This window comes from Miscanthus floridulus, chromosome 3 (assembly GCF_019320115.1).
Source record: "Miscanthus floridulus cultivar M001 chromosome 3, ASM1932011v1, whole genome shotgun sequence".
In the NCBI taxonomy this organism is placed as follows: Eukaryota; Viridiplantae; Streptophyta; class Magnoliopsida; order Poales; family Poaceae; genus Miscanthus; species Miscanthus floridulus.
Genome location: NC_089582.1, coordinates 28,849,566 through 28,913,813, shown reverse-complemented (window position 1 = coordinate 28,913,813; position 64,248 = coordinate 28,849,566). Strand labels below are relative to the sequence as shown.

At 49.6% G+C, this 64,248-nt stretch overlaps 3 protein-coding genes and 1 pseudogene across 4 annotated transcripts; 3 read left to right on the top strand and 1 right to left on the bottom strand.

Annotated features, from left to right (window-relative positions):
- The first annotated feature begins 11,911 nt into the window (after positions 1-11,911).
- LOC136541518 (transcription factor UNE12-like) lies at positions 11,912-15,150 on the top strand. 2 transcript variants are annotated; one of them, XM_066533449.1, is made up of 7 exons: positions 11,912-12,229; positions 12,377-12,475; positions 12,587-12,706; positions 13,383-13,448; positions 13,824-13,889; positions 13,992-14,066; positions 14,600-15,150. In XM_066533449.1, exons 1-7 carry the CDS (start codon positions 12,056-12,058, stop codon positions 14,828-14,830), a joined length of 831 nt encoding a protein of 276 aa, XP_066389546.1. In that variant the 5' UTR covers positions 11,912-12,055; the 3' UTR covers positions 14,831-15,150. The 2 variants fall into 2 exon arrangements, with proteins under 2 accessions (XP_066389546.1, XP_066389547.1); XM_066533450.1 differs by lacking the exon at positions 12,377-12,475.
- A 127-nt stretch (positions 15,151-15,277) lies between these two features.
- LOC136543402 (uncharacterized) lies at positions 15,278-18,946 on the top strand. The gene is made up of 2 exons (XM_066535862.1): positions 15,278-17,312; positions 17,964-18,946. Exons 1-2 carry the CDS (start codon positions 15,278-15,280, stop codon positions 18,944-18,946), a joined length of 3,018 nt encoding a protein of 1,005 aa, XP_066391959.1.
- A 403-nt stretch (positions 18,947-19,349) lies between these two features.
- On the top strand, positions 19,350-21,710 carry LOC136541517 (uncharacterized mitochondrial protein AtMg00810-like). Its single transcript, XM_066533447.1, has one exon. It carries the CDS (start codon positions 19,350-19,352, stop codon positions 20,391-20,393), a length of 1,044 nt encoding a protein of 347 aa, XP_066389544.1. The 3' UTR covers positions 20,394-21,710.
- A 3,707-nt stretch (positions 21,711-25,417) lies between these two features.
- Positions 25,418-28,964, bottom strand: LOC136543401 (uncharacterized; annotated as a pseudogene).
- Between the last annotated feature and the right edge of the window lie 35,284 nt (positions 28,965-64,248).

Here is a 64,248-nt window from a genome sequence, read left to right as displayed (position 1 = left end):
TTCCTCGGCCGCGGCCACGGCAGCCACCGCGCTGCCCTCGTGCCGGACCCCGCGCCCGCGCCTACCTTGCCCACGCCGCGCCACCTCGGCACCGTGCCCATCGTGCTATGACCTTGCTGTGGCCACGCCACACCCGTGCCGTGCCACCCGCACCCGCCGTGCCATGCCGCCCGCGCCTGCCGTGGAGGCTTCGCCGCACGTAGCGTTAGCCATCCCACGCCCGTAGCACGCCACCGCTGGCCCCGGCCCCTGTAGCGCCCGCCCGTGCCACCGTCGACCTGCCTCGTCGGCCTCACCCACGCCCAACGTCCGCTGCGACTCCGTTGACGTCCGTGACTCAGTCGTTGGAAAGGTAAAAATTGTGAATATGCAATGTACGTACTTAGTTAGCTTTGATTGTAGTGTAGTAGTTTTGGCATTTGTTATTTACTAGTTAATGTGATGACTCAGGTAGTTGATTTAGTTAGTGATCTAGTGAGATAGATATGTAGATAGATAGAAACATAGATGCATAGGTACATACATATAGTTAGATAGCTACTTAGATAGGTAGTTATATGTTTAGTTAACTAAATAGAATCTAGCTATTTAGTGAGTACACTGTATCTATGTAGGTACTTATTATCTTATTTACTTAGTTTGTAGTTAGAAAGTACTTGTTAGGTACTATCTATCGTCTAATTTGGACTAAAGGACATGTGTGTCGTTATGTGTTTGAACTAGATGGACAACCTAGTGACCATATATCATGGAGGTATCGTTGAATACGATCGCTATGGACATGTGTTTCGTAATGATGACATACGTACAGGTTGGATCATTAGAAGAACAGAAATATTTTTGACTAGGAGAAGCACCACCAGTTCTACATTGAGCAATGGGAGGAGATGCACGACAATGTGGACGAGAACAACGAGCCGCACACGAACAGTGAGTTCAGGCGGTACCAAGCTTGGTACCAACGTGCGACACGTTGTAGGCTGAGGCTATAGTGGACAGAAGATGACTACGCCGACATTGAGTCCTCCGACGATGAAGACACGGCGTACGACCAATCTACTCATGCAGAAAGGCAGGTGGAGGTAGGACCGATCTTGGACAAAGTGGTAAGTCAATTGCCTTATTTTTCTATGTTAAGTTGCATACCAATACATTATGCGTTAGAGGTATCTATTTTAGTTAGTGCCACCTTCGTGCATACCAATACATTATGCGTGAGTTGGTACCAATACGTTAGATTCTTGTACAAAAGTAAACAAAACATGTTGCTATCTGTTCAGAAGTATTATTACTGAGAACTTTGTTGCAGGGCAATACCCTCAAATGCTCCGTTGAAGACATTGAGTGCTTTTGTCCGAGAGTCAGGGACGACGACATGCGTAGCTTCCTAGACGTAAGATTCAAAATATTCTTTTAAACATATTATTAATACGTTAGATTTTTTCAGTTGACATAATTTTATACAACAGAGGTTGTCATGTCGGCTACGCCGTGCGGCTGCTCGTTGTGGTTGAAGGACAGACACGACGCAAGATGTGTACGTTCCTTCCATAGGTAGAGGAGGCTTAGGTTTCTCTAGCCAAGTAGCTACAGGGGACGAGGACGACGACGACGACGACAACATGGACTAGAGGCACGAGGAGCTTGGCCCTTCTCAGCTCTAGGACACTCCCTCAACTCAGCCTACACAGTCTCCAGGCACTAGGCGACGCCGTTCACCTGACCCTTACACTCCAGGTACCAACGCTCTTGGTCATAAGGGTAAGGGTAAGACTAGGAGGCAGTGAGGGTTTGTGGTAGATGTTAGTATGTACTATTATGGATTTTGTAGTCACTTTCCTGTAACTATTTGGGACTATATGGACATTGTGTACTATTTGGACTATGCATGACATGTTATGTTGATTGTGATGTTCGTTGTGGTTGCATTGTGCTCTTTGGACGATTAAATGTTTGGATTATATAATGATGTATCTGTTTGTAACTGTGGATGCTCCTAAGACAAGGGAAACTCTTGCGAATTTTCTATGAATCATTAATCATACTACACTGCTAAAAAGACACAAATGTAGTACACAGATTAAATGTAAATTCATTAGAATGTGTATAGTCCAATCGTATCGTACAGACACTTTGCAGATGAATCTAGGCTTTTCAAGTAACAGTGAACGAATCTAGACTTTTTAGACAATGAAAATAGACTTTTCAATTACAAGGACGAGGAGTACGATGACAACATCGGTTTATCACTTCACTTACATAGTACTGGCATTCAAGGATGCACAACTCCACTCCATCTCCACCATCCATCTTATGACTATTTGATCTAAGGGCTGAGGTGAAGAGGCACACGGATCACTGACATGGCACATTGAGAGACTTCCATTTCTCCTCTCAACCTATAAATAACCACTCACTCCCTCTCATTCACACACAACAAGGAAGAAGAGCAGTCCTCAGTATTTTTTTTCGTTGCAGTACCAATGCCTGGAGGGTCATCTAGAGGGAGAGGAAAGGGGAAGGGAACTACCATTGTGTGGGAGGGTTGTCTTAGTCCCGATTTCTTTGAGGAAACTCTTTATGAGAGGTTCCCAGTTGAGAGCAGAAGTGATTTCACTAAAGAGGCACCACTGAGAGGATACATAAATGGAAAGAAGAGTGGCCAAAATGCATGCATGGTGAGGACTACCTAGTGCAGATGTTCACCGAGGGAATAGATGGAGGTCGTGTTTCTTCAAATGCCCACGAGCATGGGTAATTGCTATTACTATTTGTTTCTTCAATATGTTCCTCTTCTATACAACTTACATGACATACTTATTGCAGTCTTCCTTGCCCGAAGAAAACTGTGGGTTCACTAGGTGGGTCGATCCTTGACCTATTTATCCGCATACGGAGTACATCTACTACCTGCAGGACCGTATCTTCGATCTAGAAAGAGAAGTTAGCAGCGGTTACAAGGACGACGGACAGGATGACAACAACAATGGTGCTGATTCACAGGAGGTACTCTGCAATGATCCATATTGCATCTGCCCTAACCACAAGAACAAGGGGCCTCCGCCATCACCCCCGCCATCACCACCACCAACAATGGGAGGCTACTATGGAGAAGGTGCAACATAATTTGCTATGTGGCCACACTACTAGGATGACTTTATCTTATTCACATGGCACATCTATGTGTTTGTTGTTTGGTTTAATTACCTAATGCATGTTAGGTTTAGTCGAATGAACTCTGTACCCTAGTTCGGTACATGATCTCACATGCCATTTTGTGTTTTGTGTGTTGAATTATATAATGCCCTACTTCGTTAGGTTTTGTTTGCAGCACGTGATCATATTTTACTACGTCCGCAATATTAAGCTGAATATTATGACCACAAATAATGAAAACAACCACATAATGAAAAAGTCTAATACTATGCCACATTAAACAACATAATAATACTAGAAGTACATGCCGACAGTAGACATAGGGGGCAAATGCACTTCCAAATCCTCAGTCTAAAACATACTGAGTAAGCAACTCATCATCTGAGTTCTAGTCCTCTACCACAACCTTGTTGCTGTGGCTAGGCTCATCTGCATTGCTCTGACCTACGTATCGCCTATAGTAAGCGGCCTCCGCTTCATTTGCGGCCTGTGCGGCCTGAGTGAAGAACGCGTCGTCATCCTCCTTCGCCTACAAGCTCGCCTCTGCTAGAGCGATTAGCTCGCTCAGTCTGCCAGTGTCATCCTCAGCCTCCTCCGCCTGTAAGCCCACCTCTGCTAGACCGATGAGCTTGCTCAGTCTGCCAGTGTCGTCCTCAGTCTCCTCCACCTGCAAGCCCGCCTCTGCTAGAGCGATGAGCTCGCTCAGTCTGGCAGTGTCGTCATCATCCTCATTCCCCTCATCAGACAACATAATCGATGATTGAACAGTGCGACCAGCTCACGTTCTGTGCTCATCTAACTTTTTTCCCTCATATCTTGCACGAGCCACCTCTACGTTATGGTCCTCGCTGCATCCAATCCCTTTATGTATAAAATACAATCAGTTAGCAATGCGATTATATTATATTTAAAATCAGGCAACGAAAAAAGGCTTTCAAGCACTTACTAGCACATAATGCAACAACATGCTCGTTTAAGACCTGCATCTGTACTCTTGTCTCCTCCCTTGCCTCCTTCCTTGCCCTCTCCTCCTCTAACATCCTTCGTTTCTCTAATCCCCATTTGTCAAGCCCAACATCGATCGGGTTACGAATACCGCGTTGTCTAGCAAACTCACGCATCTTGTTTTTATGATGTTTAACGAATAGGTTGACGTAGTCAGGTCCATATCCCCTTTTCCGTGCAATTACTTGCCTCCCTTCAGTTCATCCAAGAACTTAGCTTGACCCTCATAATATTCCCACATGTATTTCCTAGTGCTCTGTTCAAATGAAAAATTATATCATATATGTCTTAGCAAAAGAAACAAAATACAATTTCATATTTACCACAAAAATAACCAACCTCATCATAGTCAACCATATGGCCATAATAATAGCCTATTCCAAGCTTCGAAGAGACTAGACCATAGTTGGATTTAACACCACATTCACACTTGACTGAAGGTGCTTTATAAATTAACCTTTCTTTCTTCTTTTCCTTTGCCTTTGGTGGCTCCAGCCATTGATTCTTAGGACCGTAGAGCCACTCCTTGAAACGACACTTCACAAATCCATACACCTAAAAGAGGAGACATTAGTACATGCACACCTATAGAGATAAACAATTAAACAGATACACTTTCCACTTACTTTGTGTTTGTTCGGACACACAAACTCCAACGTATTCTCAGGGTTTATCACAGCTCGATCTCCGCATTCGCATAGAGGAGGTTCCTCGAGTCGTCTAACTATAACAAGGTGCTTCTCCTTAGCACTAATTGGTGGGGGTTAGGGGAGGTGGAACCCACTGCTTGAAGTGCTCACGTGGATGTCTTCCTCTACACCAATCGTCGAAAAAGAGATACCTAGGGTCAAACTTGTCTGCACCATCGATCCACTGAAAGAAAAAGCACCTCTCATGGTCCTACACAACAAGATTCCAACAAAATATTAGTAGCATACTTACACAAATAAAAAAAATAGTGGAAACAATTACTTACATTAAAACAACTGCATGTGTAGAAGCAACGCGCCGCTGTGTCTGGATGTCTCGATTGAAACACATGGGCCATGAAACCATAGTCACAGTTAGGGATAGGGATATCAGGAGGGACAGGGGCATCTTTGCTAGACGCGTCGGGGTATAATTCTCGAGGATGATCCTGTTTTCACCAAAACTCCTCCCGATACATTTCTTGCATCTAACAAAATGGATGTAATTTAACAAATAAAAATCGAAACATCACAAATTAATGTCAATGAGAACCATAACTACAATACAACTAATTTCGTTCTAAGAACCGAAAGCAATTAACATTAAACCCTAAACCTAGGGTGTAACAACCCAAAAATCCATACACTAAAAATACCAACTACAAAATTTTTCTTAAAACTCCCATGTGTTGATGAGTGTCATGTATAGAAACCCAACCTAAGAGATGCATTAGGTATAACCCCAACCCAAGTCAACACATAAGCATGGCATGTCATTTGTTAATTATGTTTATTTAATTTCTAACAAATAAAGTGTTGCATACATTGTTAACTCAAATTGTGATTTGGATTTCTATTTGCTTTATGTAATGCTTAACAACTCCTTTGAAGACATAAACCATAAAATAATTATTACTCAAACCAAAGAATAAAGGTTTAAAGAGAAAACTAATTCTATTTTTGTATAACAAAACTACACCTATTTTTGTTATACAAAATAGCTAAATAAATTCCTAATATTTATATAAGAATGTTGTGGGCCTCATATCTAAAACTTCAATGAATAAGGTGCACCAATTTGGAATTCAAATTTCAAACCAAATTTGAATTCAAACAAAGGAGAAGAGAAATAAAATAGAAAAAGAAAAAGAAGAGGGAGGCCTCACAAGCCGCCTCGGCCTGCTCGACTTCGCAGCCCAGCCAGCCCAACCGCGCCCGCCATCCACCCAGCGTGCGCGCGCGGCCTAGCTTGCGGCCCAGCGTGTCGCCCACAACCGCGCGCCTCCCCGCTCCCCTTGCTGCCGCTGCCACTGGACCCCACCCGTTAGCCTTCCTGTTCATCTTCTCCGCCCACGCCTCAACTGCCCGCGCGACCGGAGGCCGACAGCGCTGGCAGGAGCGGGCCAAGGGGTCACGCCCGGGGCATGGCCTTGTTTCCCTTGCGCCGCGCCTACGCAACCACGCGCGGGCCGTTGGATGCAGTGCACGCGCCTCCACTGCTCGATCGCTGTCCGTCATGGGTGCCGTGGAGCTCGGCTATAAAAGCCCCGGCCCCAGGAGCCCCTGAGCTCTCTCATCGCCCTGCCACCACTTTGTGGCTGTCCACAGCACACCCAAGCCAAGAGAGAAGAGGGAGAAGAGGAAAAAGAAGGGGGAGCGCCGAAGCCGCGCGACATCGCCGGTGTCGCCGGAGCGGAGGACGTCGTCCCGATCAAGCACGTCAACGCTGCGCTACACTGCACTGCACTACGCTGCTTCTGGAGCTACACGGCCACAACCCGCCACTGCGTCACCATCCTATCTTCGACGACACCAAAGGTGAGCCCCGGTCTTCCCCTGCTCGCCGCCGGACCTCGCTGTGTTGGCCATGGTGCTCCACACCGGGAGCGCGTAGGCCAAGGCCGTCTCCGGCCTCTAGGTACACATGCACTCATGCGCACATCCACAACCACGCCGAGACCGCCCCACCGGCGCCCCGTAGTGCTCCTGCATGCCTCGCCGTCGCCACCATGCCGCCGTGGACGCCGTGGAGCCCCTACCGTCCACATGAGGACCCGAAGCCCCACCTTTAGCCCTGGACGCCCTCGTCGTGCTCCCACGGACCCACAGAAAGCCCTTATCCGCCCAGCCAAGCCACCAGGGAGCCTACACGCATGACCTCACCACCGATGAGCACCGCCGAGCCACCGATCGCTGTGGCCAGCGCCTTGGAAAGCCCCGGCCGCCACCTAGACACCACCATCGTGTTCGCCATGGTCTGGGAAAGTTTTCCCCCACCTTAATTGGATGCCAGCGCCGCCGTAGGACCACACCGGCGAGCACATCACCGGCAGGAGCGCACCGGGGACGGAAGCAGAGTCCTCCCCTCGCCGGCCGCACACGCCTGCACCCGGTACATGTAGACCACAGAGAGAAGAAAGGAAGGGTGGACGCGGTTCACCGGAAGGAGACGCGGTCCACCGTAGACCAGCGCTTGCGCCTACCATGGACCATGCCTGTGAACCAAGCCCAGTGGAGGCCCACGGCTACGACGTGGCAGCGCCATAGCTTGCCACGTGTCCGGGCTGGCCCGGCCCAAAACTAGCCCAGTCCAGGCCCACCAAAGCCCAGGCGAGGCCCAATCTGGTTGACCGTTGACCGGTCAATGTTGACGGTTGACCTGACCCCACATGTCAGTGTCACAAAGACTCCGGACCCACTCGTCAGTGAATGACGTCAAGCTGATGTCATGACGACGTCACGCGGGTCCCACCTGTCAGTATCAACACAGCCGAGGTGACGACATGCTGACGTCATGACGACGTCAGCTGCTGACATCAGCAGCACTGGCCCCACACGTCAGTGACCCTGTCCGTTGACCGTTGACTCACCTGTTGACTTGACGTTGACTCTGATCGGACCCACACGTCAGTGACCCAAGAGCCCCTGGTCCCACCTGTCGGAACTAATGACGTTGATGACGTCATGCTGACGTCATGATGACGTCAGCAGGACCCCCCACTTATCAGCTCAGAGCCGAGCCAATGACGTCATGCTGATGCCATGCTGACGTTAGCATGCCACGTGGACCAGTCACAACGTGACACGTGTCAGCCCAGGATTAATTCGGCCTTTTCCATTTTCAGAAATGATTTAAACTTCGGAAATTCATAACTAATTCATACGAACTCAGAAAAATGCAAGACGAGGACCAAAATTCATCTAAAATCAATCTCTACGCAATGAACTCATGATTGAGTGCATTTGGCTCCTTTGAATTTTCATTGATTCTTTGTGCTATCCTATAGACGTCGCTAACACGACTATAATGCGATCGATGCAGACTCGGAGGAGAACCAGACGGACGAGGATCATGAGTACCGTGAGGAGTACGGAGACGACTATACTGAAGGTGCCACATCCCACCCAATCTCGTAGCACCTATTACGCATGGCTAATATAGAACTGATATTGCTTTACTTTACTGTTATAATCATACTATGATAGGACTTGCATGGTAGTATGTTTACTTGATGGCCTCTACCTTGACGCAACCTTACCCCTGCATACCCTGCTATTAGGCTAGACACACGCTCACTGCTATATTTCATTACTTGTACTTCTACTACGCTTATACTACATTAATGCGTGGTGTTATCTGGACTATGGGGAGAGTGCTGCGTGTGTGACTTGGGTGTGTGGAGGGTAAGGGTTGTGTCGACCAAGTTAGAGTATACGACGAGCCTGGGGCAAGTCTTGCCATGGGGTGCTACCTGGGCACCCCTGGAATGGATACCTGTGGTGGGTAAATGGTATATAAGGTGGTCCTAGGTGTGAACCTATGATGGGAGGAGCCCGGGGTGGAGGTGCTGTGGTGGCACGATAAATGGAAACCCTGATGAAGACATTCTGGCTTGGTCAATCCTAAGGACTTACTAGTACTCAGATTTACCGGAAAGCCTTACGTACCACTCGCCCTATATGGTGCGGGACGGTCGGACTACTTGATAGGATATTGCCACTACTGCTAGGTTGATAGCGGATAGTGTAAGGAGGTACGGGGTGCGAAGGATTTCCCCCACACCCTTCTGAGACTTCATGGAGACCTTATGGACCCGACTCATGACTCATAGTTTCAGCCACCCCAGACTAGACTTGGGGTGTACCAGGGCTGAATGGTAGAGTATCATTATCCTAGGCTAGCAAACGGCCGGAATCAGCCCAGTTGACGACGGCCAGTGAGGAAGGCGGATCTTGTGGTTATGTAAAACCTCTGCAGAGTGTATGGTTGATCGATCGATACATGTGCTGACTTGTCGGCTATGGACCTTTCCTGGGTTTCGCTTAAACTAGATAACGAGATGAGTCCTTCTCTTCTTCCCCCGTGAGAGAGTGTCGGTCATAGCCAGGGGCTACGGGCCTTGAGATAGTGTCGAGAGGGAGTTGGCCTGTCGACTGAGAGATGGTATGGTGATGGTGTGGATGGTGGTATATCTATCATAGGATCGAGACCTAGCTCTGGAAAGGGAATGGGGTGGGATGTGTGTGGGAATGGTGTTAAAACTTGACCAACTATTATTATATACTCGATATGCTATTGCATAGGAAACCCCAGCCTTATAGGTTCCTTTTGATTATATCCAACTTGCATCCAATTTCTACAAAGCAATGCTTATAGGGTGGGAGTGGCCAGTACAAATCGTACTGATAAATTTTGGCACACAGGTTCTGCTGAGGAGTATAGCTCCGAGGAGTTTGACGGTTGAGGGGTTCGTGCCTACGCTCGAGTTTGGCGATCTTATCTTCAAGCTGTTCTGAATGAATGCTACTTTTGATTCCGCCAATGCGGCGATGTAATAATTTATGTACTTCCGCACTATTTGTACTCTGATATTATCGTTGTATGGATGTGATATTCGACTGGAATTTGGGTAATATGATCTACAACGGTCTTATTACACTTCGACTCTGTGGATTTCCCTTCGCGGAAATCAGGGGCGTTTCATAGGGTTTCCCATTTGATGCACAACAATGAACCCATAACATAACAACATACGCTGCGGTTACCTAGGTATAATACAAATATTAAAAATTGTATGAAACCCTAAGTAATGATGATTCTTACGTTGAAAAATCCGACTAATATATACCGAATCGATGCAAAAAAAACTAGGAGGGGAGCGAGGATACCTTGCTCTCGAAGATCTACGGATCAAATCAATGTTTCCAAGGTCCAATATGCCGATTCGTGAGGTAGTACGAAGTGGGGAGAGAAAAAAGCCAAGAGGGAGGAGAAAGAAGAGGAAGAAGGCTCGGGCAGTAAGGTTGGGGCTGGGGTTAAAATACCACCTCGGCGCCATAGATCATGGCGCCAAGCTCGACGCCAAGATCTACGGCACCGAGCTCGGCACCAGGACCTATGGCGCTGAGCTCGGCACCAGGGTCTCTGGCGCCGAGCTGCCTGCCATGTCACTGCCACGTCTACGTCGAGCTCAAGAGCTCGGCGCTAGCAACCATGGCGCCGAGATGAGCTTAGGGTCCAGATTTTGAAATCTTACCTCCAGGAGCATATTTGTAAAAATTTTCAAAAAGGGCTAAAAAATAAAAAATCCGGTCTCCCACACTCCTCATCTTTTCCTCGACCGTTCACCCCCGTAGCACTCGCGCCTCTCCCATTCTACTACAGCCCTGCCCGCCCGCCGACGCTCCCTCCCCCCTCCGCAACCTCCATTGCTACCCTGTGCCCCTAGCAACCCGGCTCCTGCTCCCCCCACTGGAGACAAGAACGATAGCGATGGCGCCAACGATGTAGGTCGGTCCTCCTCCTCCTCCTCCTTCTCTGGATCTAAACCCTCCTCCTCTGGATCTAAGGGACGCGGCGGTGGCTAGGGTTCTAGAGAACTCTAGGGTCCTATTACCTCCTCCCTCTAGCGAGCTCGAAGGTGATGGGCCAGGGGCTGGAGCAGCCTGCACCTCGAACCCATCCCCTTGCTGTTTCTTCGTATTGCAAGGGGATTTTTGAGATGTTGCAACATATGATTTTCGAATATTGCAATACAGTGATTCATGTGTTGCAGAAAGGAAGTTCTAATGTTGGGATTTGTAATTTTCCCCTAATGTTGCAACAAATGATTTTAATTGTTGAAATTACCTTTTTTCAAATGTTGCAGCACTGAAATGTGTTTTGAGATGTTTATCGATTTTCATGTTTCATGGTTGATTTTGCAACGTTGCAGTACTATTGTTTGAGATGTTGCAGTACATAAATTTTTTATGTTGCAGTACATAATTTTTAATGTTGCAGTACATAGTTTTGCGATGTTGCAGTATTTATATTCCGATGTTGCGCTACATAGTTTACATAGTTTGCGATGTTGCACTTAAAAAGTGCTTTCGTGCTCTTGGGACAGGGGCATAGTGCGGATAAGGGGCGCGGTAGGGAATGGGGACAGGGGCGTGGCGCGGATGGCGGCGCGTCGGGGAGACAGGCCGTATGCGAGTGGTGTGGGACGGGCTGCCAGATTTTTGGTTTGCTCGTATTGTTTCTGAATTGAATCTTTACGCTGATTTGGTCGGGATCAGATGGTTCCTGTTATGACAATCGAACGTCCCTGAGGTGCGTCTGGACACGCGCTTGTGCCGAACGTCTGGGCGCTAGGATAACCGAAAAAAATCTGATAAACACCCGATAAGATTTTTACACCACTAAAAAGGGAAGCCAACAAAGGCCGTCTACTGTTTGGTGTTTGCTTTACTAGTTTGACTGGTTGGTGGTTGTGCAAAACTTCTTGTTCGTGTGAGCTGGGCTTGTCCTGATAATTTTCTTTAGCAAATCTTTGTCCCATCAATGGATCGCCAGTCACGTTGTGCTGCACGGGCCGCTCCACTGCCCTAGCCCAGACAGACGTTACGGCAGCCGAACGTGGTCCTTTTCAGCGAGGCCCAACTCCGTATTCTGTTCCTACCTCAGGAGCATATGGCCCACATAGAAAGCCCACGGCCCATATCCCCTCGCCTCTTCCCCTCCCCGCAGGCCAGCCTCTACTAAAGAAACGCCCAACCCCAGCCTCCGCTTCGTCTCCTCTCCTACAGCTCCACGCTCGCCCAGCAACCAACCGCTCCCAGCCTCCCTTCCCCTGGTGTCTCTTGTCGCGAGCCGCCCGAAGCTTCGGGCCCTGACGCGTGGGCCCCGTCCGCGCCCGCCCCCCGCCCCCACGTCGCCGGCCATGGCGGGGCAGCCGCCGCCCGGGGGCTCCGAGGACGACTTCCTCGAGCACTTCTTCGCCTTCCCCTCCGCGGCCTCGGCCGGCGCCGCCGGGGGCCACGCGGGCGCCGGTGCCGGCTGGGACCACCCCTTCCCCCTCGCCCTCAGCCTCGACGCCGCCGGCGAGGCCAAGCAGGTGAGCTCCCTAGTTCCAAGCTCCGCGGGGGTGGTTCCTTCACTTGCCTTGCTCCTGGCCGCCCAGGTGGAAGTGGGCGTTCTTGTGGGCGAAGGAGGGTTCACGGCTGAGTGCCTGACTGAGTGTGTGTGTGGGCGCCTTTCGCAGGACCGTGACCCCGTGCAGCTCGCCGGCCTCTTCCCGCCGGTGTTCGCTGGCGCCGGCGGCATGCAGCCGCCGCACCTCCGCGGGCCACCGCCTCAGCAGGTACCAGCCGCAGGACCAATTTTGTGCCCCAGCGGAATGCTATGCTGCCCTCTTTTCTCTCTCTCTTGGGAATTTTCGAGGCTACTGCTGATTCTTGCCAGTTCCACGCAGATGTTCCAGGCGCAGCCGAAGCCGGGCGAGGGAGGCATGGCGCCGCAGCCGCCAGCCCCGCGGCCCAAGGTGCGCGCGCGGCGGGGGCAGGCCACCGATCCCCACAGTATCGCGGAGAGGGTAAATACCTGACGAACTCCACCCTTGCATGTAGAATAATTGCAATTTAGGCCACACTTTCGTCGTCTCAGTGCAGACGCCTGCGCAATCAGCGGTTGCTGTAGTAGCCAGTAGTGGCCCACGAGATTTCAGGTGCCGTTTTCTGTTATCAGGAACTTGCTTGCTCCCGTGCTTCTCTATCTCTCGGGCGTAAGCTAGATTAGCGGATGTTGCGGTGCAAGTAACTGGATGTGCTTAAGGGAAAACGTTGCTTTCGTATCTTGCTGTATCTTGCTGTGGGGTCACGGGTGGACGATGTAGTGGAGGCATATGGTGTGCTGTTTAAGCATCATGAACTACTTGCAGCATAACCATGATGTTGCATTGTATTGGAAGTCACCCCAGTTTTGGACAGTTCATACATCAAACCGGAAACTTGTTTTCTACTGAGTGTGCTATGATTACTGGAGAAGTGTCTAATCATTGTGTTTCAAGGTGTAAGCCACTTGTTAATTAGGTAATGCATTACAATAGCCTTTAGAAATGGAAAGACTGGCATGTTGCTTGTCTTTTACTTGTGTTAACTTCCACATCCTTTTTTCTAGCTGAACTTTCTATTTTACAGTGAAGCTTTTGTGAATTCTGATAGGGATTCTTATCAGTTTTTTCTTTAAAACCTCCATGTGTTCCGATGCAGCTAAGGAGAGAGAGAATTGCAGAAAGGATGAGGGCATTGCAGGAATTGGTCCCCAACACAAACAAGGTAATAATTCATGCCGTATTTCCGGATGTCATACTTGCGTGTTTGACATGCCTACCATGGAATTTTCAGCAAGTGGTCCAGGCTTATGATGACCTGACAGTAGGGTTTATCATAGTGTGTGTAGTTCTTTTTGTCTTATGAACATGATTATCTGCAGAGATGATAATGTTGTTCCCTCATAAGTGCATAACCGTGTTCACCAACAGTATGTTGCATACTGGTTGAAATAATAGGAATACCACTTTTGGTTCAGTCGAATAATTATGCGATTATTGCGAACGATAAATGATACCATATCAACTGGATATTGAGCTTCCATCTGTTAATCCAAAAAAGTTGAATAGCAAGATTGATGTATTGCTTCTAACTGTGCAGACAGATTGGGCGGCCATGCTAGATGAGATCCTTGATTATGTGAAGTTTCTTAGGCTTCAAGTAAAGGTATGTTTTTTAAATGCAGTGTTGTCTTTAACATCATAAGCAACAGTGAACACCCAATGTCTTTTTATCTATTTAATATGGATCGCTATACTTAAATTTCAGGTTTTGAGTATGAGCAGACTGGGTGGTGCTGGTGCAGTTGCACAGCTGGTTGCTGATATTCCACTCTCAGTTAAGGTAACACTAACAAGAATATATGGTTTTAGACTAGAAGCTCTTTATGAAATTATTTTGATTGAAATTGTGGTTCATTTCCTCAAATTATTCAGCCCCTTTCACTTACATAGAACAGAACAGCGTCATAATCATTCATATCATGAGTTCCTCTTGGCTTTTCTTGTTCAGCAATAACCGAATCTATTACTGTTTGTCACAAAGGAATGTTCTTTGTTTACTAGTGAGTTGACTAGTCACGATCATATTTTCCACGTCTACCAAGGAATTGCCAACTTTGTTTTATTGGTATAACATATGTGGCCAGGCCTGCTTTCACTGTGGTCTGACCTACCTTCTTGGGTCTGCAATCAATCTTGAAAACAGACATGATGTCAATTTTGTGCCATCATAGCATGGATGCACTGATAGTGGTGAATGATAATATGTCAGTGCTTTCTTGATTAACGATAACCATGTCCAGATTCATGGTATTTTTCTTTTGTATCTTCATTCATGCTCTTACACGCTAAACTGAATCTTGCTTGAACAACTAGGGTGAGGCAAGTGACGGTGGGAGTACACAGCACATATGGGAAAAGTGGTCAACTGATGGCACAGAAAAGCAGGTAGCAAAGCTGATGGAAGAAGACATCAGGGCAGCGATGCAGTTCCTTCAATCCAAAGCGCTATGCATGATGCCGATCTCGCTTGCAATGGCAATCTACGACACCCAACACTCCCAGGATGGCCACTCACTGAAGCATGAGCCCAATACATCCTCATAGTATAGTAACATCAACTTTAGCATGCATTTGAACCCCCTAATACTATTAGGCACCGATATATCCAAAGAAGTGTATGATATACCCAGCGTCCCAATGTGCTAACCGTGAGATAGGTGTTAGCATAGGCGCCTGATAGGGCTGTTATGGGCCTGGTGTTAAGGCCCATGCGGCTAGTGCCTTAGGGGTTAAGTTAGATTGATAAGGCAAGGATCACCGTTGATTGGGTGTTTCTATAAACCCTCCGGATCCTTGCCTTTATATATATATTGTACCCTGTACTCTTGATAATCAATCTATCAATCCCGAGACATATTTGCTCTCATGGTATCTGACGCCTAGGTCAGGGGACCTCTCTTCCGCTGCCTCCGCACCGCCGACACTTCGTCGCGCGCGTCCACCCTCCCCCGCGCCGGCTTCTCTTTGCCGTTCTGCTCCCTCCCCTGCACCATGTCGCCTACCCCTCCCTCCTCTCCCAGGGTCACCGACGCCTCCTCTGCCACCATCCAGGACGACGCCATCGCCCAGCGCACCGCAGAGGAGCGCGCCAACGCTGCCGCCGCCGATGCCCAGCGCATCGAGCGCGAACGCGTGGCCGCCCGGGACGCAGCCCTTGCCCGCGCTCAGGAGGCCGAGGAGGAAGCCACTGCCGCCGCGAAGGCCCGCAACGAGGCCGCTCAGCGCGCCAGCTCCGATCTGGCTCGCGCGGCCCAGGCGCGCGCGGCCGCTGCTGCCGCCATGGCGCCACCAGAATCTTCTGGCGCGACCCCTGGCGGCCCTCCTCCACCTCCTACCGATCTGCGCGCCGCCCTCCTCCATCATGAGGCCGTGGCTCTGCTGCAGCTCCACTCCCAGGCCGTCGCCGTGAACAACATCCGCAATCACGTCACCACGGTCCTTGACGTCGACTCCGACAACTTCAACCGCTGGCGTGATCAGTTCTTGCTCATCCTTGGCAAGTTCTCCCTTCGGGATCATGTCCACGCGGAGCCTCCAGTCCCTATCTCTCCTACTTGGGATCGGATGGACTGCGTCGTCAAGGCCTGGATCATCGCCACCCTCACCGACGACTTGGCGGAGATCATCTCTGCCCAAGGCTCCACCGCACGCCATGCTTGGCTTGCCGTCGAGTCTCAGTTCCTCGGCAACCGGGAGGCTCGCTCCATCCACCTGGAGACGCGCTTTCGGAACTTCGTCCAGGGCGACCTCTCCGTCACCGATTACTGTCGCCGGTTGAAGAAGATGGCGGACGATCTCACCGCCCTCGGCGAGGCCGTGACTGATCGGACCCTTGTCCTCAACGTCATTCGCGGTCTCAACGAGCGTTTCAGCCACGTCGGCACCCTCCTCCGTCGCACACGTCGCTTCCCCTCCTTGGAGGCACGCGACGACCTCATCCTTGAGGAACTCACCTTGGAGAACAGGAAGGATGCTCCCGCCACCGCTCTCGCTGCTACCTCTACGACGAACAGCACCGCCCCTGTGTCTTCTGGCTCAGGCTCCGGTAGCGCTGGGGGTGGCTCCAAGTCCTCCAACAATCGCCGCAACAAGCGCAGCGGCGGCAAAGGCGGTGGCAGCACTGGCGGCGGTGGCGGTGGCCAGGGGCCGCGCCCCTCTGCTGGTCACAACCAGCAGCAGCCCACCGGCCAGCAGCAGCAGCAGCCTACTCCCGGTGGACGCTGGCCCAGCTACTACAATCCCTGGACGGGCACCATCCAGATGTGGCCCGGAGGCCCCCGCCCTCCGCTGGCGCCGATCCCGGTGCCCCCTCATCTACAGGCGCAACAGCAGCAGGCGCAGCAGCAGGCGCTCCTCGCGCAGCAGCAGCAGCAGTCGCTCGTCACCCACAGCCAGGCCGCTGCCGCTGCACCCGACGGCGCCGCACACTGGGTCGCCCCCGGGTACTACAACCCCGTGGCCGGCCTTCCCTCCTGGGATCCGACGGCGCTTGCCTCCGCTTTCAGTACCACGTCCCTGACTCCACCTCCGTCCAGTGACTGGTACTTCGACTCAGGTGCTACCTCCCACATGACCTCTCAGTCCTCCTCTCTTTCACATATTCTTCCTTTGCGGTATCCTACTCCTTCATCTATTGTCGTAGGTAATGGTTCTATCATGCCTGTCACCGCCACTGGCTCCACAGAGTTGTCCTCCTTTTTACGTCTTAATAATGTTCTTGTGTCACCACAACTTATTAAGAATCTCATCTCTGTTCGCCAATTTACTATCGACAATAATTGTTCTGTGGAGTTTGACCCCGCTGGTTGTTCTGTGAAGGTTCTTCCCTCCCGGACCGAGATCGTCAAGTGCAATAGCTCCGGGCCGCTATACCCCCTGCGCCTACCTCCAGCTCATTCCCTTGTCGCCCAAGACTCCTCCCCGCTGTGGCACCGGCGACTTGGCCACCCCGGCCATGAGGCGTTGTCCAAGCTTGCGTCCAGCACCTCGCGTCATATTAGTGATTGTTCAGATTTTTGTCATGCTTGTCAGTTAGGGCGTCATGTTCGATTGCCCTTTTATTCGTCCACCTCTCGTGCGTCTAGCAAGTTTGATCTTATTCACTGTGATCTGTGGACCTCCTCGGTTGTTAGTGTTTCTGGTTATAAATATTACTTGGTTATACTTGATGACTGCACTCATTACTTGTGGACATTTCCTCTGCGACTCAAATCTGACACTTTCAGCACGCTGGCCCAGTTCCTCGCCCACGTCTCCACTCAGTTTGACACACGTGTCAAATCTGTCTAGTGCGACAATGGGAAAGAGTTCGACAATTCGAGCACTCGCCACTTCTTCCTCGTTCAGGGCATTCATCTTCGCATGTCCTGCCCCTACACCTCGCCTCAGAACGGTAAAGCTGAACGCATTATTCGTACCATTAATAATGTTGTTCGCTCACTGCTCTTTCAGGCGTCCATGCCTCCCTCCTATTGGGTGGAGGCCCTCTCCACTGCCACTGTCCTCCTCAACATATTGCCTACCAAGACTCTCCAGTTCTCTACGCCTCACTTTGCACTATTCGCAAAGCTGCCTACGTATGATCATCTTCGGGTCTTTGGTTGCAAGTGTTACCCCAACCTGTCTGCCACCGCTCCTCATAAACTCGCTCCTAGGTCTGCTCTATGTGTCTTTTTAGGCTACTCCGCCCACCATAAAGGATACCGCTGCCTTGACCTCTCCAGCAATAGAGTTATCATCTCCAGGCACGTCATCTTCGATGAAACGGCCTTTCCCTTTGCTGAGCGTCATGGTCCCAGCAATCCAGCGGAACTCGAGTTTCTTGATTTTACTGATGATGTTGTGCCAGCTCCTATTGGACCCTCGCACACGTTGTTTCCTGCAGGCATGTCTCCCAGCACCTCCGATGTTCCTGCTGCCCCTGCCGGTCCTCGTGTGGCCGAGCTTGGGGCACTCCCCGGTGACACCAGCGCCCCTGCCAGTCCTTCTGTGACTGTGCCTGGGGCGCCCGAGGCTACTGACAACGTCCCGGTGCCGGCGCTCTACATCCCGCCTGCGCTCCGGTCACCGACGACCCCCTCCGCGCCACGCGCGGCCACGGTGCAGGCGCCAGGAAGCCCTCCCGCGCCACGCGTGGTCCCCGGCGGCTCCCCTCCTACGCCACGCGCGGCCCCAGCACCGGCCAGCGCGTCTGGCAGCTCGTCCCCGCGGCTGCTGTACGTCCCGCCCGCGCTGCGCGCCGGCTCGACGTCCCCTACGCAGTCCGCAGGGTTTCCCGCACCTCCTCAGGCGCCTCGCTGGCCTCCACCGGGATTTCCACCGCTTCGCTCGGCCCGCGACTTCACGTACCATTACTCGCGTCGCCCGCGACCTCCACCGGTCGTCCCAGCGGCTCCTGCACCGGTTCCTGCAGCAGCAGCCCCGCTACCGGCAGCCTCTTCATCGGTCCCTGCAGCAGCCGCCCCGCTGCCCAAGGGCGCGGTTGTTGTCCCTCCGGTGGCTAACCAGCACTCTATGGGCACCCGTTCGAAGAGCGGCTTTCGGATGCCTGCTGCCTACCATGCTGTGCCACTCTCTCCGGTGCCGAAGACCTTCCGTAGCGCTCTTGCTGATCCCAATTGGCGAGCGGCTATGGAGGAAGAACACATTGCTCTCCTGTAGAACCACACCTGGGATCTTGTGCCCCGTCCGCCCCGGGCCAATGTTGTCACTAGGAAGTGGATCTTCAAGCACAAGCTTCAGTCTGATGGCTCCCTCGAGCGGTACAAGGCACGTTGGGTCCTCCGTGGTTTCACCCAGCGGCCCGGTGTGGACTTTGATGAAACCTTCAGCCCTGTGGTGAAGCCGGCTACCGTTCGCACGGTGCTGTCCTTGGCGCTCTCCCGTCGCTGGCCCATTCACCAACTGGACGTGAAGAACGCCTTTCTTCATGGCAATTTGACTGAGACGGTGTATTGCCAGCAGCCATCCGGGTTTGAAGATCCAGTTACATCCGGATTTTGTCTGCCTTCTGAAGAAATCACTCTATGGCCTGAAGCAGGCTCCTCGTGCTTGGTACAGTCGAATGGCTACTTTCTTGCTGTCTATTGGGTTTGTTGAAGCCAAGTCAGACACCTCACTCTTCGTCTACCAGCGTGGTTCCGACACAGCCTACTTGTTGCTATATGTTGACGACATTGTCCTCACAGCTTCATCATCAGACCTTCGTCGGCGGATCATCTCAGCACTTCAACGAGAATTCGCCATGAAAGATCTTGGTGAACTACATCACTTCCTCGGCATGCATGTTCAGCGAAGTGGTGATGGACTCCTGCTCTCACAGCGACAGTACATGCTGGATATCCTCGGTCGCGCCGGAATGGCTGAGTGCAAGCCATGCTCTACTCCAGTGGACACCAATCCTAAGGTTGCTGCCGCTGAGGGGGCCCCTGTGTCTGATGCTACCGACTTCCGCAGTCTTGCTGGAGCCCTTCAGTACTTGACATTCACCCGCCCAGACATTGCATATGCCGTTCAGCAGGTCTGTCTTCACATGCACGACCCTCGGGAGCCTCACCTCGCTGCTCTGAAGCGGATTCTTCGCTATGTTCGGGGCACACTCCACCTCGGTCTCCTGCTGCGACCTTCCACTTCGACTGATCTTGTCGTCTACACCGACGCTGATTGGGCTGGTTGTCCGGACACTCGCAAGTCCACCTCGGGCTATGCAGTGTTCCTTGGTGACAATCTTGTTTCTTGGTCCTCCAAGCGCCATAACACAGTATCAAGATCAAGTGCTGAAGCTGAATATCGCGCGGTGGCTAACGGAGTTGCAGAGGCAACTTGGCTACGCCAGCTTCTCCTAGAGTTGCATGCCCCTCTTCGGCGCGCCACACTGGTGTACTGCGACAACATCAGTGCCGTCTACATGACCTCCAACCCGGTGCAACATCAGCGCACCAAGCACATCGAGATTGATCTTCACTTCGTCCGGGAGCGAGTCGCCATTGGTGACCTTCGTGTTCTGCATGTTCCCACCTCTTCGCAATATGCAGACATCTTCATCAAGGGGCTGCCTACCTCAGTGTTCACGGAGTTCAGGTCCAGTCTAAACGTGCAGAGTGGCTGACGATTCGACTGTGGGGGCGTGTTAGCATAGGCGCCTGATAGGGCTGTTATGGGCTTGGTGTTAAGGCCCATGCGGCTAGTGCCTTAGGGGTTAAGTTAGATTGATAAGGCAAGGATCACCGTTGATTGGGTGTTTCTATAAACCCTCTGGATCCTTGCCTATATATATATATTGTACCCTGTACTCTTGATAATCAATCTATCAATCCCGAGACATATTTGCTCTCAATAGGAAAGGACCTTAAATTGGTATATGATGTAGCCTACCCTTTCCCTATTTTGTTTCAAATCAAAGCAGCTTTGGTTGCAAGGATATATGGTAAGTTCCATATTCTGCTCATGCTCATGCATACATCTTTCAATGTGCCTATGAGTGCAAGTGATGGGTAGAGGTACCAGAGAGTCTGGCCTGCTCTCATGCTGTTTATTTCCTTTTGGGTCTGTAGTGCACTAGCCATACACTTTGGTGGTAGGGCCGGTGGTCGCCCTTTTGCTAGTGGATGTTTGGACTAATGAAAAGAGGCCTGCTGAATGCTGATGTATGTGTTGTAAGTCTGAACAAATGGTTGACGAAATTTGAAAGAATGTTCAGATGGAAGGTGATGCCGATGGCGAGTGGTGGGGGGTGATAGTTTGCATTGTCTAAATTTTTTAAGAGTGGGAGGGGAGGTCTCGGTCAATGGAGGCCGAGCGTGCGATGATCGGCTCGCTGCTACTGGGAGCGTGCTCCTCCTGGGCTTTGCTTTTCTGCCTACAAGTCGCCGTCTTGATAAGAACTGCCTGTTAAAGTTTTGGCCCCCTTTTTGTGTACTACTACTGGTTCATTCACGGAGCTATGTATATTCTTCCTCTACTAGGCTGACTTAACATGTGATCAGGATTCATGCATGCTGCCATGCCACCTTTTATCTTGGAGGGGTGTGTGTGGGTAACAGCTGTTTTCATCACTGTTCATCGCCGTCGACGGCAGGGTTTGGTTTTCCTTTCCACCCTGCTGTGCTGTCACTGCTACTAATCTGATTGTTATCATCAGTCATGGATGTTTGACACCTCTGTCAGTGTCAGGTTCACCTCACCTGTTGTTGACTACTTGTTGACAGCAAAGGTCGTAATTCAGACTTTCAGTAGCTTACCTTGCCTGCATGGAAACCACTACCGGAAGGATCATTGGCAAGTGATACAAAAGGGCATTTTTTTGGTCGAAATCAAGATAAAGTCAAGTCAGTTTATTAATATGATGAGTCCTTTTTTTGTGAATGAATACATTGGCACTTGCTTTACAGAAAGTGTCAATTGTTTGGCACAATTATTTGCACTAGTTGGATTGCAATGTTACATGTAGTATAGTACTGCGGCGTGCTGTGAGAGAATGTTTCCCATCCTACGGAATAGAAATATACTGGTGTCTTCTCTGTGCTTTGCAGGAATATTATCTGCATCTGCCGTCGCGAACTTGTTTTGGATTCTGTTGGAGAAAGTAGCAGTGTTCCCGGTTCCAGCTAGTGCGGTTGGTGGTTGATCCAAAATGTTCCATTCATCATTGTTCTTGCTGCTGCTATCGTGTTGCCATCTTTGCCATCTGTTTTACACGCATCAGCCGTATCATAGATAGCCAAATCAGTGAGATCCTGTTTGTAGAGAGGATGAGAGAAGTCATCTCTTTTCAACGAGGCTGCCTCTCAGAATCGTGTGACAAATTTTTTTAGAAAAAGCGACCCATCCTTATTACAGTTTCAACTGTCGGCTATTTTTATAAAGCTCAAAAAAGCGAAACCAAGTGAGCGAACGCCTATCTAAGTACTAATCGTGGGACAAATAGATCAGATAGGTAAAATAATCTTATATGTTTATATATATAGATGTAGTGGTCATTAGTCCATCAACCTGAATGATGATGTTTGACATCCCAGCGCATCCAACTGATAAATTTTGGTGTAGCATCATCCTGTGGTGGGACAAGGCTACCGAATCCCTCAAAAACGTAACGGTCGCCATTTTACATCATGTGAAAGGTGTGGAAAGAAAAGAACCAACAAAATCTTCAGAAATGAGCGAAGAAGAACAATCACTCATGTAGCCGAGCAAAATAGAGGGGATATGATGGACGTAGCATAAATATGGGCTTTGTGGTTGACATCCTATGGGCTATGGCTGCTTGTGTTCTGTCGCTGTGTGGGGTTCCTACGAGGGGAGGACGGTAATCAATGTTTAAGAAATGATCTGTATAACCCACGACACGGGTGTTTTTAATCGGTTGCACACTCGTTTCTTTTCTATTGGGGCCGTCTTTGAAAATAGGATAATTTTCAGAGGTGGCCCCTTAGGAAGCCTGCCTTAAAAAAAGCCCATATAGCTCATTAAACCCTTCAAAACTGGCTAATAATCCTAACCCTACGCAGAAACTAAGACCGTCTCCAAGAGTTTCTAAGCCCACTCCCATTCTTAATTTTTCTGATGAGATTGAAAAAAAAAACTGCTCTCCAACGACTCTCTATCTCAACTCCCAATCTTCCGGCACTTAAAAAAACCGACTCCATCGTGCGGAAATATACGTGCGCGTATCGACCGGCTAATCTAGAGGTGGAAGGATGTGGAGAACAATAAGAAGCAGAACGGGGTTCACAATGCAAATATACAAGAGAGAAAAAGTATAAAAGTGGTTCCGGTGGTTTAAAAATAGTCTAGGATTTTCTGATGCAAAATTGCTTTCTATACTTTAGGAGTTACATTTTAGAAACTGTTGAAGAAACCCAACCAATATGCACTCAACTTTTTTAGCCACTTCTAAAATTCATTGATTTAGGAGATGCTCTAACGGAGGTAATGGGATTTACGGTTTTGGGCTAGCGGAGAAGCTTTTGAGTCTAGCTAATATTCAGTCAAATCTCCGTTTGTCCATTGATTCACACGGGACAAATTATTTTTCAAGTGCACATGCAAGTTTCCTTCCGTGTACAGATCTGCTCCTACATAAAGTTCTGCTCATGCCAAACGCCTCGAGAATCCCACGTCAGTAGGAAAAGTTGCAGATTCTTGTGGGGTGCTAGTTTACATATATATGTGGAGATTGATTTGATGTTCAGCAAATCTTAGTTGCAATTGCGTAATTTAAAGATGAAATATTTGAATGACATTAAGGCCACAAGGATTTAGATCTCGGAAACTGTTCTCAAAAAGAAGAAAGTAGGGAAGAACAAGCGCCCAACTTTTCATGAGATTGTGCGTATAAAGGACGCGCTGCTGATAAGCAAGATGACTGATGAGAAGGCTGCCGTACTGCACGAAGGTGGTATCCCCGAGTCAGTTCTAAATCATTTTTACAAGCCGATTGATGTCTAGTCGGTTGGATCTTGGTACTGTAGCAAATTTAGCTTATGATCTTGGGATGACGGCACTCTTCGGGTCTTGGGTTCAACTTCCCGTGGGAGCGAACTTTAAACTGGGGTTAAAAAAATCCCCTCGTCTGTCCCACGTCAAAGCACAGATCTAAGGACCGGCCCGATCCCACAGGGCGACGGTGCCACTGTGTAAGGGTGGGACAGAGGTTCAGAGGTTTTCTGGACCTGCCTGAGAAGATCTTCTTCTTAATGCAATGTCTGGGGATGGTCATATCCTCGTAGGTCCAATTTTTACTTCGGTTATTAATGGCCGGCAACTTTGGTCGTTATTGTTGGCAACTTTACAGTTTTTACTTTGGCGAAATAGCCATTTGCCCCCCTGAACTTTCGCGTAAGGCTCAAATTGGCCCCTGAACTATCAAAACGTCCACTTTAGTCCTTAATCTTCTGATTTACAACTCAATCTCGTCCATTCTGCATGATTGCTGGACACGTGGACAGCTGCACATGGAAAAATGTCTAACCTGTCCCTCCCTAATTCCTTTACCTGGCGTGGACGGTCACGGCGTTTTCTAGTCCGTCTCTTTTCCTTCCTCTTGGCCTCGCCCTGTCTCTCTTTTCTCCATGGCGGCTGCACAGGTAGGTTAGGGTTTTGGCTTCGGGAGGACAGCAGTCGCCGCCGGAGAGGAAGACCCACTGGCCGCCGGGTCCCCAGTTCCCTCTCCCTCGTCTGCTTCATTCGATTCATCTCCCCCGTCTCCCCCATCTGCTAGCTCCATCGCTCCCCCATCTGCTCGCTCCATTGTGGAGGTGGCGACCGCTGTGCCTGTATCCCCATGGAGCATGGATCTAGGGAGAGGAGAGGGAGAAGGTCGATGCCAATAAGGGGAGTAGCGCCATTTCCCGGAGCGTCGAGTTCTAGCGCTCATGAAGCTGTGCGCGCAGTGGAGGTGAGTACAGAGCTGTTGGCGTTTGGGCTAGGGTTGATTTGAATCGGGGGTTGATTTGATTTTTGATAAAAAATCGTCGATTTGGTGTAGCTTGAAACACTGCTTGAACAACATTCAGAGGGGATGCTGGTGAGGACAGGGCTTACATGCCGGCATGGATTCTCCCCAATTTTATGTTGTTGTTGGTCTGGTCCAGACACAGGAAGAAGGTTCCTGGCGTGCGCACAAGTTGAGCAGCCTTGTGATTTCAAGTATTGGATCGATGGACACTTTGAAGGTAGAGCAAAAAGGGTGATTCAGGACCTAGTTTCCATGAGGCACAGCATGTGGGAGCTGTACGAACATTCAGCTGGACAATGGGATGATATGTATGCTGATCGACAGAGAGCGAAACAAGAAATTCGTGAACTGAAATGTACTATTAGAGAACAACGAGAGTGCATTGTAATCTTAATTTGTTTTAGCATTGTAATTGCTTGTGGCATATGGCTCATTGTGTAACCACTGTTTGAGGCAATGAGAAATGAATGTAAAAACAAATTTAACATGTCTCGTGCTCATGGTTTTGACATAACAAATGCAAGTGTTCACGATATTATGACTAAGTGATACAAAAGCATTGCTGCTTTGAAACTACATGTCTCATGCTCATGGTTTTGACATAACAAATGCAAGTGTTCACGACATTATGACTAAGTGATACAAAAGCATTGCTGCTTTGAAACTACATTGGCAAGCTACATCATCTTATTCTTTGAATTCACCAGCTCTGTTGTTTTTTTTCTGGGACGAGCTGCTTTGGCCTGATGCTGATCCACGGCCAAGTGAAGTCGAATGGACTTTTGCAGAGGCATGTCCACATTTTACATTGATTGTTGCCTTTGCAAATGAGCCAGCAGTCCCAGCATTGGTTTCAATGACAACAGAAGCACTCCCTCCAACAGATGCCTTCGCCGATGCTTGAGCACTTGACTTCGCAGATACTTGAGCAGTCTCTCCAAAAGATATCAGTCTTCTCTTATGGCCAGACTGTAAATAGCAAAGCCAATTTAGGCAAATATACAATTTACTTAGGCTGTAGCATGGACGTGTCAAAATTATTACTAACCTGTATAAATGATGAACCCTCAGGCATGGACAGTCTTCTCTTACTTGATGATGCCGCTATGGATTTTCCTTTAGTTTGCTTCGACTGTGCAGGTTCAATTTGCAATGGGCTTGAGTGACTTGCATTAGTGGCGGGAGGATTATATGACCCAGCTTGTTCTTGCTGTTGTAAGATGAGTAAGGACCAAGTTAGTAAAATGAGTAAGGAATGAATATAGTGCAGCAAGGGAAAATAGTAAATTCAGTAAACACCATTTTCATAGAGCATGTCCTCGAGTTGTGACCATAGATTCCACAGCGACGACATCTAATTTTAGTGCCAACTTTTGATGAATTGGTTCCAGATTTCACTAGCTCTGAAGGGTCTTTTCTCCTTTTTTTTCTTTGGTCGGCCTGGCATCTTTTTTACTCTAGGAGGCAATGGTTTGGGATTTGGAGGCACAGGCCAAGCCGACTCATGTTCCACTGGCTGCAGTACATGTTGGTATGTCTTCTTGTATGTCTTAAGTGAGAAGCACTCATGTATGTAATTGTTAGGCTCTTGTGCCATTTTGAATAGGGCAGCACAAGCATGTTGGCATGGAATCCCAGAGACTTGCCAGTACCTACATGAGCATGTCTTGCTTCTCAGGTCTACTGTGAACCTATTTTTTTGTCTCTCACTTCAAATCTAGCCTCACCATTCCACAAGACATGACAAAACTGTGTCCTATGCCTAATCTTGTTGAATTTCCTGATAATGTTAGGACACACTGCCATTGTCCACCTCTCACTATTACTCCTATTTTGTTGGATTCTTCTAGTCACCTGGATCCTGATGTCCTCCAATATAGTAATAATAGGCTTGAACCTTGATTCTATAATCCAACTATTGAATGATTCACTCATGTTGTTGTCAACTGATTCACAATTGGATCCAAGTCTGAACCAAGCTCGAGACCAATGAATAGGATTTGTTTTCTCCAAATCCTGCCATCCCCGAGGAGTTTTTGCAGCAAGCTTACTCTTGTAATGCTTAAACAACTGCTCATTAGGTGCCTTTGCAATCTTCCAAAAGCTCTTTTGGTACTCTTGCAGCCTATGTTTCTTTCTCCAGTTGGCATAGATGTGGCGTGCACACATCCTATGCTCAGCAAATGGAAACAATGTAGATACTATGCTTAGCTGTCCCTGCATAAAATGGACACAAATGATTTAAACATTTTGTTTTAATGATTAAAACAACCCCTGCATAAAATTGACATAGATAGATAGAAATTTACCTTCTGTTGGTCTATTATAAACACCCAGCCTGCTGCTCCAACAGGTATGTTGATGTCTTTTTGAAGATGCCCAAGAAACCAATTCCATGAGTCTTTATTCTCATATTCCACGACAACCCATGCAATTGGGTAAATCTGATTATTTGCATCCCTGCCAATAGTTGATAACAACTCACCTTTCAATGGTCCCTTAAGGAAACAACCATCAAGCCCAATTATCCTCCTGCATCCTTCTAAGAATCCTCTTCTACATGCATCAAAACATACATAAAACCTCTAAAACACATGGTCTTCTTCCTCTGGGTCTAGGGCAACATGCACACTAGTTCTAGGATTACTACGCTGCAACTCCAGAGCATAGTCAAACAACTTGGAGTACTCACCAGTCTGAGTATCCATTATTTTCTTCATTACACGTGCCTTTGCTCTCTTAATCATTGTGATTGACACATCCACTCCCATGTCCTCTTGTACTGTCTCCTTCATTGCTCTAGCCTTCCAAGATGGATTAGCCTTGATAGTACTCTCATACATCTCACATATCCTACTTGTAGATAACCTTTTATTTTTAAACTGAGGACAACAAGCATGGTTGGGATTATAAGTTACAATCTGAAACCAATCAGATCTTGAGTTATGGGAAGCATATAGAAGCCAAGGACAACCTTTCCACCTACAAACAGCCCTAATCCTTTTCTTCTCATTCTTCAGATATCTAATATTTATCTTCATCTTCAGCGCATACCTCTCTATAGCATCCTTCAATTGATCCTTTCCTCTAAAGCACATGTCAACTGCAAACTGTGGAGTATCAGTAGAACTGTCAAATATTGGGAACCTGCACTTCCTTCTTGTAAAGGCACCATCACTGTCCTCATCATATGATGCATCACCATCTAAATCAAAGTATTCAACACCATCTCCACCTTCACTATCCTCATCATATGATGCATCACCATCCTCATCATATGATGCATCACCATCTAACATAAAGTCTTTATAGTTGGCTCTTATCTCCCTAACTTCATCATCTTCATCAGTTGTGAAACCTATAGCATCACAGCCACTCTCTAATTCTGAATCTTCTTCTTCTTCTTCTACATTCAGACCATCCTGACCATGAGTTGGAACTTCCAACAACAGCATGTTATCACCCTGAACAAATTTGTCCCTATTTTGGACAGTTTGATCCTCAGCAACAGGTTCTACATGATCCAATGGCATGATATTTTCATCTCAAAATAGGACAAATACATCCTCATCTGCATACTGTGTTCCAGATTCTTCATTCCCACCCTATCAATTGAGTCAATGTATATATCTATAGCTCTAGCAGTTCCCAACTCATTAATCATGTCCAAACATGACTTGTCATCTACAAGTAACCTCATTCCACTATTCAATTCAGCACCATATGGCAACCAATGCATTCTAACAGATCTAGGAAAAGTTGTGTGATCCAACAGGTGTCCTTCAAGTTCTGGGATAGATATCTTGTCCTTCTCTATGTGAGACACTCCACAATCCCCATTGCAATACAACATCTTTAACCCATCAAGAACAAAGTCCCCATTAAAATGAAATCAAACTTCCAATACCTCAAATTCAGACACTGTTTTGCAGCCCTACAGATCAACTATATGGTCAAATTCAAACATTCTACAAGGAAATCAAATCCAATCGCAAAATTAGTGAAGTGCCACTTCATCTCACCTGTTGCAGCAATTCCACTCCTCTTCCTGCCTCGTGGCTGTAGATGAGTCGGAGTCCGCCTGCCCAAGGTCGATGGGCATGCGTCCACCAAGAGAAGGGGTGCGCCTCCACCAAGAGAAGGGGTGCGCCTCCACCAAGAAAAGGGTGCACCGACTGCTGTCCTCCCGAAGCCAAAACCCTAACCTACCTGTGCAGCCGCCATGGAGAAAAGAGAGACAGGGCGAGGCCAAGAGGAAGGAAAAGAGACAGACTAGAAAACGCCATGACCGTCCACTCCAGGTAAAGGAATTAGAGAGGGACAGGTTAGACATTTTTCCATGTGCAGCTGTCCATGTGTCCAGCAATCATGCAGAATGGACGAGATTGAGTTGTAAATCAGAAGATTAAGGACTAAAGTGGACGTTTTGATAGTTCAGGGGCCAATTTGAGCCTTACGCGAAAGTTCAGGGGGCCAAATGGCTATTTTGCCTTTTTACTTTGGTTATTAATGGCTGGCAACTTTGGTCGTTATTGTTGGCAACTTTAGCCGTTATGGTGACAAATTTAGCTTATGTTCTGGGGAATATACAGTACTGTAGAGTTGATGGTGCCATTGAAGTTTTGAATGGATTACTTAATTACTAATAAATAAAAGATTTTACTAATGGCTGTTTTAATTGGTTGATTCGGTTGACTCTTCTGTGTACATGTTTTGGGACGGTAAAAAAACTTACGGTTGCGGTAATGTCATTAGAAGGTACAAATTGTGGCATAGTTGTGGTAATGTCATTAGAAGCTAGTAAAATTTTTGGCCCTGCCTTAGAGCCAAAGTCCTTTATCTTTTATAAGCACTATATATATAATCATATCAAAGGTCTAAATGGAGCGGGGTGGAGTGGCTTTTGGGGCAGGCAAGATTAGTTCAAGCCAGTTATCGTTTGGATTATAAGGTCACTAGAAAGGCAGGCAAGCTTCACCATGCCCTTATAAGCTATGTAGTGATGTGTCTCATAAGTTAGAGGCCAGTGGCTTTGCATGTTGCTGTGTCTTTAGTTCAATTATCTCAGCTCTAGATGCGTCTGCAATATTATCATATGAGAATTTGAACAAACCTCTTAAAGAGATAGTAAATCATACAAATAGATTTTTTTAGAATTACATGGTACAACGTTGTCGGCGTGAAATGTGGCCGACAAGTAAATATTTGTAGTTTTGCCGTGCGCTGTGATCGGATGTGGTCTAGCACGCGATGACACATGATTTATACTGGTTCAGGCAATGTGCCCTACATCCAGTTTCAGTCGGTCGATGATTTTATTCCTGAGCCGAGGTGTTCGAAGTTTGCATTGGGGTTACAAACGAGTAAGGAATGAGAAAGGAGGTGTTAGAGGTCTAGTCGGACTCTGATCCGAGTGAAAGAGAGTGACGGATGCTCAAACGTGCGCTAAGTATTGGAGCATATGCTCTGTGTGTCTAAGCTTATCCGTTGTTGAGAGCGTGTAGACTGTGTCCTTTTAGGAGAGAGCGCATCCCCTTCTATAGATAAAGGGAATGTCCTTACAAGTCAAAGACGGAAAGGGAGAGTGTGTACGGGTGCTATCTAGTCTTGTAGCCCACACCGTCGGGTACGGCATGCCATCGCTCGCCATACTATTTATGCCGCCATCGCCCACCTTACTGTTCATGACATGCTGTACCTAACAGGTTGCACATTGTTCACTTGGGATGGCAAACGATGGCGCCCATAATACTATTTGTGCTCTGACGCGTCTGGCAGGCTGACATGGCCTGATGGCACTGTCCTACAGGTCTGCAGGGCATGGTAGGGTATGGTCCTCGGTATTGCGGTTGACTTGAGCGCCTTACCTTATCTGCTCTGCCTGCTCCCCGGGCCCACACCGAGTAGGCGTCCTGGTCGGTCGTTCCTAGTCGGCCCCGACCGTGTCAGTCGGGAAAGAGAGGCGAGCAAAGGTCCAGCGTATTCTCGGTCGAAAGAACGGGGTCGGAGTCGGACTGCGGTCCCACATGGCTAGGCCTTCCGATCGGGGCTCCAACCAGGTCTCCTGGCCGGAGATGCCGATCGAGGACCAGATCATGGTCTTGGCCTATCATTGTGTATCTGGATCGGCCCAGACACGCGTTGTCGCTGTGCCGCTTGCTGGGCCAAGTATTGCAGGGAAGCAGGTCCATTGGGGACCCTGGGTTTATGAACCCGATAGGAGCCCCCGAGCCCCTTTTGGGGCTTCTGTGAAGCCGTGAAGGGGCTATTGAGTTGCTACTTTTGAGGGTGCACGGGAGTACGATGCTAGAAGATCTCTCATAAGGAGAGGGCATCGTATGTTTCAAACGGGCCCCTGTCCTAGATTCTAGATTAGAGGACGGAGAGAGGGAGGAGAGCATTGTAGCGGGAGAACAAGGATCTTGGCTCCCTTGTTCCGCTTCATGCTCCAAGGTGCGGAGCCGTCCTGGGGCTGTTCACACATGCTTTGTGTGTTATTGTAAAAGCCTGGGGCTTGTGTTTTTAGCTTAATGAAAGCTTGTATTTGCTTTGTAATTCCTATGCCCATTGCGCCATGGAGGCGGGCTGTTTATTGGAACTTCGGTGTTTCCCCACTTGGTTTGTTGTACCACGTAGGGTAACCAAGTAGGATTTAAGTGCCCAGCCTCCACGAGGAGGACTGGCGAAGGCCGCAGAGGTGCGCCAGGGGGATATTGGCACCTAACCCCTGATGAGGGGACTGACGAAGGCCGTGGAGGTGCGCCGAGTAGACATAGGCATCCAGCCCCTAAAGGGGGGAACTCGTTGGTAGTCTGTCTTCTGCTGGGTGTGTACAAACGTACCCGGTGGGTGTAGCCGCCGAGCCTACGACCGACTGGTGAGTTGGTCGAAGGCTGAGCACCTTAGTACTCCTATGTTCCTACCGATCATGGTGTTCACCCATGTTCTTCCCGCCCGCAACCTACGCGGTCGGTTGGATTCCCGAGTCAGGGTCGGGCGGCCCAAGCCCCTAAGCCCCATTGGTCTCAGTAGGGGTCGGTCAAGTTTCATGCGTCACCCCGTCCACGATTTCCACAACCGGAGGGGTTGAGCTAACATCTCTTGCCTCGATGGCTCGAATGACGCGCTCGGTGAGCTCACTAACGGGCATGTCCGAGTGGAATCCGGGTCCGTCATTTATAACGGGGTCAGCATAGCCCTCATGTGGCATTCCACTGCTCCTTAACCCACCTCCTGGTAGATGCTCGAGCCATTCCAGAGACCGACTCGAGTGGCCCACTGGCCTCCCCTCGATGGAGATTCTGTGGGCATGTGTAAACCCCGGTGTTACGAGCTTATTTAGCACCGCGATTTAGGCCTAAAAAAATTCGAAACGAGTTTCTCGGGTTTTAATTTAAAACGTACTTGAGGCAATAAGCAAATCTTATGTGACTTAGTTTCGCGGACTCAAATAAACGCTCACGTTAAATTACTCTGTGAGTAAAGATATTTGGGAATGTCGAACGACGATGCTAGCGAACGATTTGTTCTGTTAGATTAAGCATAAAAAGCCACTCTTATAAATAAAATAAAATTCATTAATAAATAGAATGATATATATATGCTCATGGGTTTATTTTGATAAGCACGAACTGATGAAAGTGAGAGAGAGCGCAGCAGCCTCATTTATTTTCCTAACGTACAGCGTGCGTGTTGCAAGACAATTATTCACCATCTTGTCCATGCCACTGTTGTCCTACACCCGACGTATCTGTAGTGCCTGCAACTGTGCCGCTCAGTCATGTTGCAGCAAGATAAGTTTACAGCACAAGCAGCCGAGTGAAACTGCTGCAACAGACCTTTTCCCCCTCGCCGCTGTTCCCTTTTATTTTCCTCGGTCTCTGCCTCTGTCTACGATTGTCTCTGGCTGTTTCTCCTTACTGTTGCCTGCCCCTGCTGCTATCGATCAGTCATATCTCTTGACAAGAAGATGTCAGACTGAATGCGCCATGTGTTACTGATGGATGCACCAAGAGCTTTCCTAGAAGCAGCAAATGCAGTACCAGGGTGATCAAAACTGCAGTCTTTTGCATGTGCAGACTCCTTAGCAGTTAGACTATCTCCAACGAGAAAGACCCATTCCAAAGACCCATTCCGGAATTTGGGTGACGCACAGTGAATGAGTGTGATACCCAAATTCCTCCGTTTCCAACGGCGAAGGCAAATATCTTCGGTCCTCTCTCCCACGCGGACGCAGGCATGACGACGGCGATGACGTGGGGCGATGGCGCGCTCTCCTTCTTCCCCGAGCCCAGCGGAGCTCGCACACGCGTTCGGCCCCCCTCCCTCTCCTTCTCCTTCTTTGCGCTCGCGGTTCGGCGGAGCTCGCGTCTGGCGGAGGTCGCGCCCGGCCGAGCTCACGCCTGCGCCGGCGGATCTCGCGCCCGCGGCTCGGCGGATCTCGCCCCCGTGGCTCGACGGAACTCGCCCCCACGGCCCGGCCGAGCTCGCGCCCGGATCCGGCCCCCCTCCCTGTCCTTCTTCCCCGAGCCCGGCGGAGCTCGCGCCCGCGTCCGGCCCCCCTCCCTCTCCTTCTCCTTCTTCGCGCCCGCGGTTCGGTGGAGCTCGCGTCCGGCGGAGGTCGCGCCCGGCCGAGCTCGCGCCCACGCCGGCGGATCTCGCGCCCGCGACTCGGCGGAGCTCGCCCCCGCGGCCCGGTGGAACTCGCCCTCGCGGCCCGGCCGAGCTCACGCCCGGATCCGGCCCCCTCCCTCTCCTTCTTCTTCCCCGAGCCCGGCGGAGCTCGCGCCCGCGTCTGGCCCCCCTCCCTCTCCTTCTCCTTCTTTGCACCCGCGGCTCGGCGGATCTCGCGCCCGGCGGAGCTCGTGCGTCGTCTTGCCCCGACGGCCGCGCCCTGCCCCGACGGCTCCCACCATTTGCGTCGTCTCTCTTCGAAACGCATATTTGCCTTACCAATCGCAGATGACCCAGAATGGGTAGCTGGTTTCGGTCCTCCGTTGGAGGAGTGTTTTGGTACCCAAAAACACTATGCTGAACGCATTTTTGCGTTTAGGTCGTTCGTTGGAGACAGTCTTAGGCCACAGTAGAATGAATCCTACGAAATGGCAAGCCCAAGCCCGCGCTTGCTCTGTCCTGCCTCTGTCTGCTCTGTCTGCCCTATCTTGTCTCAGTCCGTCCTCTGTGCTGCGCCATGCACTCTCTTCTCTCTCCTTTCGCTGTACTGCACAGGGACGCCCCGGCAGCCCACGCCTGCCCTCGTGCGTCTGTCTGCTGCTCTCGTGTGCCTTAAGCCAAGGACCGAGCTCCATCTCCCTCGCCCTTCTCTGCTTGCCCCACGCCGAGCCCTGCGAAGCTCTCGTCCGTTGCCCCGCGCCGTTTCCTTCCGGGACGGCCACAGCACTGATGTCCTTTCCGTGCGCCCGCGACCGCCCGTTCTTGCTATCGAGTCAGCCACCGCACCTCCGTCGCGCCAACCCACTGTTGCCGACCCTTCCCACGCCGCGTGAGCATAGGCGCCCCACTGCCGCAGCCCCATGCCGCATCCACGAACCATGCCCGAGCCATCGTGGCTGCGCGCTGTCCGGTGCTGGACCCTCCTCGCGCAAGCACACGCATGCCGCGGCACGCCATGGTTGCGACCCGCGCGCAGCTCTGCTCCCCGAATCTCTCGGTCGCGCCGTCCTCTCCGGCCGAGCTTCTGAGCGGCCGAGCACGCGCCGTCCCGGCCCACGCCTTCTTCCTCGAGTGCGTGCGGCACCGCTGCGGATCACCGTGCCTGGAGGGCCATGCCACCGTGTGCTGAGGCTGCTGTCGCTATGTCCCTCACCCGCCATCATCTGTCATCTCCGCGTGAGCGCGCGCGAGCCCACGGCCGTTCCGAACCGCCACATCCTCCGTGCCGCGTGCCCGAGCCTCCTGCACCATCGCACCGCGTGTCGTCCAGCCACCCTCGCCTGGCCGGCGTTACCACGGTCGGCGTGCCCGCCACCTTGGCTCTCGCGGGCAGGCTGCCTGGGGTCCGCTCGAGCCTTGCCGCGGCCTGGCGTGGTCGCGCAGGCTCCCCGGGCAGCTCGTCGGTGGGTGGTTCACCGTCGTCGTGTCTTCCCCGACCCCAATGCGCCATTGCCGCCACCGCCGGTCGATGCCCTGTGCCATGCACTGCTTTGTGGAGGTAGAAGAGGGTAAGAATCCATGACGGAAATTTATGTAGGGTCCTTGCTGCAAATACGTGACTTGTTTGAATAGTGCTCGTGGACCTCAGCGCGATTAGGGTATGTGTAAGGGGCCATTTCGCAAAATTTCTGTCGCCATGTCTGCTGGGCCGTCCGCGTGTGCCCGTCCGCCGGGCCGGTTCGCTGGGCCGCGCGCAGCTGTTCGCCGCCTGGGCCGTTCGCGCCCGCGTGGGCTGGCTGCTTGCAGCCTGGGCCGTTCGCGCCGCATGGGCTGGCTGCTCACTTGCCCGGGCGGCATGGCCGCTGGCTCTGTTCGTTTCTAAAAGCCTTTGTTAATTTAGTTGGAAATAAACTTATAAAATTCATAGTGAATCCTAGAAAAATCGTAAAAATGTCAAACTAGTTTTGTTAGTCTCCTAAAATCGTGATCTACCTGCTAGTATGATTTGTTCACATAGTGGATAATATTCTTAGGAAGCTATATAATTAATTAGAGATAATTAATATTATGAAAAGGTAAACTTGTAGGAATTGGTATGGTAAATTGGTAATATTATTGAATCTGAAAATTGTATAGTAGACTCCTAGCAGTATTAGTTACCCGCCGTAATTTTTGTAGATCCGGAATAACTAGTTGCTAATTAGATAATGATGTCTTATTTTGAATAGTGATAGAATAAAATATAGAAACACCGTCGGTTTATATAACTAAAATAGTTGTTGGGAAATAACGTCTTATTCGACAACATGGATATGTAGACCAGCGTTAGAACTAGCCCGTTAACTCGAGAGGCGTACGTCGTATTTTATGAGTCACGATTGCAGTTGATAAATTACATCTTTGCATGGCATTACATTGCATATCATAATAGGGACGTTGGTGGATCACGGAGTCATCGGGAGTTGCTGGAGGAATGGTGCTTTTGGAGATCATGTCGCCATGATGGAAAGCTAACTTCTGATTATATTTTTCCCAGGCAAGCCCCGGTGCATAACCCCTACTTTCTGCAGTTTAAATTATATTTGTGCATTAAGTTTTAAGGAGTTGAATGAAACCCACTTGCATATATATCTTTATCCTATGAGTCTTACTAGTATGACAGGATCGTGTAGATTGCTATGCTACAGGACCCCGGTAGAAGCCGAGTGATTGCCTATCACTCGCGAGAGATAGGAAATATATTATTGGATTACTACCACTTGGAAAAATATGAAAATGGTGGAAAGGAAAATAGTGACCGGGCAGGGATATGGTTTGGTATTGGAGTGTAAGGAGTTGTGTCACCGTGGACACGGGGCATAGCTTGGTTACACTGTTTTTCCCTGTCTGGTCGGTTAAGGACCGATCGTTGCATATGACTCTAGGCAGGTCACAGACTTATTATCCCAAGCACATACTTGTGTATGGGCGCTTGGAAGACTTGTTGCTCTCTTGTCGCGGATCCGGCTCTTTCTGGACCGACTGTTAGGGTTTATTTTGGTGGAGGAGGTCCTTGCACCGCGCTGAGTCCGAGGCTCAGGGGCGGGACCTGGACACCTGGGACAGGAGAGTGATAGGTTGGTCCTGCTTGTGCCAGGGGTACAAGCAGGGCGTGTGTTTTCGAGGTACCCAGCTGGGGGCATTGATTCGTGAATCGCCGGGCTATCCGGTACGGCTTGTCTACGGTTTAGCATCGTAGTAAGAACTGAAGATGAAAGATGGAAGATGGAAAAGGAAATCTGATTGCTTACCACCTGCTTGAAAGTAGCACATGTGCTTACATAGAATGGTTAGTTAATGAACCAATGCGGCTATTATTAAAAATCAAATATAAGGACGCACGCTTAGTAATGCTTTCTGCAAATACAACCCACAAACCAGATAGCCTTGCATATCCTTGGAGTCTTTTCTTTTCTCCTATCGGGTAAGTCTTGCTGAGTACAATTGAGTACTCAGGGTTTTATTCCCCCTGTTGCAGGTGACAGGTGGATGCTAGAGCTGACCTTTGTGTGTGGATTCCTCCTGGTGGGCTCAATGAGGATTTCCTTTACGCTGCGATCGTAGTTGTTATTTATAACTCTCACCAAATACTTTTATAAACGAAAGTTTCATAATCTGTTATCGTAGTCTATATATCAATACTTCACCCTGTCATTAATAGATATTCATTTCCGCTGTAACTCTGTTCACATGTTTCTATTCCGCTGTTTAATTAAAATATTTATAACTCTGATAACATGATTTCATTCCGCTGTTATATTAATAAATATTATACTCTGATGTTGTATTAAAAGTGAGGTAAGAAATGGTTACGAATGATGTAAGCCTTATTCTCTCATTTGTGATTCTGGTGGTAAAATGTGGATTTTCGGGTTCTCCCCTGGGGTGTGTCCGACGGAACCGAGCAATCTAGTGTTCTCCCCTGAGTGCTTAGTGTCTAATGGAAGACAAGCACTCCTATGAGGCATTAAATTAGGCGGTTCTGCCACAGATGGTATCAGAGCATAAATGAGGAAATAAGGCTTCGAAAACCTTTTCTAAACTAAAATTTGACAACAAATTCCTTTTAAAAAAATTAGGACGTTTGTATGCGAAGTTATACAAGTAGCCCTATTACTATGGTTATGTATTCAGGATAGATGGCACTTTGCTGACTTAGATAGGGTTAATCAAGTTTCTGTAGGTACACTGACTCGAGCATAGTTCGATAGTATCGACTAGTTACAGGGAGAGAACGATGTGCCAAAAACTCTGAGAACGGTTGCCCTATATGTTGGCAACAGTGAAAGGACGTATAGGACGTGCATTCATGCATATCCTGTTTGTGCATTGTCGTGTCGTATTACTTGCAGATACGCCCTTCATAGGAGTCGCGCGTGTCGTATTGTGCACGACGAACTTGTTTCTATTCTAGAGTAGGTCTGCACTATGGCTTCGTGTTTTGTGTTCGCCGTGGTTTGCGCCGGTCGCGACCCACGCCTCTTCGTACCCCTTTCTGCGCTCTTGTCAGACCCTTGCCCTGCAGTCATACTAGTCAGTAATGGCATCGCACGTCGCTCGCCTCGAACTCGTGGAATTTGGTCGATTCGCCGTAGTGATCTCGCACGGGAACCCTGGTGAACCGTGCTAGGACCACTGAATGCTCTGCCTTTATAAGTAGAGCCTGGCTTAGCTATTGGTACCACCACTCGGCGCACTTTAGCTCGCTTAGCTTTTCCTTTGAGCCAGCTTTTCGCTCAGCCTTCCTTGCAACTACCGCCAAAGATGGCAGGAGCCTGGGTTAGTACCTACTGCCTGAACATTGAGGGTTTTCCCAGAATCCTGCATACCACCCTACAAAAGCTCGGAGTCAATGATCACCCTGAGTATGAGGGCCGTGAGTATGAGGAGCATGGCACCGAGCGGTGTGAGGTTACTGTCTACATCGGGAAGAGTGAAGAGTTCCCCGACCTCACCGAAGCCTAGAGTGTGACCGCAACCGCGTTTCGCTTCATCGACACCTACCAGGTTGTGGCCCACAAAGCCTTGCGGTACCTCTGCCAGACCTATGAGGAGCCCATTGCTTGTACTCCCATGCGGTTCTTTCCTCCTTTGGACAAGAATCGGTGGGCATGGAGGGCCCGCATGGAGGCTTTGCAAGGACAAGATGTGCAAGAGGACAGTCCCACCATGGTGCACTTGACCACGTACCTGCTCGCTCTGGATGAGCAGTACGATCGTCAAGCCTTGGAGCTGAGGGCGTGCCTTCGGCATGCCGAGGAAGCCGAGATCTTCAACCGGATGCTCCAGGTGCAGCTCGCCGAAGCGCATGCCAGTGCTGCAGCTGCTGAGAGCCGGGAGACTGCCATGTCGGAAGCTCGGAAGGAGGCCGAAGACCGGCATGTTCATCAGCTACGGGTGGCCTATCTTGTCACCAGGGCCGAGCAGAGGACGCTGGCTGCTGAAAGGCAGGATGCTAGAGCTGACCTTTGTGTGTGGATTCCTCCTGGTGGGCTCAGCGAGGATTTCCTTTACGCTGCGATCGTAGTTGTTATTTATAACTCTCACCAAATACTTTTATAAACGAAAGTTTCATAATCTGTTATCGTAGTCTATATATCAATACTTCACCCTGTCATTAATAGATATTCATTTCCGCTGTAACTCTGTTCACATGTTTCTATTCCGCTGTTTAATTAAAATATTTATAACTCTGATAACATGATTTCATTCCGCTGTTATATTAATAAATATTATACTCTGATGTTGTATTAAAAGTGAGGTAAGAAATGGTTACGAATGATGTAAGCCTTATTCTCTCATTTGTGATTCTGGTGGTAAAAATATGGATTTTCGGGTTCTCCCCTGGGGTGTGTCCGACGGAACCGAGCAATCTAGTGTTCTCCCCTGAGTGCTTAGTGTCTAATGAAAGACAAGCACTCCTGTGAGGCATTAAATTAGGCGGTTCTGCCACAGCATGGCTCGAGGTCAGGATCGAATGAGAAGGTTGAGATGACCCTGTCCGCTTCTGAGCAGATTGGGAGAGGGCCGCTGGGGCTCATCTGCATTTTCTCCCCTGACTCTGTTTGATGCGAGGCTGCCTTGAGCCCTGAAAGGACTTAGGATGCCGCCTAGAGGGGGGTGAATAGGCGTTTCTAAAAATTAACACCTTTAAAAGCGGAAACGATTAGTAAAGTGAGTTTCCAAAAAGGGAAACTCCAAATAAAGAGTACCACCCCTCACAAGTTAGCCACAGAGTATATAAAAGATACTAAATGAATCTAGGAGCCAAACGCCTGCAACCAAAGAGTTAGAACACAATTCAATTTAGTTTGGCGCAGGGGTTGATACCGGACGTGTCCGGTAGGTATACCGGACGTGTCCGGTATTCACGACTTCAGTGGAACAGCCCCTAACTTGCTCCTTTTGATTTCTATCTTCAATCCAAACTGCAGGAAACTATTAGAGATAGTAAAATACACAGAGAACCTGTAGAATAGCTAAAGCAACACAAATATCAAATGAAATGCGAATTAAGACACGATATTTGTTTTACCGAAGTTCGGACTCGTTCGAGTCCTACTCTCCGTTGAGGGGGCTGCAGGCGACCCAGCAAAGGTCAGCCCTAGAGGGTACCATGAAGGTCACTCTAGCCAGAGTCTTTTCCAACTCCTTTTCCTCCTTCCACTAGATGATTCCGAGGCGGCGGAATCGACCGTTACAAACTTTCCGAAGCAACCACAATCTCTCGGTTGCTCTTCGGCGACGCCTAGCCGTCTAGGACCGAAGAGTCCAAGAGTAACAAATATGAATCACGAGATTGACAATATGCACAAGTGCTCAAGTGGTGGCTTGCTCTCTTTTTCAAATTCTTTCTCAACCCACAAATTGATTTTGCAATTTGGATCACACACTCACTAAGAGAGGGTTTAGGAGAGTTGGCAAGGCTCAAAAACGTGTGTCTATCTCAGCAGAATCAGCAGCCTCCAAAGGTGGAGGCTTGGGGGTATTTATAGCCCCCTTGGAAAACTAGCCGTTTTATAGCCGTTGCAATACCGGACATGTCCGGTATGCATACCGGACACGTCCGGTATGACTCACACTGCGCCAACGGTAACCAAGTTACAGTGATGTTGTGAGACGTCGGAACTCCCGAAGAATGCCAGGACTTCCGACCGTCGGAACTCCCGACTCAAGTCGGAACCCCCGACCCTCAGCAATTTTGAAAAACATGTAACTGAGTTAAAGTTAGTGAGGTGTCTGAACTCCCGACGCATGTCGGAACTCCCGACCGTCGGAACTCCTGACTCACGTCGGAACTCCCGACCCTCAAGGCTTTTGAAAACTAGCCGTTGGCTTCTTGGTCATCCATACCAAACACGTCCGGTATGAATACCGGACATGTCCGGTATGACCAGGACAGTGAACCCTCCAAGTTAGTTGAAGTGCGAGACGTCGGAACTCCCGACCCATGCCGGGACTCCTGACCTACGTCAGAACTCCCGACAAACCAACCCGAGAACAACAATTTTACAGCTGCTGGACAAATACCGGACACGTCCGGTGTGAATACTGGACACATCCGGTATTGCCAAACCAGCAACAAATCAGTTAGCTCTTTTGTCGCTCAAATACTCAAAACTCACATGGGTTGGCTTGAGCACTTATGAAACATTATCTATCAATATGATGCATCCCTCTTAATAGTACGGCATACCTATTAAACTCAAGATCAAAGGAAAAATGAATTTATACCACTTGAGTTGATTTCTTTTGAATTGATGCCGTCCCTTCCAATCTTCATCAAGTAAGGGTGCTAACAAGTTGATGTTGATCTTTTCACTTGAGCATAGCCATCTTGAGCATGTGACTTGATTCCATTCATCAGATTTGAATAATCCCAAATGTATCAAGTCACTTCCATCAAATACTTCATTATAGATTTGATCCTTCACATCAATATGACCATCTTAGCTTGATTAGTACCTCAACTAAATGCAAGTACTTTCTTCTTCACCCTAGCTAGGTTCTTCGGCCGCCAAGCCGTCGCTTGCCCTTCACCCTTGCTTAGTACCTCGAAGCCTTTCCTTGCTATCTTCACCATCTCAAGCCATCAGGTCACATCTTGTGTTGAATCATCCATTCATATGTATTGTTATCTTTTTCATTTTAATTTAGCAAGCTTCAAATATGAGACCATTCCATATGCAATCCCTCATGTCTCATTAACTAATAATCATGAGCTTGCTTTCACATAGTACATGGAAATCCCACAATGAATAAGCCTTCACATGAATTCCATTTGCATTGTTGTCTTGTGCTTGAACTAGATTGTTTATACAACAACACATCATTTTGGCTTTCATTAAGTACCTGTGAGATAACCTATTACCTGTCCACACTTAGCAAACGGGTTAGTCCTTTAATCACATTATCATTCAATCATCCAAAACCCACTAAAGGGCTAGATGCACTTTCAAGCCCTTTGCGGGCTGGCCTTCGAACTCCGGTCGGTCGCTGCTCGTATCGAATGAGACGGCTATCGCTTCGTGAAGCGACGCGAAGCGTTGTGATGCAATAATTGCATATGCAATGCTTGGATGTATGGGATGAATGTATGGATGAATATATGACTGAATGTATGAATGCATGCATGAGAATGAATGAATGCCCATGCACTGGAAAAGTAAAACAAGGGTTGACAAAGTTACCTCGATGGCTAGAGTGACGGGTTCGGGGAGCTCCTATCAGATATGTTCGAGTGGAATCCAAGTTTGTCGTTCGTGATGGAGTCAGGATAACCCGCATAGGGCATCCCACTGCTCCTTACCCATTTCTTAGTAGTCGCTCGAGCCGTCTAATCAACTTGAGTGACCAACTAGCTTCTCCTCGATGGAGATTCTGTTGGTGGGCCCCTCCAAACCTTTCTTGGGAAGGCTAAGGGTCATTTGTGTGCAGCTGCGCCTTGTTTCCCATGCCCGGGTTGCGGTAGTGGTGGGCCCCACCCAGGCCACATCCCGCTAGCTAGGCGACGTTTCGTCGAGCAAGCATGTCCTGTCAGCCAGGCCATGTCCTACCGCACGTCCTTTCGCATTAAATAGGGGGGAGGAGAGGTTTTTTTCTCCCGTCTCTTTGCCTTTCCTTCACCACTGCCGCTTCCTCTTCCTTCTTTTTGCTAAGCACCTTCGTGCGTCGTGGGGGTTTCTAAGAGAGAGGAGAGCAGAGCGAGGGAGAGGAAAAACTTACAGATTCGTTCATAGATCCATGGCGTGATGTTGAACTGGAGGCCTTCCAACATGGATGAGGATGTGATGGCTGCCTTCGCGGAGAAGGGACTACTCCTATCAAAGGAAGTGGCGTATTGGAGGGCTCTCGTGTCGGGGGAGGTTGTTCCGCAACCCCAAGCCGATGAGGTCGTCTCCTTCCTTGCCTTCCATGAGTGCTGGCTCGGGTACCCCGCGCACTGGTTCCTACATGGGCTCCTCAACGAGCAGGGCCTAGAGTTGTAGCACCTCAACCCGACTGGGGTGCTGCACATCGCCGGCTTCATCACCGTCTGTGAGGCCTTCCTCGGGATGGAGCCACACATGGACCTTTTTCGATGGATCTTCAGCGAGCGGGCCCTGTCTGAGGGGAAACCACCTAGAATTGCTCCGGTCGGCCGGTTTGCCCTGCTGAAGCGGCCTAAACTATCAGTCCCCTACCTGATGTACTCCCCTAGTGACTCCAACCTGGGATGGCACGGTGAGTGGTTCTACATCAGGAACCCGATGGAGGGGCAATTCCCGACGTTCACCGGGGAGAGGCCAGAGAGGAGGGAAAGCTGGTTGTGGGGTCCTACCTGTCGGTAGAACAAGCTGGAGATCATTGAGACGGAGCTTCGGAGGCTCGTGTGGAATGGCCTTGATGGGTTGCGGGTCTTCCAAACCCTCTTCCATCGTTGGGTTGCCCCATTGGCGGCAAGAACGCGACCGATGTGGGAATACTCTGGCTCAACGGATCCCGATCGTGCGTCGCCGGAGGAGTTGTCAAGGGATGAAGTCTAGAGTTATCTTGATCAGGTGTTGTAGTGGGGGGATGATGAGTCCCTCAAAGGGATGCCCGGACCTCTCCATGCCGTGAAGCTGTCTGATCTGATATACTCCTTTCCCGTGACCTTTTTCCTTTCTGTTTTGATCTTTAGATCAATTTTAAGCCGCCTGTTTTGCAGGGGCTTGCGAGCTATAAATCCTGGCCACATCTTTCGAGAGGGGCAAATGGCGTAGCTCAGCAGGCCACCCAGAGGGAGGCCATGCTTGCTAAGAAGAAGAAAACCGTGAAGGTCTGAAGGAGGTTTGAGAAGGAGAAAGAGATCAACCGGCGGTTCCGCGGCAGCAAGCACCAGGAGGAGGAGGAGGAGCTCGAGTCAAATGACCCCATGGAATCAGGCAACGACATGGGTTCCATGGAGGATGAGGGAGACGAGGGCGCTGCCGTGACCTTGGTGGAGCGCCATGTGCCTACGGCTACGCCTATCGGCGGCGGGCATGGTATGGAGACATGCGGTAATGCTCCTGAGTCAAGGAAGCACGCCGCATGCAAGGATGCCGCCCGCAAATGGGAGGCAAAGCGGGCGTGGTCATCGGGCCCTTTGGAGGCATCATCGGCTTCACGGCCCCCTACTCCAAGTGTGGCAGAGCACGTCGGTCGGTCAGGGGGACATGATCATTCCCCTATGCTTCACGGCCGCCCTGCTAGTTGCTCTGGTGGTTTCGCCATGTGCTAGCTGGCGTGGCCATTCACAGGCCGAACGAGGACCGGCTAGGTCACCCCCACCCTCAGTTGATCCAAGGGGGCATGGGTCGAGACCCCTGAGCAATCCTCGTCCAATCGGCTCGTCGTTAGCCGGTCAGGGCTTCAAGGTTCTGCCGCTTTTGTCTGGGTATGTATTCATGCTTCCCTTTGTTCTCATAGTTGAGTTTTTAGTGTGACTGACCTGCGCTTGTGTCTTTTTTTTGCAGCGGCCAGGAACCAGCACGACTGGGGATCTCCCCACCTCCCGTGCAAGAAGAGTGGAGACCCAGTCTATGGTGGGTTGCGACGAGCGAAGGGGGAAGCAGGCTGGTGGCGGCGTGACCTTCCTTAATGGGGTTGCGTCTTCTCGACCGATCATGAGCCCGGCGGCATCCGTGATGGCAGTGATCCCCATGGTGACGTCGGAGGCTGGGTCAGAGGTGACTCTTGCGGTCCCTCCCCCACCAGTCATGGAGGAGGAGAGGAGGGAAACTAGGCTCCTCGTCTCGCTCGGCGGAGGGGCGCTCGGTTCGCCCGAATGGTTGGAGTTGGAGGGGGCCAGAGGAGCCATGGCCAGAATGGAGGTAGAGCAGCCGCCGGCAAGCCATGGCATCCTGGTGGTGGACATCCCTTCCGACGGCGAGGAAGACACCAGTGTGATGCCGCCAGCCGTCCTGCCATCTTGGGAGCAGGCAATGATCCCATCGTCGATTGGTGCTGTGATGGCTAGATCTTCCGGTGGGTCGCGGGCGCCCCACGAGCTGGTGTGGCCTCACCCTGGCAAGCTGAGAAAAGCCTGGTTTGTTCTTCGCGATGAGGAGGAGGTGAAGCTTTGGCACCTGCTTGGGGAAAGAGGGCTGTCGATGGGGTCTGATCTCACTCTTACTAGGGCGAAGCTCAAGGAGGCCTTGCAGAGGGTTGAGCTCATCCATTAGGACATGACCGTTGACCTGCCCCATGTTGCGGAGGTAAGTTTTCTATGTTTATGGTGTTGTCTTTTGATTTAATCCATTAGGCCATGACGATCGTCTCAAAACACCTGCTTCTTGTCGCACATGACATGGAGACAATGTCGATCCACAAGTCCTAGTTTCTCCCTAAGGAGCACGGTCGGATGGAGCAGGAAGTGGTGGCATTGCGGTGGGTCAACGAGCTTAGGCGCAAGCTAGAATCCACCCATCATGAGTCCCAAGACCGGTCGACAGAGGCGATGAGAGCCCGAGAAGCGGAGCGGCGCGTGGTCGAGCGGGCGACTGCTGCTGAGCAGAAGCTTCACACGGTGCAGGCTCACTTGGCAGGGACTGAGGTGGCACTCCAAAAGTCCTTGGAGGCTCTAGAGGCTGAGCGGAAGGCCTAGTTGAATGCCGAGTAGGAGGTGGTCGCGCTCTGAGGGTAGATGCTCGGGGCAGAGGAGTCGAACGCTCGACTGCTCGAGAGGGTGACCCAGCAAGAGGAAGGGCTTACCTTTCTCGAAAGCGCCTACATCAGTACATACCTATCCCACCCTCGATTGATGTCTTGAATTTTTCTTTTCCTTGCTCCTAAATCTATCATCCATTTCCAGAACTGGGTGGAAAGGTCAGCTCTCTAGAGCAGGAGCTGGAGGCGGCCAGAGCGACGGTAGGTCGGAGCATGGAGGCGCTGGCCCGATCCCTGGAGGAGTGAAGCATTCTTGAGGGAGAGCTCGACCAACTCCACAACATCATGCAGGTGGTGGTCGCTGAGGTGTTCGGGTTGGGCCCTAGCACCAGCACGCTCACTGTCCAGCTAGTGGTGGTCCCGAACGAGGTTCGGGCCCTCATCTCCGATGGCATATTCTATGGGACATTGGGGGTGCTGATGTCAGTAGTGACCCACTACCCTGACCTAGACTTCATGGCCGCTTGCAGAGCATATGCCTACGGGTGGAGCGTGGACGATATCCAGGCGCCGGGGGAAAGCTTGGTGCCGCACGCACAGGTGGTCGCTGAGCAGGTCACCACACGGTGGGTGATGGAGTCTTGTCACTCAATGGCAGTTGTAGGTGTGTGCCAGGAAGACATCGTCTAGCCTGCCATGGTAGAGGCTAGGTCAGAGGTGAGCATCATCCCGCCCGCAACCAAGCCGAACATCATTCCGACTGTAGCCGAGTCGAGCGTCGTCGTCCCAACCACAGCCGAGCTGCCTTCATCTTTGCCGGCCGCACCGTCTGCCGATATGACTGGAGGACCACAATAGAATTATATAAAAGTAGTCAATCTTTGTAAAAAGATAAATTCATGGGGGGAGCCCCCCTATGAACAATTTATGTTCTTTTGTGATGAAATCAATCATGAGGGGAAGCTTGTCCCGTCGCCCTTGTTTTTATCCTTGCATAACTTTGCTTTTTGTCCTTTGCTTTTCACACCTGCCCGTTGATCATGGGCTGCAACCTTAAGAACCCAGGTGTGGCCCATGAGGCTTAGCTACTCATAACCTTAGGTCATGGCGGGGTCTGATCGGTTGGGAGGCTAAAGTGTAAGTTACGTAGGGTAGTCAAAGGAGTGGGACGCCCTTTTGTTTGGGCGAAAAGTGTTACTGAATGACAGTAAAGAGGGAGTGGTATCAGACCCCCATGGAGCCCCGAGTGACCCAGGGCAAGAGTGCTTGGGATGAGGTACTATAGGAGCAAGTTTTAAATAGAAATGAGTGGTAAAGACCGAGCTTAGGGAAAGAAATGACGTAACTGTTCGATATTCCATGTGTTGGTGAGAACGTTGCCGTTGTCATCCTTCAGCCAGTAGGTGCCTGGTCAGATCACCTCGGCCACAGTGTACGGTCCTTCCCATGGTGGAGAGAGCTTGTGCTTTTCCTTGGTTAACTAGGTACTTCAGAGTACGAGATCACCGACCTCGAGGGTCCTCTCCCTGATTTTTCTCTCATGGTACCTGCAGAGAGTTTGCTGGTAACGAGCGGAGCAGATGACAGCCGTCTCACGAGCCTCCTTGAGCAGGTCAACCACGTCCTACTGAGCCTCCATGGCTCGGTCTTGGTCAAAGGCCCTCACTCTTGGGATGCCATGATCGAGGCCGGATGGCAACACGGCTTTAGCTCCGTACACCAGGAAGAAAGGGGTGAACCCCGTGGATCGGTTTGGAGTCATTCTTAGGCTCTAGAGGACTGCTAGGACCTCTGCTACCCATCGTCTGGCATACTTTTTGGGTCGGTAAAAAATGCATGGCTTGAGTCCTTGGAGGACCATGCCATTGGCCCGTTTGACCTGACCGTTAGTACACGGATGTTCGACGGAGGTGAAAGGTCCTAATGGCTAGAGGGGGGTGAATAGCCTATTAAAATTTTCTACAACAACACTTAACAAACCAGTTAGACAATTATGAGGCAAAGCAAGTGTTGTGCTAGACTACTAAAATTGCAAGCCACCTACCACAATTCTAGTTTATACAGTTTCTATCCACACAATGGCTATAGTCGCTACACTAAGTTAGTGTGCTCTCAAAGGCTAACTAAAGAGCCACACTAATCAAATTAACAAGCTCTCACAACTAGCTACACTAAAGAGCTTGACAACTAGTTTGCGGTAATGTAGATAGAGTAAGGAAGATGGTTATACCGCTGAGTCGAGGAGTGAACCAATCAATCACAAGAATGAATACCAATGAAGACCAATCACCTTAGAATCAAATGATGACACAATGATTTTTTATCGAGGTTCACTTGCTTGTCGACAAGCTAGTCCTCGTTGTGGTGATTCACTCACTTGGAGGTTCACGCGCTAATTAGCATCACACGCCAAACCCTCAATAGGGTGCCGCACAACCAACACAAGATGAGGATCACACAAGGCACGAGCAATTCCCTAGAGTACCTTTTGGCTCTCCACCAGGGAAAGGTCAAGAACCCCTCACAATCACCACGATTGGAGTTAGAGACAATCACCAACCTCAACTCGATGATCTTTGCTGCTCCAAGCTATCTAGGTGGTGGCAACCACCAAGAGTAATAAGAGAACCCTACAGTGAAACATGAACACCAAGTGCCTCTAGATGCAAACACTCAAGCAATGCGCTTTGATTCACTCCCAATCTCACAAAGATGATGAATCAATAATGGGGATGAGTGGGAGGGCTTTGGCTAAGGTCGCAAGGTTGCTATGTCAATGCAAATGGCCAAGAGAGTGCGCTTGAGCCGGCCATGGGGCTTAAATAAAAGCCCCCCATGAACTAGAGCCATTGTACCCCTTCACTGGGTACAACACGGGGTGACCGGACGCTCTGGTCAGATAGACTGGACGCACCCTACCAACATCTGGTTCAATGGAAGGCTACCACGTCATCCCTCTCTTCAAATACTGAGCACCTGATCCCAATGGTCAAGTGATGACCGGACGCAGCACAGTGCCACGACCAGACGCACGACCCCAGCATTTGGTCATTTCCAGTAAGCCTCCACTCGTGACCGGACGCGTCCGGTCATGCCCGACCAGACTCACCCAACGTCCGGTTACTCACTGTCTCCTCTATGCGCTGCCATATTAGTAGGTCCAGACATAGTGAAGGGTCGAGATGGCGGACTAGAGGGGGGGTGAATAGTCTTTTCTAAAATTAATCGCGTCGGCTAACCGAAACAAGTGCGGAATTAAGACGATCGGTCTAGCCAGGACTACACCCCTCTATCTATGTTCTCTAGCACCTTCCAAAGATACTAATCAAGTAACAAAGGTGCCGGGCTAGCTAGAGCTCACCTAACCAATTCTAGGAGCAAGGTCACACAAACCTATGCCACTAGTTCTTTAAGCAACAAGGGAGCTCCTACACATGCTAGTAAGCACAAAGCCAACTAAGCTCACTAGCAATGCTCAATAACAAGGCAACCAATGCCAAATTAGAGAGCGCAAATACTTAGCTACACAAACTTAGGTCCCTTTGCACGAAAATGATCAAGCATATGATTTTTCCAAAGTGCAAAGTTTGTGCCATAAAAAATGTGTGTCTCACAAACATCTAGCTCATTTGACGCCATCCTCTCGGGTCGGTGAAGACCACAAATGAGAGACCATGCTCCGATACCAATTGAAAGGATCGAGATGGCGACTAGAGGGGGATGAATAGTCCTTTTTAAAATTAATCGCGTCGGCTAACCGAAACAAGTGCGGAATTAAAACTATCGGTCTAGCTAAGACTACACCCCTCTATCTATGTTCTCTAGCACCTTCCAAAGATACTAATTAAGCAACTAAGGTGCAGGGCTAGCTAGAGCTCTCCTAACCAATTCAAGGAGCAAGGTCACATAAACCTATGCCACTAGTACTTTAAGCAACAAGGGAGCTCCTACACATGCTAGTAAGCAAAAGCACAAAGCCACCTAAGCTCACTAGCAATGCTTAATAACAAGGCAACCAATGACAAATTAGAGAGCGCAATTACTTAGCTACATAAACTAAGCAATGTGACTAACAAGGTTACACAAACCAAATTAGCCACGCAAGGGAGCTACTTCTATGCTACACAAGCAAGAAGGTAATTAGCAAGCTACACAAGCTATCTAATTACAAGAGCAACTACACAAGCTTAATATGTATAAAAGCAATTGCAAGCTTGTGTAGTAGGGATGCAAACCAACGGGAAGAACAAGGTTGACACGATGATTTTTCTCCCGAGGTTCACGTGTTTGCCAACACGCTAGTCCCCATTGTGTCGACCGCTCACTTGGTGGTTCGGCGGCTAATTAGCATCACCCGCTAAGCCCACACGTCGGGCGCTGCAAGAACCTACCCCTTGAGTGAGGGTAGCTCAATGACACGCTTTACTAGAGTTGCTCTTTGTGGCTCCCACGGGGCGAGCACAATGCCCCTCACAAGCACTTCTCTGGAGCGCCGCACAAGCTTCTTGTGCGCTTCGACGGAGACCACCACCAAGCCATCTAGGAGGTGGCAACCTCCAAGAGTAACAAGCACCACCAGCTTGCAACTCGATCACCTAGTGCCACTCGATGCAACCTCATGATGCAATCACACTAGAATCGCTCACTCACACAATCGGATGATCACTATCAAGTATGTGTGAGATGGAGGGCTCCTAAGCACTCTCAAGCATGGACACAAAGTCCCCCAAGGTGCTCCACACCAGCCATGGCCAAAGGCCACTTCTATTTATAGCCCCAAGGGCTAAGCTAGCCGTTACCCCTTCACTAGGCAAAAATCGAGCCGACCGGACGCTCTGGTCGTGTTGACCGGACGCTGGACCTCAGCGTCCGGTCGCCCGCAGACGGCCACGTGTCCCGATTCCAACGGTCACTTGACCTGATCGGACGCAGCAGCTTCAACTGACCGGACGCTGGACCTCAGCGTCCGGTCGTTTCTAGTAAGCTCCCCGAGGCGTATTTCTTTGACCAGACGCGTCCGGTCACACGTGATCGGATGTAGCCCAGCGTCCGGTCACACTCTAGCTTCTGTGTCACCGTATGTCAGCCTGACCGGACGCACCCTACCAGCGTCCGGTGCTTTCAGACCCAGTGTCCGGTCAGTTGACCGACGCCAGCGTCTTTGCGACCAACTCGTTTTCTCTTCTAACTTCTTCACCCTCGCTCCAATGTGCCAACCACAAGAATTTGCATCCGGCGCAATAGAAAATAGGCATTCCATTTTCCCGAAAGCGCCACCTCCTTTGTAAATGTGCTAACACCACCAAGTGTACGCCACCATGTGTATGTGTGTTAGCTTTTCACAATCATTTCCCAAAGGATGTTAGCCACTCAACTTGCCATGCCACTCGATCCTAGCGACGATGCAAAGTTAGATCACTCGAGTGGCACTAGATGACCGATATGCAAACAAGTTTGCCCCTCTTGATAGTACGGCCATCTATCCTAAACTCGGTCATAAACTTCTCTACACACCTATGACCGGTGAAATGAAATGCCCTAGGTTATTCCTTTGCCTTGCGCATTCCATTCCATCTCCTCCAATGTCGATGCAACACATGCACCAACACGATCAACAATGATATGATCCACTTCATATCATCACGTGATCATATTGGTTCATCGATCTTGACTTTACTTGCTCTTCACCATTGCCATCGTCCATCGGCGCCAAGTCTTGCTCAAGCTTCACCGCCACGCGGTCCATCACTCCAAAGCCTTCGACTTGCCCTTCACGCTTGCAACCGGTCCATCAAGCCAAGTCTTGTCTTGATCTTCTCCACCTTGATCACATGACTCAATGTCATGTCTCATGTGCATTTAAGCTCCTTCATCATCACATGTGTGAGCTTTGCAACATTTCCAAGCCATTTTCACCTTCATGGCATATGTTGCTCACACACATGTACCTGTGGACTAATCACCTGTGTATCTCACATAAACACAATTAGTCCACCTAAGTTGTCACTCAATTACCAAAACCAAACAAGGACCTTTCACATAGCTAGCCAACATTCGATCATGTAGTGACCCAGGGTCCAGTCGAAGACCGACGCCAGCGTCTTCACTACTTCCACTAACCGGATGCTTCGGTCCAGTTGAGACCAGCGTCCAGTGCACTCTGTGAAACCTTGTCTTTTCTGTATAGGGCATCGGTGGCACCATCGGACTGTATAGCACACCATGGGTGAACACTCCACCGATGAAGTTTTGAACCCTTGCTCAAATGTGCCAACCACCAAGTGTATCACCTTGTGCACATGTGTTAGCATATTTTCCCAAATGTTTTGAAGTGTGTTAGCACTCCACTAGATCCTAAATGCGTATGCAATGAGTTAGAGCATCTAGTGGCACTGTGATAACCGTATTTTGATACGAGTTTCACCCCTCTTAATAGTACGGCTATCGAACCTAAATGTTATCACACTCACTAAGTGTCTTGATCACCGAAACAAAATGGCTTCTACCATTTATACCTTTGCCTTGAGCCTTTTGTTTTTCTTTCTTCTTTTCCAAGTCCAAGCACACGATCATCACCATGATAACACCATTGTCATATCATGATCTTGATTTGCTTCACCACTTGGAGTAGTGCTACCTATCTCATAATCACTTTGATAAACTAGGTTAGCACTTAGGATTTCATCAATTCACCAAAACCAAACTAGAGCTTTCAGGAGGCACAATCGATCTTGATGTCGTATCCATCACAAAAGTCTAAGAACTTCTTGCCGGTGAAGTTGGTTCTGTGGTCGATGATGATACAGTTAGGAACACCAAACCGATAGATGATGTTGAGGAAGAACTTGACCGTCTCTTCCGAGCGGATGTTGGTGATGGGCTTTGCCTCGATCCACTTGGTGAACTTGTCCACCGCCACGAGTTGGTGAGTGAAGCCACCTAGGGCCTTTTTGAGGGGCCCAACCATGTCGAGGCCCTAGACTACGAATGGTTAGGTGGTGGGGATGGTTTGTAGCTCCTACGCTAGCAAGTGAGTTTACCAAGCGTAGAATTGGTATCCTTCACACCTACGAACAACCCCCTCTGCGTCTCGGAGTGTAGCGGGCTAGTAGAAACCTTGGCGAAAGGCTTTCCCGACCAGCGACCTTGGGGTCGCATGATGTCCATAGATTCCAGCATGGACTTCGAGGAGTTATTTCCCCTGGTCGGTCGGGATGACTTCATGAGTATTCCCAATGGACTTTGTTTGTAAAGTTCATCACCGATGGCGATGAATGTCTTGGTGTGTCGAGCGACTCATCGTGCTTTAGTATTTTCTAGTGGGAGGACTTCTTCGAGGATGTAGGCGAGCAGCGATGCTCTCCAGTCGACCAGGTTGAGCATCATCACGAAGGTGTCACCTATCAACGTTGCGATAGGAATGTTAGGGCCTGAACCCCCGAGCGCCTGGTCAGGGTCGGATCGCATCGGAGTGCTGAAGCCCCCAAGTGCTTGATCGGGGTTAAGTCGCAACGAAGTTGGATCCTCTAGAACGCGGGTAGATGGCTTGTGGAGGTCGCTAATGAAGACCCCATCTGGAGACAAAACCCGCCTGGCAGCCAATTTCACGAGGAAGTCGGTGGCATCGTTGTCCTTTCGGGGGACATGATGCATCTCGATCCCTTGGAATTTGCCCTCAAGCTTGCGCACCTCTTGGTAGTATGCCACCATGAGAGGGCTCTTGCAGGAGGATTCCTTCATGACTTGGCCAACAACCAGCTCCGAGTCATCGTGAACATATAGCCACGTTGCGCCGAGCTCGATGGCGTTGCGTAGCCCATTGATGTGGGCCTCGTACTCTGTGGTATTGTTCAAGGCTAAAAAATGGAGACGGATTCCATAGCGGAGCCTGCTCCCATCCATGGAGATCAAAACCACTCTAGCCTCTAAGCCGGGCACCATGACCGACCCGTCAAAGTACATCATCTAGTACTCATGGGTGACATCCGGGGTCAAGAGCTAGACTTCCGTCCATTTGGCGACAAAGTCGGCAAGAGCCTGCGACTTAATAGCGGTGTGGGGGACATACCTAATGTCATGGCCCATGAGCTTGAGTGCCCAATTGGAGATTCGTCTCGTGGCATTGCGGTTGCAGACGATGTCTCCCAGCGGGTACGATGTGACGACGATGACCTCTTGATCAGTGAAGTAGTGCAGGAGCTTCCTAGTCGCCATCAACATGGTGTATAGAAGCTTCTAGACCTAGGGGTAGTGAACCTTAGCATCGGCGAGTACCTCACCGATGAAGTACATAGGTCATTGGACCTTCAGGGGGTGTCCTAGCTCCTCCCTCACAACGATGAGGGCGGCGCTTACCATGTGGTTGCTTGCTGCAATGTAGAGGAAGAGAGGTTCTCCTCATTCAGGAGCAACGAGGATTGGGGCTGACGTTAGCGACACTTTGAGGCTTTCCAAAGCCTGTTGTGCCTCCTTTGTCCAGACAAATGCGTCTGTCTTTTTGAGAAGTTTGTAGAGAGGCATCCCTCGTTCGCCTAGTCGAGAGATGAACCGGCTCAGGGCGGCTAAGCAGCCGGTGAGCCTCTACATGCCCTTAACATTGCATATAGGGCCCATGTTGAAGATGGCCATGATTTTTTTGGGGTTGGTTGCAATGCCATGCTCAGACACGATGTATTCGAGCAGCTTCCCCTTTGGAACCCAAAAACACATTTTTTAGGATTCAATTTGACGCTAAACCTTCGGAGGTTCACGAATGTGGTGGCCAAGTTTGCGATCAGGTCACTAGCATGAGCCATTTTCACCACTATGTGATCTACATAGATGGCGATTGTCGGTTTTGGCCGCTCGACTTGGTCAGGTTGGTTGAGTGGGTCAATTTGGTCGGTGAAGCATCGTTACATGCACCATTGGTAGGTGGCGCCCATGTTCTTCAGACCAAAAGGCATGGTTACGTAATAGTACAAACCATATGGGGTGATGAATGAGGTCACAACCTGGTCGGACTTTTTCATCATGATCTGGTGGTAGCCTGAGTAGGCATCTAGAAAGGAGAGGATTTCGCATCCTGAGGTGGAGTCGACAATCTGATCTATGCATGGAAAAGGAAAATGGTCCTTTGGGCACGCCTTGTTGAGGCCAGTATAATGAACACACATTCTCCATTTCCCATTCTTCTTTTTCACAAGAACATGGTTGGCTAGCTAGTCAGAGTGGTATACCTCTTTGATGAATCCGGCTGCCAGAAGTTTGGCGATCTCTTCACCTATGGCCCTATGCCTCTCGTCATCAAAGTGACATAGGTGTTGCTTGGCGGGCTTTGTGCCTGGGATGACACGTAGTGCATGCTTGGTGACCTCCCTCGGTATGACCGGTATGTTAGAAGGCTTCCATGCAAAGACATCCCAATTTGCGCGTAGGAAGTCGGCGAGCTCACTTTCCTATTTGGCCAAGAGCTTGGTCCCGATCCGCACCGTCTTGGTTGGGTTAGTGGGGTCGATCTCCATCACCTTAGTTTCCTTAGTCGGATGGAAGGCACTCGAGGAGGTCGGCCCATTGTAGTCGGGGACTGCTAGAGTCGCCAAATTCTCGAGCTTTGGGAGCTCGGTGGAGTTGATGATGGCAGTGGTGGGCTCATAATGCTCGTGGTCGCACGTGTAGGCGTGCAAGAAGGTGCTACTCACGGTGATGACATCGTTCGGTCATGGCATCTTTAGCTTGATGTAGGTATAGTTGGGGATCACCATGAACTTGGCATAGCATGGTCGCCCCAAGATGGCATGGTAGGACCTTGGAAAGTCCACCACCTCGAAGGTCAAGACCTCCGAGCGGAAGTTGGCCCGGTCACCAAATGTGATGGGTAGGTCGATTTGCCTGAGTGGGTATGCCTGCGTCCTCAGGATCACACCATGGAAGGGAAAGCTTACGGGACGGAGCTCCGACCGAGGGATGCGCATGGCGTCGAGGGTGTCAACGTATAGAATGTTGAGGCCGCTCCCTTCGTCCATTAGCACCTTGGTGAGGCGCTTCTTGTGGATGATGGGGTCGATGATGAGCGGGTAGCAACCTAGTTGGGAGACGTGGGATGGATGGTCTCTCTAATCAAAAGTGAACGGGGAGTCCAACCAGCTAAGGAAAGAGGGGATGGCCGACTCGGCGGCACATGCCTCTCGGTAGCGTACCTTGTGCTGGCGCTTGGAGTGGATGGCGTCAGATCCCCCAAACATCATGAGGCATTCCTTGGGGTTGGGGAAGCTGTCTCCATCCTTACCCGCCGTGCCTCCCATCTTGGTCGCGTCCTCCTTGCCTTTCCCTTCCTTTGGCTTGCCAGCTTACCGTAGGAAGCGCTTAAGGAGCTCGCAATCCTTGTAGAGGTGCTTGATGGGGTAGGCATGGTTGGTGGATGGGTTCTCCATGAGCTTGTCAAAGTGGTTGGACTGGCCCTGCTGAAGCTGCTTGCCTACGCGATCGGTAGCGGTGACCAAAGCTGGGTTGGTTGATCGGCGCCGATCCTTCTTGTTCTTCTTGCCCTGATGTGTGGAGGGGCCCTTGCCTTGGTCCTCGTGCTTGGCCTTGCCCTTGTCCTGACCGCTACTGAAGACCACCCTGGTTGCCTCGTCATTGGAGGCGTGGTTGTGGCAATGTCGAGCAGGTCGCGGGTGTTACAGGGCTTCACACATCTGAGCTTATGGACTAGGGACTGGAAGGTTGTCCTAGAGAGGAACGCACTGATGATGTCCATGTCGATGACATCAGGAAGGGAGTTGCACTATTTTGAGAACCTACGGATGTAATCCCATAGGGACTCATTGGGCTCCTATTGGTAACTCTTGAGGTAGCAAGAGTTCCCAGGATGGACATACACCCCTAGAAGTTCCTGATGAAGACCCTCTTGAGGTCTACCCAGTCACGGATGTTGTTGGGTGAAAGAAATTCGAGCCATGCCCAAACATGCTCCCCCACGCAGATGGGGAGGTACTAGATGATGAAGTAGTCATCATCCACTCCACTGGCTCGGTAGGTGAGCCAGAAGTCCTCGAGCCATACACCGGGGTTCATCTCCCTAGTGTACTTGGTGATGTTGATGGGTAGTCGGAAACGCTGTGGGAATGACACTTTCTGGATGTGGCGACCAAAGGCCCGTGGCCTTGGGCCATCAGGGCTAGAACTCCAATCGTTCGGTCAGCTGCCATGCCTGGGGTGCGTGTCCTCATACTCCTCGGTGGTCTAGCCAGGGCCTGCGCCACCCACTCTTGCCGCCATTCGATGGATGTCATCATCGTGCTGAGTATGGCGCCGATTGTTGATGAATGAGGTCTATGCACGAAGGTTTCGAAGGGGTGTGAGTCTGCAGAGACTCCACTACCTCCAGTAGCTATCCCGGGGCATCTACCATAGTGCACTCCTAGGACAGAAGGTGGCTAGGTGCCATGATGTTGCCGATGTTGGAGCTGTTGTTTTGGACCTCATCATCGACAAGGTCATGGAAGGAGGAGAGGGCATAGCCCGCCGTCCCCACAAACTCGGACGTGAGAGGGGGCAGCGTCAGCATCCTTCAAAGCCCCTATGCGCACGCGTCCTCGGGGGACACGAAGCCGTAGGGGAACTAGTCGCATGGCGGTCATGGTGGGGACAACGGGGTCCCTCTAGAGAGCTGGCAGAAGGTGTTAAATAGTGAGTAAAGAACAATATGTACATCACTCACCGTGGGGTTGGAGCCCAGCATGGGCTCATGGCAAAGCGCGGGTGTCTTGATGTTGAGGTCATCGAGTGGCCCGGGGCCGATGGAGGGCGCTCCTCCTCCCGTGTGCGCTGGGACAAGTGCCTCCTCGCGGAGGTAGAGTACGCTGAGCTGGTTGGCGATGAAGTCTAGACTCTCGAAGAGGAAGGTCTAGAGTGACACGAAGACAGGAGGAACCCATATCCTAGCAATTGGGAGCATGGGAAACTCCAGCGAGCCAAAGCGAATCATATCGCTCGAGCCCGCCATGCTAAAGATGGTGGAAAGGTGGGCCATCCGATGACCAAAAGCGTGAACGCATGGCGTCTTCCCCACGAACGGCGCCAACTGTCAGTGCAAAATGTGGCCCACAAGTAAATATTTGTAGTTTTGCCGTGCGCTATGATCGGATGTGGCCTAGCACGCGATGACACATGATTTATACTGGTTTAGGCAACATGCCCCATATCCAGTTTCAGTCGGTCGATGACTTTATTCCTGAGCCTAGGTGCTCAAAGTTTGATGTGGGGTTACAAACGAGTAAGGAATGAGAAGAGGGGTGTTAGAGGCCTGGTCGGACTCTAATCCGAGTGAAAGAGAGTGATGGATGCTCAAACGTGTGCTAAGTACTAGAGCATATGCTCTGTGTGTCCAAGCTTATCCGCTGTTGAGAGCGTGTAGACTATGTCATTTTAGGAGAGAGCGCATCCCCTTTTATAGATGAAGGGGATGGCCTTACAAGTCAAAGACGAAAAGGAAGAGAGTGTGTACGGGTGGTACCTAGTCTTGTCACCCACGTCGTCGGGTACAGCATGCCATCGCCCGCCTTACTGTTTACGCCGCCATCACCCACCTTACTATTCATGACCTGTTGTACCTGCCAGGCTGCACAGTGTTCATCTAGGATGGCAAACGACAGCGCCCACAATACTATTTGTGCTCTAATGCGTCTGGCAGGCTATATAGTGTCCATCTGACATGGCCTGATGGCATCATCCTACAGGTGCGCAGGGCATTGCAGGGTATGGTCCTCGATATTGCGATTGACTTGATCTCCTTACCTTATCTGCTCCGCCTGCTCCCTAGACCCACACCGAGCAGGTGTCCTAGTCGGTTGTTCCCAGTCGGCCCTAACCGTGTCGGTTGGGAAAGAGAGGCGAGCAAAGGTCCGACATATACTCGGTCGAAGGAATAGGGTCAGAGTCGGACAGTGGTCCCACCATGGCCAGGCCTTCCGGTCAAGGCTCCAACTAGGTCTCCTGGCCGGAGATGCCGGTCAGGGACCAGATAGTGGTCTTGGCCTATCATTATTTATCTGGGCCAGCCTAGACACGCGCTGTAGCTACGCTGCCTGCTGGGCCAAGTATTGCATAGAAGCAGGTCCATTGGGGACCCCGGGTTTATGAACCTGACAAACATAGACACCCATAACACGCACGCACACTCACCCCTATGAACACACGTACGTAAACCCTACCCCTATGAGCACCTCCGAAGGACTGAGCCTGCAAATCTCAAGATTCACGAAGTCACCACAGGCGCTTCGCTGTCGACAGGAACATCGCCTACGCACACACACTCACCCATATGAACACACATACGTAAACCCTATGAACACACGTATGTTAACCCTACCCCTATGTCACCTTTGAAGGACTGACCTAGCAGATGTTATGATTCACGAAGTCACCATAGACGCCTTGCTGTCGACGGGGACATCGCCTACCACTAAAGGCATATCATTGTTAAATCCTAGAATAAATTTAGGAAAATGCGAGCACCCGTGCCAAGTCGAGGACTAAATCCTAGAATAAATCCAAGGAAATGTGAGCACCTGTGCTAAGTTGAGGACTTAAAATCGAGTGGACATGTTCTACCACAAGGAACCCAACCAATTGATCTATGATTAGTTCACAAATCATAGAATAGATTGTTAGCATAGTGGTCATTTTTATATTGGGGATACATAATCCGCCATTGCAGAATTATCCTAACAGTAGGCAGCTACCGTGAACATTGATCTAAATTACTAAACTAAAGGCACGGGCATGTATGACGGACGCAAAGAAATGTCTTGTAGAAGGATACATTCATAATTGATGCATCATATAAAAAACAAATTCGAGAAGTATCTTCTTTTAGGAACACAAGGTGACCTAATGCATCACATTGAAACACACACGGAACGGGGGACCACACCAGGGCGTCGCTGATTGAGAACGTGGCTTCGAGGCTCTAGGCCCGGCCCGTTGGACTGCACAATAGGCTCTAGATTTTTGTTGGCTGCTTGCAGCGCCAAGAGTGGGTGCGCACTTGTATGATTGGGCCAAGCCCACAACCCAGACCTAGGAGGACGCATCCAGCGGCCAGCAGCGACGCTGGCGCGGTGAAAGCTCTAGTTTGGTTTTGGTAAATTAATGAAACCCTATGTGCTAACCCTTCTACTATAGTGATCATGAGATAGGGTAGCACATTCCAAGTGATGGAACAAATGGGTAATGATCAAGATAGTGGTGATGGCCATGGTGATCAATTTGCTCGGGCTTGAAAAAGAAGAAAGAGAAAAACAAAAAGCTCAAGGCAAAGGTGATTTCCATAGGAGCTTTTGTGTTTTGGTGATCGAGACACTTAGCAAGTGTGATCACATTTAGGATAGATAGTCGTACTATTAAGAGGGGTGAAACTCGTATCGAAATGTGGTTATCAAAGTGCCACTAGATGTTCTAACTCATTGCATATGCATTTAGATTCTAGTGAGCACTAACACCCTTGAAAATGTTTGTGAAAATATGCTAACACACGTGCACAAGGTGATACACTTGGTGGTTAGCACATTTAAGCAAGGGTGGTGAAGTTTAGAGAAGAGAAAGAGGAGTTGCGCAGGGACCGAACGCTGGACCGAACCTAGGACTGGACTCAGCCCTGAGTCCGGTCAGTGTTGCGCAGAGGAGGTGTTGTCTCGGTCTTTGACCGAACGCTGAGGTGATGAAGGATCAGACACAACAATTGTGCATCCGGTCACTGCTGACGTATGCTGACATAGGCGGTGTTGCGAAGACATGAAGGACTAGACCTAGCGGTGTGTCCGGTCAAGCTCTATCAGACGTGTCCGATTGCGTTTTGTCGGCTCTAGAACCTCTCTGGAGTTGACTTGACACACGGTGGTGCAGCGTCAGGTGGAGGAGCAGCGTGTCTGGTCGGTGTCTTGAGGGTGCGGGCGCGCGCATAGGCTGGCACAGCATCGGCGCGTCCAGTCGTCGTACCGGCGCGTTCGATCTTCACTTAAGCGCATGAGTGATCGAGTTGACCGTTGAGATCAGACGGCTTAGGTTCGAACGCGAGGACACATGGCAGCCACCGCACGACTGGACGCTGGTGAGCGTGTGTCCGGTCACCTCATGGAGGTAGGCAGTGAGAGCCCAACGACTCTATTTCGTGGGGGCTTCTATTAAGCCCCATGGCCGGCCCTAGCTCACTCTCTTGGCCATTTTCATTGACATAGCAACTTAGTGAGCTAAGCCAAAGCCCTCCCACTCATCTCCATCATTGAGTCATGATCTTTGTGAGATTGGGAGTGAATCCAAGTGTATTGCTTGAGTGATTGCTTCTAGAGGCACTTGGTGATTGTGTTTCACTGCGGATTTCACTTGTTTCTCTTGGTGGTTGCCGCCACCTAGATGGCTTGGTGCAGCGAGGATCATCGAGCGGAGGAAGGTGAATGTCTCCGGCTCCGATCGTGGTGATTGTGAGGGGTTCTTGACCTTTCCTTGGTGGAGAGCCAAAAGATACTCTAGTGGATTGCTCATGGCTTGTGTGATCCTCATCTTGTGTTGGTTGTGCGGCACCTGGTTGCGGGTTAGGCGTGTGATGCCTATTAGCGTGTGAACCTCCAAGTGAGTGAATCGCCACAACGGGGACTAACATGCCGACGAGTAAGTGAACCTCGATGAAAAATCATTGTGTCATCTTGTCACCAGGATTTCATTGGTAATCTTGATTGATCACTTGCCACGGCGGTATATTTTCACTACCCTACCTTGTATTTAATTTTCTAGTGTAGCTAAGCTCTTTAGTGTAGTTAGTTTTGAGAGCTAGCTTTCTTTCTTGTGTAGTGGTTAGTGAGGCTCTTTAGTTAGTCTTTGAGAGCTCACTAACTTAGTGGTAGTGACCTAGCCTTTGTGTGCTTCGTGACTATAGTAACTAGAATTGTGGTAGGTGGCTTGTATTTTTAGTAGGCTAGCATAAGAATTGTTTCGCCTCATATTTATCTAACCACTTTTTCTTAGTGTTGTTGTAGAAATTTTTATAGGATATTCACCCCCTCTAGCCATTAGGACCTTTCATACGGCCACCATCCCCGACAGGCTCCTGACTTTTGAGCGCGTTGTGTCGCTTGGACGCGCTCACGTCGGTGCTGTCGGACTTGGACAAGCAGCGGTGGGCGCTTTTGCGTTGCCACGACGTGACGTGGCTGCTGATCGCCACCGAATCTGCATCGAAAGCCTAATCGATGCGAATATGGCAATGTGAGATGTGGCCGCATCGTGAGTCCAAGACGCCTATTCCCAGCCCCGTTGTCTTTATAATAAGCGAGCAGCAGATGCATTACGCATACTAGATTACTAGTTCACGATCATGACCCTATCCGCGAATCGCTTCCATCTCTTTATTCGTCGCTTAGCCGCGCAACCCGTAGGTGGTAATCAATGTGGACGGCATATCATTCGCTAGCATCACCCTGGTTTTAAATAGCCCGCTATAGCTCCGTTATAGCTTCTCTATAGCTTTTCAGACTATCTACCGCTACGCTATTGCTAATTATTTAGCTACTTGCCGCTAATGACATTTTAGCTCCATTAAACGCCACTATTTGGTTTAACCGTGATATATTTTTAACATCGTTAATCCTGACCAAGGTAGATATTAATTCTTTAGTCTAGACTAAAGGACTATAATCTATGCCCCTCTCTCTCCTTTATGTTCTTAACTTATTACACGATGCAATAAACCACTAAATAATTATTGAATTGTTGAATGTTGAGTGCTTATCACAATAGTATGTTTATCCATATGATAAATGTTAAGTAATTTGTTAGAACTGATGGTTCCGAATAGAAGAGAGAGAGGGGGGAGGGAGGGAGGTAAGAGCTCGGCGGTGGAGAGGGAACACACTAGGATTTGGAACAAGTGAAAATGAGCGAGTGGGAGGTGAGGCCCTTGTCCTCATGCCCTTGGGCACTTATATAGATAATGAGTATTTACAGGTGGCCCCTTGGTGGGGTTGGATTTCAAATGACACTACTCTAGCTACTAGTTGGACCTCTTCCAAAGGATTTCACATGGCCAGAGCTCGCCGTGGAAGCCAAAGATCGGACAAGGGAAGAGGAGGCCGTTGCGGCCATGCTAGGGTTTCGTCGGAGCTGAGCGCGGCCGCAACGAGGCAGTGGGCGCCGACGGGGACGAGGAAGAAGATGAATAGTAAAGGAAGGGGAAAATCAAATGTGGAACACTCAGAGTGCTGGCTAGATAGCTTCTTTTTCCCCTACTAGGTGGATTTAGTATTCTACGCATCAAGATTTTATAGCCCTAAAATTCATTCCTTGTTCAATATCACCCAAGGTTTAATTTCTTAGTTTTGTATATTTATAACACCTCATAACATCCTCGTCAAAAAAAACACAACTCATCATAACATTGTAAAATTGCCAAAGTTGTTTTTCTAGACAAAAATCTACACACCATTCGCATGTGCCAAGTATACAGATGTCGATAACTAAAGTTTAAGCAGATTAGCTGCACGCAACACCGTACATCACAAGAGAGAGCATAACTTGAAACCGCTTTATCACCCGAAAACATCAAAACAACTACTTGCACATTAAACGTCACCTAAGCCTATATAAGTAATATAAGTAGTTTTGGCTGGCGTGGAGTCACATCAGTCATGAAGTAGGTAAATTGGATTTTCACGATAGTTCGATGGTTCAGGGAGGTTAATTTAACTTTGTAAAAAAAAGTTATAGAAATATTTTCTTGCATGAAATACATTTAAAAAATACTTAAGTTTTATTTAATGTTAGAAAAATCATAGAAAATATGTTTTATCTCAAAAAATGTGAAACCACTTGCATACTTTTTTCCTAAAATCATTATCTATGTTTTTTAGAGTTAGGAACTGTCGGTGGTTGTGGCCGGCTGTGGGGGTGTGCGTCTCGAAATGATAGTCGTAACCTCCATGGCGGTCTCACAAGTCTTAGCGTCGTCCTCCGTTTGGGCTATGTAGCACTCCTGGAGGGGGTGGGGGTGAGGCCGTCTTCGATATCATCTTCTCTGGTTAAGCTAGACATTGTTGCTAAGGAAACGTCTTTGTAATTTGCACAGTGAGTTACATAGTGATTCACGATGCAGTCTACAAGGATTTGACTCTATTTGCATCCTCTATTTCACATTAGCCTAGTTTTGAATTTTAGGAGATCATATAAGATTTAAATAATTCTATAAGCAAGTAATACTAAAAAGGTAGATCATGATTTTAGGAAAAACACAAAACTAGATTCGTATTTTTCTAAGTTATAACAAAATTTCTATGAATTTGCTAACATTAAATCGAATTTAGTATTTTTAAATATTAATTTATTCTAGGAAAAATGTTTAGATTGAAAAATATATTTTACAGCCTTTTCTATAAAGTCTAATTAACCTCCCTCTATAATCGTGAAAGTTAGCGTGGCACCAGGACGACTGACGCGACGCCACCTCAACCAAAACCGTTTTTGTGCGGTTTATGGATCAGTGGCGCTAGGAGCTGCGCAGCAGGCCTCGCCGCTCGCTCTGGGCCGTCAGCTTCGAGGCTCCCTCTGGGCCGAGGCCACGATGAGCATGGGAGGGACGAGCTCGGCCGAGGTGGACAGGCAGAGGTGGGATGCGAACTGGGCCCAGTCGGAGGTGGAAGCCCAAGGCCCAAGGTGCACAGGCAGAGCCGCAGTGGTGTTTTTTTTTTTTTTTTTTGACATGAAGCAGCGCAGGTGG

Excerpts from the sequence above, each read along its gene's own strand:
- LOC136541518 (XM_066533449.1), top strand. The coding sequence starts at position 12,056 with ATGGCGGGGCAGCCGCCGCCCGGGGGCTCCGAGGACGACTTCCTCGAG. Across the intron at positions 13,890-13,991 it reads TTCTTAGGCTTCAAGTAAAG|GTTTTGAGTATGAGCAGACT; the intron begins GTATGTTTTTTA and ends CTTAAATTTCAG. Across the intron at positions 14,067-14,599 it reads ATATTCCACTCTCAGTTAAG|GGTGAGGCAAGTGACGGTGG; the intron begins GTAACACTAACA and ends TTGAACAACTAG.
- LOC136543402 (XM_066535862.1), top strand. The coding sequence starts at position 15,278 with ATGTCGCCTACCCCTCCCTCCTCTCCCAGGGTCACCGACGCCTCCTCT. Across the intron at positions 17,313-17,963 it reads TTCAGATTTTTGTCATGCTT|GCTACTCCGCCCACCATAAA; the intron begins GTCAGTTAGGGC and ends GTGTCTTTTTAG.
- LOC136541517 (XM_066533447.1), top strand. The coding sequence starts at position 19,350 with ATGGCTACTTTCTTGCTGTCTATTGGGTTTGTTGAAGCCAAGTCAGAC.